General features: G+C 39.7%; 1 pseudogene; it reads left to right on the forward strand.

The window, feature by feature from the left end:
* The first annotated feature begins 36142 nt into the window (after window positions 1-36142).
* Window positions 36143-41050, forward strand: LOC142161725 (ABC transporter G family member 1-like; annotated as a pseudogene).
* Window positions 41051-72089: the final 31039 nt, after the last annotated feature.

Genomic DNA, 72089 nt, shown 5'->3' on the forward strand with positions numbered 1-72089 from the left:
ACGGCTCGAGAAGGATTTTCTTCGAAAAAGTTTAAGGTTAGTAGCGATTTGAGGGTTCAAGTGGTGCGAAGATAGATTTATATTTAAGGCAACAACTGAGTGGCAAAGGATGAGGAAGGACATGTGGGGAGTGCCAGGTGGTGGTTAAAATTTCTAGAAGGCCAAGTATAAGAAGCAAAGGTCGAGTAGTCGATCAAATGGGTGAGTTCCGCCGAAGTGGGAGAGTGGCGGAGTTGCGTATGGGCTTTGTGGTAGGATGACCACGTAACTTGAGGAGAGCTTGGAATGATTTGGGAACTTTAGAGATTGGTGATTGGGGTCTACGAATTTAATTTGAAGCATGGGCTATTACGCGGCAGGAGATTTGAGATAACGGAAAGGAGCTGCTTGAAATGAAGAAGGATACAACCTAACTTTGAATTGGAAAGATGTTTCCGCACATTTAATGGATGTCCACGAGAGATGAATGGACTTGTGCAGCTAGAGAGTGAGCTTGGGCTCAGTATGGGTTAATGATGTCATAGTGATTGTACCCCGTGCAGCAGCGTCGGAAGATGTCGGCGCGTAAATTCCACAAGTGGGTTATCTCCAGTGAGAAGATTGGCGGTCGCATGGTTGGCGAAGCTTCTGCGAAAAATTCTATTGTTTCTATAGCAAAGAGATCGGTCGTGCGAATATGGTTGATGATTCAGAGTAGAAAAATAGATTCCGAGAATTTTGGTGGTTGATTGTGCAAGGTTATGTCAATAAGAGATAAAGAATCCTGGTGAATTCCAGAGTTGTGTAATAGTGGCTTCAAGCTAAGTGGGAGAGTCCCACCGCCTACGGTTGGATTGCATGGTCGTCCATTTGTGAGATATCTGGTTATTAACATATTGGTGGGTTATTTCCGCTAAGGGAGAGTAACATAAGATGAGATTTGAGCAAAGGAATTGTTAAAGGTGTTCTATGGTTGGCCTTATTGGCTCATGTTCAGACACGGAGAAGGATTCTGGATTTGTGCCTTGTATAGATGCGAGCTTCAAGGGAAGTGATTCTGCTGGGTGCTTCGTCGAGAGGGTATTCATGTGCTAGAAGATTCATGGAGTAGATTATATTCAAGGCCAAGTCAGAGCGGGTGGCTCTCAATAATGGTCCTGGTGGATTAAAAGGGGTAAAGTGTGGTACCTAATGATTTCAAGCCTATAGGTACGGTTAAGGATCAAGCTTTGTAGCAGCTTATGAGGAGAGGCCCAAAATGTCTATGATATTTTGACTTGTAGTGTAGCATTTGGGAAATATGAAATGGTTCGTGGGATTTGAGACAGCATGGTCTCATGATTCAAGGTCACTCGGGATGAGTGCGGATGGAGTGTGTTATGTATTGAATGGAGTTATTATTATTTCTAGGGCAATCAAGGATAAATTGGAAGAAGATAGATTGGTTAGCCATAGTTGAATTGGCATATTGGTGGTAGTGATCAGTTCCTTCAACGTGATCAAGTTATGCAAGTAATTTGTGACGGTATGTGTGAGGCTTGTTGGCCGCTGTAATCAATGTTATTTAGAAGTATTCTACTGTTATGGCCTGTTATGTGTAGGTGGATCCCGGAAGGGCTATGGTGGTTGAGCGCAGCCTACTCCGCACTACTAAAAAGTAGGAAGAGAGGGTCGCAATAGCTTTTACCCGATTTATGGGTCGGGATCGATTTCCATAGGGAGCTAGGAATGGAGTCGAGTATCTATTTAGAGTGGAATTATGTATTTATTCCAAATATCACTTCCAATCATTTTTGGGTTTTCTTTAACAAACTACTATTATCAACTACTAATTATAAATGCAACTAGATTATGCTAAACGAGAATTGCTAAAAGTTGTATCTAATGGATAAAAAGGCACTAGGGTAGTGACTTTCACCTAGGTGGCTAATTGACGGGTAATTACTTCTAAGGCACGATTGAAATGATTGGGGAATATGCTATAACCACTGCAAAATTTTACCCACTATCACACCTCTCGGTAGAGAGAGTGATTTTGCCCAATTGACTTTCTCAAGACCAAATGGGTAGGCATTTTGCTCAAGCAACAAGGGTTCAAGTCGGGTAATTACTCTCTCGAGGTTTAACCCTTTAATTGGGACTATCAATTCTCTTGAGTCCATCCCAATTCCTTTTTAGGTCAATTTTAGAGACTTAGGCACTCTTTCTCCAGAAGAACCAAGTCAACTTAGCACAAACCAGTGTTTGCAACCACCAATTCATAAATTAAACCATAAAATTGACCCAAATAACAAACACCCATAGTCAATCTAGCCCTAAATCACAATACTCATTAATTACTCACACTAAGGTTGAGCCACAACCCTAGCTAATGGGTTTAGATAATCATGCTTGAAGAGAAGAACAGAGAAATAGATGAAGATAAAGACATATTAATTAATTGCTAAGATAAATACAAAGATTCAATAATAAAAACTAAGTAAAAATGCCCAAAATAGCTACAGATGGTCTTCTCACGAGCGCAGCTCAGTTCAGAAAATAGTTGATACCCTAAAAATGAAAAAAGGTTCAATTTATACTAAGTGGGAAAAACTGGCTAAAAATGCCCCTGCGGGGTCAGTGCGGACCGCACAAAATGGTGTGCGGACGCACTAGGCTCTTGACTCTGAAAAATCAACTCTCTGAACCCAGGCTCCACGGACCGCACAGAATGGAATACGGCCGCGAAGGAGTCTAGCACGGTCCGCACAAACATGACTGCGGACCGCATAGGCTTGAACCTTGGCACTTGACATCTCTCTGAAGTTTGCTTCCGCAGACCGCATAAAATGGTAGTGCGGTCGCGGTGTCTTCAGTGCGGACCGCACAATATGTACTGCATCCACACTGCTTTGATGCCTTCAAATCCAACTCTCTGAATCTCCCTAGTGTGGACCGCACAAAGTGTAGTACGGCCGCACTAGGCCTATTTGTCCTGAGTTGTCTTGTCTATGGTACTTGTGCAGGTTTCACTCCTTTTGAGCCGATCTTTGACGTCTCGTCACTTTGTTGATCAAACATGAAATCAAGCACAACTTATGAGCCTTTTGGGACTATTTTGTAAGAATTTATAATCAAAGTGTAAGCAAGAAGGAGCATGAAACACGTCAAAATCCCTAGTTATCAACTCCCCCAAACTTAAGTTTTTGCTTGTCCTCAAGCAAACAAAATAACACCCACTCCTTAAGGAAAAATCCAAGAATTTTCAACTATCCTAAAGTAACCTCAACTAGCATCAATTGGGACTAATAATTGCCCTCAATACAATTGAATCATTAACAACATTTAACCTTTGAAAAACCATGGATAAAGTGGGACAGAAGAGCATCAAAAGTTGACTCGCTACATCAAAGAACTCTCTCAATTACTTTGGTCATTGTGGGACCCAAACTCACACATCCTCAACTTTCCCTAAGCAAACCTCACCTTTTAGAATATTGTCACACAAACCGAGGTTAATGAAAATTCACTTATCTCTCTCAAGAAAAGGTCACAAGTCCAGCTCTAAGTACCATATGCTTGCCCCTCATGTGAGTATCCACTAATGTAAGCATCATTCAACTCAAGATCATATAGGGCTTTTAAGGAGTTATTGTGAAGGCTTTTGGTTTAGGGCAGGGAATATTTTGATCTAAGTGAGTTCCATCTTCCCTTAAGCACTTCTTTCTATTCATTCAGCCTATATTCTCTTGACTCTTTGAGTCATTTCATCTCCTTCTAAGGGGTTAGAGGGACACGTTGTCACTCTTTCTTATGCAATTCAAACCGTTTCTCCTTTTTCAACTTTCCACACCTTTCATTCTTTTTCTTTTCTTGAATCCCTTTTTATTCTTTTTCACATTGAGCCTTATTTTTGTCTCTTTCTTTTTCATTGCCTTTCCTTTTCTTTATTTTAGTGTCTTTTACCATTGTTTCCACCCTCATCTCTCCCCCCAAACTTATACTTTTTCCATATGCTCAAGCAAAGATCGGGTGCCAAGAGAGGATATCTTTTAGAACGAGTATAGGCTTGTCTTATAGTTCTTGAAAGAAAAAGGTCTAAGGCTCAAAAGGGTTAACTAGGGATCATATCATTGGTAGGCTATGGAATTTTTCAAGCTATTATTTGGATCAAGGGGGGCCTATAATCACATCTCAAGTCAAAATTCACTTAGGATTTCGCCTCAAAAAACATTCGGGGAAAGTTCTAGACCAATGGCTCGGGACCTGGATTTACGATTCAATTACTCACCACACAAGCTAAAGGATCGCTAAAGACATAGAGTCGGTGGCCCACAACGACCTTAGATACGATTTGAGCACACAATGGTCCCAAAAAACCACTTGATGATTATCGGTCAACACAAGAGTCTCAAGGTCACGACTTTCACCATCCTAACATAACATTTTTTCTTTGACCATGGGATCAAAGGCAAATGTGCTAGGCCCAAGTGAAGCTTTGCTTGAGTTGTCCTTAACTATAAACTACTAAAAATAAAAACAAAAATGGACTCAAACCCTTAAGAAGGTTGTCACGCCATCCATCATTGGGAAGAGCCACCCGGTTCACACAACACTCCACCTTTGGAAAGAACCGTGGCATTAAGAAAACCAAAGGCTTATTGAAAACGTCCAAAACAAAACAAAAGCTACGAACATAAATAAGAAGCTAAAAACAGGAAAAAAAATTGCGAAAATAGAACGAATATATACAATAGGGGATTTGAATATACAACGGGGATGAATATATACAATGATGTAACTTTATATACAGACCCAAAGAAAGATGAAAAATGCAATAAAAGTAACTAAATATCAAATTATATACAGACCAAATGTGAAAATCAAGAAAGCATAAAATGAATCAATATATACAGTCATCCAAAAATGTAGGGCGCACCTCCTCAAATAAAAGCTGGCATTGTCCCCAATGCCAACTAGTCCAAATAAGCATAAAAAATAATAGAAAAAGGATATGAAGACTCCCTAAGCCTTGTCGGTTTGCATAGGATCATGGATGGTCCCTGGGTCTTCTGTGTGCTCAAGAACCTCAGACTGGTTCCCGGTGTCCTACTGCTCAGCTGCTGGGACCTGGGCCTGGACAGGCTCTGGATCTGGTACACCCTGTGGCTGACTGGAGTAAGTCTCTGTTGGGTTTGCCAACTGGATGATAGCATCATCGGCTCTAGGAATCCTCCTCTTCCTCTTCGAAGGTCGCTGTGACTGCTCCGGCTATGGCTCAACTGCTGGAACTGGGTCCTCAAATAATAGGTCTAAAGGTAGCTGGTCTGCCTTCAACTTGTCAACATCCGCCCGCAGCTCCTTCACGGACTCCTTGGAGGCTCGTGTCTTTCGCAGCTTCTTATGCTCCTTAACAATCTCCTTGAGAGCCATGCCATGCGAATCAACTGCCTTTGCCAATGCATCCTGGGTGGTGAGGATTTTCTTCTGGTTCTCAAGAATCTCTTTCAAGGCAACCTCAATGGATTGTGGGACCTGTGCTAGCTGAGGTGACGACTAAGCTGCAATAGTGGTGGTCAAAGTGGACAACTTGTATGAAGCAGTATACATCCAGTTGTTGATACTCTAAAGTGTCTGACTCAGTCGGTGGGCAGTGATAAGATGGGCATGGGAAGATGGGATCTCCGGGCCTGCTGATGTGGAAGGGCCAGGAGGAATGTCTGAAGATGTAAAAGGTCCGGGAGGCATATCAGTAGAAGTGGAGGCAGGCTCATATGGCCTTTTGTCCACCTGCAAGTCCCAGAAGTACATAGTAAGGGTGTTGGGTAAGGGATAGTTCCAGTCGCTCTCGGCACCCACTATAGAAATGATCCGAGACATCATATTCCCCATGTTGATGGGGTACCCCGACATAATGAAAGCAACCAAAATAGCCCGGTGGAGAGGAAGTGTCTGGTCATGGGTAGTAGGGTCTAACCGGCTGCACACAAATGTCTCACAGCCCCTCGCCTCAAAGTTTAGGGTCCTCCATAGTATTTTGACCCCAACAGTCAACCACTCCGGAACGGTACCTAGGATTGCTAATTACTGAGCTAACCATGGACAGACCTCCTCGCCCATCTCCAGCTTTGCCATATAAAGAGACTCATCTTCCCCATTGAAACCCAGGTATTCGTTGAGCGACTTCCCATCAAACAACACCTTGAGGTTCCGAACCTTAGTCACTTTGGAACCCTTTACGACGTGGGCTACATTACAATAGAACTCTTTGATCAAGTGTTCATTGGCATCCATGCAGTCATCTAAGAAGTGCTCCCCACCCACTCTCGTTCTGAACTGTCTATGCACGTCAAGGTTGTGGGGTAAAAGATCTCTGTCATTGAAACTCTGCTTCAGGTTTTCTAGTTCGGGCAATGCCCCCAACCTGAGGCCCACCACCCTCAGCTACCTCCCCAACCCCTTTCACTTCCTCCTTACCTCTGTTTGCACCCTCCCCAAATAATGAAGTTGTGGGGGAGGTGGAGTATTCACCACTGCCGGCTGCTGAGCCGTCAGACGACTCAGTAGAAACATGCTCTGGTGCTTGGGTAGTAGGTGATGGTGGAGGAGTGTCATCTGTCAATCTGAAACTTGAGTGGAAATGTGTTGGTACTGAGACTGAAGAAATATCTTAAGGGGACGCATACTCACTCCCCAACTGATCACAAGCTCTATCAGCTGCCTTAATTGCCTTTCTCATCTTCTTTATGTTTTGACAAGCCTAGGGAGTGAGTTTAACCAATCTTTGCTTCCCTCCCCGGAAGGAATCACCTTTGTCGGGTTGTTTGGAGCCTTTTCCTCTTTGTCTAACCATTATCTGCAAACACAATCATTTTACATTGTTAGTATAAATAGAAGCAATGGGCAACATTTATGCAAAAAGGATTGCAGACAAAATTGAAAAGTTGCAACCAAGTTGCAGAAATAGCCCAGTGCGGACTGCACTAAATGGAGTGCGGCCGCACAGGGACCACTGCAGATCGCACGATAACGACCGCGGTCTGCACAGGGATGGGGTTCATACTACCTTTCTCTGAATCTGACCAGTGCGGCCCGCACAAATTGGTACCAAGGCCGCACTGGGCCATTGCGGACTGCACAATATGTAGTACGACCGCATTGACCAAGAGTAATCTTTCTGAAGTTTGTCAATGCGGTCCGCACAAAGTGGTATTGTGGACCGCACTAGGTCACCGCGGACCGCACAAAAGTGACCGCGGTCCGCACAGGGTGCCCAGTAGTGGCACTGAGTTAGGGTTCTTAGATTTTGCTTTTAAGTTCAACTTTTGCTAATTTAGGTCCCTACATATTTACCTAGTCCATAAAATTCATTAAGTCCTCATGAATTAGCATTACAACCAATCTAACCCAGCTAGCGAACTAATTAGGGGAGGAACAAGAATTATAAGCTAAGAAAAATTGAAAAGAAAATGAAATTGATGGAATTGAAACAAGAAAATGGAAAATTATGTTACTAGTTGTTAGATGAAGTGAAGATTGATCGATGTAAGTAGTTAATTACAAGAAGAAAGGAAGATGAACAGTGCTATATGCTTCTGAGAGTTAAAATTACGAAAAGGGTAAAAGGGGGTCCCCAGGGTCTATTTATAGAAAAGCCCCTGGGGCCTAGTCTCACCTACCAGTGCGGACCGCACAAAATGGACCGCAGTCCGCACTGGGCTGTTATGATCAAGCTTGGACCAGTATCCCACTGCGATCTGCACAAAACAGACCGCGGCCGTAGTGGTCCACCGTGTACCGCACAAAGTGTAGTGCAGCCGCAGTGGCAAACTTCAGAGAGGTAACATTTTGGCCTTCACCAGTGCGAACCACACAAAGTGTAGTGCGGCCGCACTGGCAACTTCATAGACTGAACATTTTCTTCACTATGTCTTGCACTACATCAACACAATCCCTGCAACATCTCACAACCAGTTAGCCCAAAAATCAATCCTATACTACAAAGAAAATCAAAGAAAACAAGGAGAAAAACACATGGGTTGCCTCCCAAGAAGCTCCTGATTTAATGTCGCGGCACGACGCATGTTACCACCACATCACTTAAGATGAAGGAGCTTCACCACTTGGCTATCATCAAACTTTCTAAGATAATGCTTTACCCGGTGCCCACTAACTCTAAAGACTTCACCATTTTTATTTTTCAAATCAAGAGCACCAAAAGGGGTCATAAACACAACTTCAAATGATCCACTCCATTTAGATTTGAGCTTTTAAGGAAATAGACGTAACCGGGAGTTGAACAAGAGAACCAAATCACCTACGTTGAAATCATTTCCACGAACACATTTGTCATGAAGATACTTCATCTTGTCCTTATACAAGGACGAACTGGTTTAGGCATGGAATCTAAATTCATCGAGTTCATTGAATTGTTCAACACGAAGATTAGCTGCAACATCCTATTCAAGATTCAACTTCCTCAAAGCCCACATGGACTTGTGCTCTAACTCAACCGGAGATGGCATGCTTTCCCAAACACCAACCGATACGGAGACATCCCAATCGGAGTTTTGTAAGCCGTCCGATAAGCCCATAGAGCGTCATCCAACTTCTTCGACCAATTAGTCCTATTTGCATTGACCGTCTTTGACAAGATACTTTTGATTTCTCTGTTGGAGACTTCACTTGACCACTAGCTTGAGGATGATAAGGGGTCGAAACCTTATGATTGACACAGTACTTGGAAAGCAATGCATCGAAAGCTTTATTGCAAAAGTGAGACCCCCCATCACTAATAATCGCACGAGGAGTGCCAAACCTTGTGAAAATGCTCTTTTTAATAAATGCAACAACACTCCGGGCTTCATTGTTAGGCAAAGCCACGGCTTCAACCCATTTTGAGACATAGTCAACCGCCACGAGAATGTAAGTATTCCCGCTAGAACTAACAAATGGACCCCTGAAATCGATGCCCCAAACATCAAAGATATCCACTTCAAGAATGGTATTGAGAGGCATCTCATCCCTTTTTGAAATTCCACCTGCTCTTTGGCAATCGTCACACCTCTTCGCAAAATCACCCACATCTTTGAACAAGGTTGGCCAATAGAATCCACAACTAAGAACTTTCAAGGCGGTCGTCACCCCCACCATGATGGCCACCATAAGGTGAAGAGTGGAAAGCCTCTAAGATACTCAATTGATCTTCCTCCAGGACACATCTACGAATCACACCATTCGTGCAAATCTTGAACAAGTATGGCTCATCCCAATAGAAATCCAAACTATCCCGCTTGAGCTTCTTCCTTTGGCTAGAAGAGAGCTCACACGGGATCACTCCAGTCACAAGGTAGTTGGCAACATCGACAAACCATGGCATATCATTCATTAACACCGCAATGAGTTGCTCGTCGGGAAATTAATCATTGATCTCAAGGCCATCACAAGGCCTCCCTTCCTCCTCCAAACGGGACAAGTGGTCCGCCACTTGGTTCTCACTACCTTTCCGGTCCACAATTTCTAGATCAAATTCTTGATATAGTAACACCCATCTCATCAATCTTTCCTTGGAGTCTTTATTTGTCATCAAATACCTAAGGGCGGCATGATCGGTGTGCACTATAACCTTGGCCCCCATAAGATATGGCTGAAAATTTTCCATTGTAAACACTATAGCCAACAACTCTTTCTCGGTGACTGTGTAGTTCCTTTGAGCCTCATTCATGGTATTGCTTGCGTAGTACACCGGATGAAACATCTTATTAACCCTTTGACCCAAAACAGCCCCAACCGCAACATCATTTGCGTCACACATGAATTAGAAAGGCAAGCTCTAATTTGGTGCGGTAATGATTGGGGTAGTGGTCAACTTAAGCTTGAGAAGCTCGAATGCTTGCATACATCCCTCATCGAACACAAACTTTGCATCCTTTTTTAGCAACTTGCACAAGGAGTTTACCACTTTTGAAAAACCTTTTATAAACCTCCGGTAAAAACCCACGTGCCCAAGAAAACTCCTCACCCCTTTGACAGAAATGGGGGGAGGAAGCCTTGAAATCACCTCTATCTTGGCTTTGTCAACTTCAATTCCATGCTTTGAAATTTTGTGACCCAACACTATACCCTCTTCAACCATGAAATGGCATTTTTTCCAATTGAGTACGAGGTTTGTGTCTTCACATCGGGCCAATACTCTATCCAAATTTCTCAAACATTCTTCAAAGGAATCACCAACCACACTGAAATCATCCATGAAGACCTCCAATATATCTTCCACCATGTCGGTGAAAATAGCCATCATGCATCTTTGGAATGTCGCCGGAGCATTACACAATGCGAACTACATCCAAGAGAAAGCGAAGGTTCCATATGGACAAGTAAAAGTGGTCTTCTCTTGGTCCTCCGGGGCAATTAAGATTTGATTATACCCCGAGTACCCATCCAAAAAGCAATAAAAAGCATGCCCCGCAAGATGATCAAGCATTTGATCAAGGAATGGCAATGGGAAATGGTCCTTTTGAGTCACCTTGTTTAGCTTCTGGTAGTCCATGCAAACCCTCCAACCTGTGACTGTCTGAGTAGGAATAAGTTCATTGTTGTCATTGGTCACCACAGTCATACCACCCTTCTTTGGTACACATTACACCTAAGAAGTCCATAAGCTATCAGAAATGGGGTACACAACCCCGACATCCAACCATTTGATCACTTCTTTCTTCACCACTTCTTGTATAGCCTTGTTCAATCTTCTTTGATGCTCCAAGGAAGGCTTTGCATCATCCTCCAAGATAGTTTTGTGCATACAAAATGCGGGGCTTATTCCCCGAATGTCATCTAGAGTCCATCCAATTGCCCTTTTTCGGTTTTGAAGCACCACCAAAGTGACCTCAACCTGCATGTTAGTAAGGCAAGAAGAAAGAATAACTAGTAAAGTAGAGTTTGAACCCAAGAATTCATACTTGAGGTGTGGAGGAAGTGGTTTCAACTCCAACATCAGTGGCTCCTCAATTGATGGATTTGTTGGTGGAGTTTTCTGGTTTTCAAGATCCAAAGACAATTTTCTAGGCTCGTAAGAATAAGAGCCCATCCCATGTAAGTCATTCACGCACTCCACTCTACTTGCATCCTCATTGACATCAAGATTTAATAGCACGGCCTCAAGAGGATCCTCCACGTTGATCATAGCACTGGTATCATCCACAATAACAGCTGTGACAAGGTCTACAAATGAGCACACCTCGGTGCTATTGGGTTACTTTATAGACTTGCACACATGGAAAATGACCTTTTTATCTCCCACTCGGAAAATGAGCTCACCCACTTCAACATCAACCAATGCCTTCCACATTGCAAGGAAAGGTCTGCCCAAGATAATAAGAACCTCAAAGTCCACTTCACAATCCAAAATGACAAAGTCGGCCGACAAAATGAATTTGTCCACCCGGACAAGCACATCATCAATAATGCCCAAAGGTCACTTCATCGATCAATATTCCATTTAAAGTTTCATTGAGGTTGGACTAGGTTGCCCGATACCCAAAGTTTTGAAAACCGAGTAGGGCATTAAATTGATACTAGCTCCCAAGTCACATAGAGCCTTGGCAAAATCTGCACTCCCGGCATGCCACCCGATCCACACATAAAATTCATATAAGGAGATACACACCGAGATAGATTGATCATTACAACAAAATACCAAATATCGGTCACAAGCACGCTAAGTGCATAATTCCATCCCTGGGGAGACATATAGTGCCATAGACTACAAAACTCAAGCACAACTGAGGTGCGATATACGATCTGAATCTCGAAAGCCATCCTGCTCATATAACATCATCTATGCGCGGAACCTCAACATATAAGAAATTCACCAAGCCATCTCACAACCCATACGATGCGATATATCATTATGTGAAATGGCTGACGACGAAATAGTACCCCGACTATTCTTTCATAAGGAGCGCATTGCTGAAATGAACACATCTGGTCTGATATAGAGCCCATATTCACATTTAGATCCATCCATATATCTCAAGCTGATTCTGATCGCACTGAACTAGGCTAATAACCTTTCAAAGGTCCATAATAACTCCTTTTTTTCTCATACACAAGAGAACTACCATCATTACCGGAGTAATCCTCCATAGTCAACAACCCTAACAAATGAGTGCCCTTCAGGCATGAATTCTCAATTCGACGACATCACTACAATCTTCATACTTGGTTTAACTCCTCAATCAATCAAGTGACTACATGCCACACTTATACGAACTTCCCATGGGGCACGCTCCCACAACCTTCTGTAATAGATGACAGGTCTGTACATCCAAACCACCGGCCGCACTAACACTGAAAAGCGATCAAGAATCCTTAACCAGGATGCAAAGCCTTTTTCACAAAACACCGATCTCAAGTAACACTAAAGATAATACCAACTTGCTTTAAACATCAAGACTCCTTTCCTTCTCATCCGAGCTTGTGACATCCTTGTCAACACCAAACTGCAACCCTTATCCTCACTTCAAATTCCATACCACTCCCTGCACCCAACATGCCAATGTACGATAGAACACGATCTTCATTATAACTCTGGAACCACTAATAGATTAATACTTCATCATATAGAAACTTTTCACTTAGCTCATTTCCGGAGAACCATAGCAACACACAAGTGAATTCTCATAACCGTAAAATATGCAAATCTCTAAGTAGTGGTCTAAGCCACCATAGCCCTTCCGGGATCCACCTACACATAACCGGCCATAACAGTAGACTACTTTTGAATATAATCAATTACGGCGGCCGTCGAGCCTCACGCGCACCACCACCACTATGCCAATTCAACCATGGCTGACCAATATAACTTCCTCTAATTCATTCTTAACTTGCCTTAGAGATAATATTAGCTCCATTACTTATATCACCAATCTAAATCCTCACTCATCTTGAGTGACCCTATTCCATGAGACAACATTGTCTCAAATTCCACGAACTATTTCATACCTCCCTTGTGTGCAAGGAATGGTGAAAGCACCGGGATCTTCAAGCTTTGGGACCATTGAATGCACTATAACACTAACTTGGTGAGTCATCTTTATAGTTTCACAATCCATAGAACGCTTCTTCGTAACCATGTATTTCATGAATTTTGCATAACCCGGCATTTGTTTAAGTACCTCCACCAAAGGCACATTAACAGATAAGCTCTTCATCATGTCAATGAACTTTTTAAACTGATTATCATTCTTCTGCTTCGTGAGCCTTTGAGGATAAGGTGGAGGTGGCCTTGGCAAAGGAGCCTTGGCTTTTGGCACAACCGGCTCCGGCATGTCAATTATGTGTGCCTAGACGGGTTCACATCATTTTGGGTTTCCACATTGACTTCTTGAATATCAATCCTCACTTCATTGTTCACTTTTTCATCAACCACATCTTCAACTACCAAAGGGAATTCATCATCATGCAACTCAACATCATCATCCACGACTTGCTTTTGCTTAGAGGCATTCACATCACCGCCTCTCCCACTTCTTGTTGTCACTGCCATAACATGATTTTCCCACTCTTTGGGTTCACTATCTTATCACTTGGTAGAGCACCCTTTGGGCGAGTATTCAATAACTGAGAGATTTGGCCTAATTGCACCTCCAAGTTTCGGATAGAGGTGTTGTGAGAAGCTAACTGTGCATCAGAATCCGCATTCCTCTTCATCATTTGCTCGAACATCATTTCAATTCTACCCATATCATTACCAGAAGAAATAGGACCTTGAGAAGGGAAAGGGGGTGGATTGTTCGGTTGTTGGTACATTGGGGGTCGTTGAAAGCCTTGCCCCAGGTTGCTTGGTTTCCATTGTTGTTCCACCCTCCTTGATTGTTGTTGTTTCCCCAATTGTTGTTATTTCCATTCCAATTTCCTTGGTTGTTGTTTTGATTATCCCAATTGTTGTTTTGGTTGTTGTTGTTCCAATTTCCACCACCTTGTTATTGATTGCCCCAATTTCCTTGGGGTTGCCATTGTTGGTTTGAAGAGTTGCCTCTATTGCCTTGATAGTTGTTGACATATTGTACCTCTTCACTTTGGTCATCATAACCATCATTTTGAAACCCATCACATGTATCATCATATTGCTCAGAATTCCCTTGATTTTGTTGCCTCATTTGCCTTCTCTTGTTGACAAGCATACTAACACCCTCCATGGCATTCACTTGGCGAGGATTCTGAACTTGTCGCAACTGCGCCTTAGCCAATTAGTTCATAGTAGTAGTAAGCTCAACTATCGCTTTCCCATGATCATGTAATTCCTTGTGCAAATGGATAACCGTAGGGTCACCTTGAGGCACATTTGCTCTACTCTGCCATGCTGAAGAAGTGTCTGCCCTTTCATCAAGTACATCACATGCCTCCTCATAAGAAAGCTTCATAAAATTGCCCCCGGTAAATTGGTTAAACATGCATTGATTTGTAGTATTTATGCCCCGATAGAAGGTTTGTTGGATCATGGCCTCGGTCATATCATTATTTGGGCACTCCTTCACCATCGTTCTATACCGCTCCCAAATCACATGCAAAGGTTCCATTGGCTCTTGCTTGAAGGCTAATATTTCATATCGAAATGCCGCCATATGACTAGAAGAGAAGAATTTGGCAATAAACTTATCCGCCAACTCATCCCAAGTTGTGATGGAATGGTTGGGGAATCTCTCGAGCCAGTCTAATGCCTTCCCCCGAAGTGAGAACGGGAAAAGTCTCAATCTCAGCGCATCCTCGGATACATTCGTCTGCTTGATCCCCCAACATGTATCTACGAACCCCTTGAGATGTTTGTAGGCATTTTGATTTGCAGCGCCCATGAAGTACCCACGCTGCTCAAGTAAGGTCAATATCACATTGGTTATCTGAAAGTTGCCCGCTCGGATTCGGGGTGGGACAATAGCACTTGCGTAGCCCTAGTTCGGTAATACTCTAGGAGCCCCTCTTGGAGGAACCGGATGAGGATCTGGAATATTGTCATTTGGATTAGCATTGGTATTTCGGCCTCTCCGTTGACGTTGAGGTGAAAGAGGCACCTCATCTTGCTCAAGATCATTTACCTCCTCCCCCGCTATCACATTTCCAAGAGGGTCATTAGCGTTGTTTAAAGCCATTTTGGTACCTGAGTAGTGACACAAATAAGTAAGTAACAAAGAAGGAAAGAAGAACAATACACAAAACTAACTAAATAGATAGCCAAAACCGTTAACTCCCCGGCAACGGCGCCAAAAAGTGATCGCAGCCTACTCCGCACTACTAAAAAGTAGGAAGAGAGGGTCGCAATAGCTTTTCCCTGATTTGTGGGTCGGGATCGATTTCCACAGGGAGCTATGAATGGAGTCAAGTATCTATTTAGAGTGGAATTGTGTATTTGTTCCAAATATCACTTCCAATCATTTTTGGTTTTTCTTTAACAAACTACTATTATCAACTACTAATTATAAATGCAACTAGATTATGCTAAACGAGAATTGCTAAAAGTTGTATCTAATGGATAAAAGGTACTAGGGTGGTGACTTTCACCTAGGTGGCTAATTGACGGGTAATTGCTTCTAAGGCATGATTGATATGATTGGGGAATATGCTATAACCACTGCATAATTTTACCCACTCTCACACCTCTCGGTAGAGAGAGTATTTTTGCCCAATTGACTTTCTCAAGACCAAATGGGTAGGCAAATTTTCTCAAGCAACTAGGGTTCAAGTCGGGTAATTACTCTCTCGAGGTTTAGCCCTTTAATTAGGACTATCAATTCTCTTGAGTCCATCCGAATTCCTTGTTGGGTCAATTTTGGAGACTAAGGATCTCTTTCTCAAGAAGAGTCAAGTCAACTTAGCACAAACCAGTGTTTGCAACCACCAATTCATAAATTAAACCATAAAATTGACCCAAATAACAAACACTCATAGTCAATCTAGCCCTAAATCACAATACCCATCTATTACCCACACTAGGGTTGAGCCACAACCCTAGCTAATAGGTTTAGCTACTCATGCTTGAAGAGAAGAACAGAGAAATAGATGAAGATAAAGACATATTAATTAATTGCTAAGATAACTACAAAGATTCAATGATAAAAATTAAGTAAAAATGCCCAAAATGGCTACAGATGGTCTTCTCACGAGCATAGCTCAATTCAGAAAATAGTTGATACCCTAAAATGGAAAAAGGTTCTATTTATACTAAGCTGGAAAAACTGGAAAAAAATGCCCCTGTGGGGTTAGTGCGGACCGCACAAAATGGTGTGCGGTCACACTAGGCTCTTGACTATGGAAAATCAACTCTCTGAACCCAGGCTCCGCGGACCGCACATAATGGAATGCGGTCGCGAAGGAGTCTAGCGCAGTCCGCACAAACACGACCGCGGACCGCATAGGCTTGAACCTTGGCACTTGACATCTCTCTGAAGTTTGCTTCCGCGGACCGCAGAAAATGGTAGTACGACTGCGGTATCTTCAGTGCGGACCGCACAATATGTACTGCGACCGCACTACTTTGATTCCTTCAAATCTAGCTCTCTGAATCTCCCTAGTGTGGACCGCACAAAGTGTAGTGCGGCTGAACTAGGCCTGTTTGTCCTAAGTTGTCTTGTCTTTGGTACTTGTGCAGGTTTCACTCCTTTTGAGCCGATCTTTGACGTCTCATCACTTTGTTGATCAAACATGCAATCAAGCACAACTTATGAGCCTTTTGAGACTATTTTGTAAGAATTTATAATCAAAGCATAAGCAAGAAGGATCATGAAACACGTCAAAATCCCTAGTTATTAGTGGCTTAGACCACTACTTAAAGATTTGCATGTTCTACGGTTATGAGAATTCACCTGTGTATTACTATGGTTCTCCTTAAGTGAGTTAAGTGACAAATTTTTATATGATGAAGTGTTAATCTATTAGCGGTTCCGGAGTTATGATGAAAATCGTGTTCTACCGTATATTGGCATGTTGGGTGCAGTGGGTGGTATGGAATTTGAAGTGAGGATCAAGGTTGTAGTTCAGCGTTGACAAGGATGTCACGAGCTCGGATGAGCAGGAAAGGGGTTTCGATGTTTAAAGTAAATTGGTATTGCCTTCAGCATCCCCTGAGATTGGTATTTTGTGAAAAAGGCTTTGCATCCTGGTTAAGGATTCTTGATCGCTTCTTAGCATTAGTGCGGCCGGTGGTTTGGATGTACAGACCTATTATCTGTTACGGAAGGTTGTGGGAGCATTCCCCATGGGAAGGTTGTATAAGTGTGGCATATAGTCACTTGATTGATTGAAGAAGTTAAACCAAGTATGAAGATTGTAGTGATGTCGTTAAATTGAGAATTGATGCCTGGAGGGCACTCGGTTTATTGGGTTGTGGACTGTGGAGGATCCCTCCGGTTATAATGGTTGTTCTTGTGTGTTATGAGAAAAAAGGGGGTGCTTATGGACCCATGAAAGGTTATTGGCCTAGTTCGGTGTGATCAGAATCAACTTGAGGTCTGTGGATGGATTTAAATGTGAATATAGGCTCTATATCATGCCAGATGTGTTCACTTTAGCAAAGTGCTCCTTATGGAAGGGTAGTCGGGGTGTTATTTCGCCGTCAACTATTTCATGAAATGATGTATTGCGCCGTGTCAGTTGTAAAATGGCGTGGTAAATTTCTTATGTGTTGGGGATTCCGCATAGTGATGATGTTATATGAGCAGAATGACTCTTGAGATTCAGATCGTATATCACACCTCAGTTGTGCTTGAGTCTGTAGCTTATAGCGCTATATATCTCCCCAAGGATGGTATTATGCACTTAGCGTGCTTGTGACCGACATTCGATATTTTGTTGTAGTAAGCAATCTAGCTCAGTGTGTATCTCCTTATGTGAATTTTATGTGTGGATCGGGCGGCATGTTGTTTGGATCGGGTTGTGCGCCGCAACAGTGTGATGTTGAGTATAGTTCCCTATATCAGTTTTCATGTGTTTTGTTTTCTATTTTTCTGAGGAAAGCTCATGTTAGCTATGTGCCCGTGTCGCATGTATGATTCACGAGCGGGGTGTCTATTTAGTTATGTTGACCGCGTCGCATGCGTGATTTGCGAGCAGGGTAAATGGATTTCCTTTTCAGAATTCATTTTCCTTTTGCATCGCGTTCGAATTGGTAGCCTATTGGTGCATTGTGGCATCATATGGGACTTTTGGTCATGTCTGGGTGGCTTATTGCCTGAGCAGTTCGTACTGGGTAAGACGAGATCATTGAATTTAGGATCAGTGCAATCTGATTATATGAAGTATATTAAGGAGCTAAGACCATTATTTGGTTTAGAATGAGGCGATGCTTCTTGTCACGAGTATAGACCCAATGATTTGTTGGTTCGGCAGTGTGTTATGAATTTCTACACATCTTTTCCGTCAGCGCGGTACTGTAAGAGTTAGAGCAAGACCTATGTATGTCATGAGGTGTAATGGGTGCATCAGATTCATGGAATTTTGACTAACTTGATCAGAAAGTGTTATTGTGGTCCTGTGAGTAAAATGGTGCAAGGTGTGAATTCAGAAAAAATTGTGCATTCATGTTTGGGTACAACGTGTAATGATTGATATAGTGATCGTATGTTGGAAATAGTCCCGGCGGAGAATTCCGGATGATGGAATTGGGCTCTAAGCTTATTTGCTTGAAGGAAAGAGAATATCTTCAGATTGATTGAGCTAATATGCTTGACTGAGTTGTGGTAGCACAGGTAGGTGTACGAGGTGTTAAACAGTGATTTCAGACAACATCACTGCAGTTCTCAGTATGTTCAAGGACGAACGTATGTTTAAGTGGAAGAGAATGTAACGATCTGACCAGTCGTTTTGAGCTCTAGCATGTTGTTCGGTAGTTTGAGGCCATGACCAGCTTCACTTCAGGTATTATGACTTGTGCGCACTGTCAGAATTGTATTCTGGGAAGTTCGGAGTTGATTTGGAAAGAGAATTCTCATTTCGGAAGCTTTAAGTTGAAAGAATTGACTAAGGTTGGATTTTTGAGTAAACAACCTCGGAATCGGGATTTGAAGGCTCAAGCAAGTTTGTATGATGATTTCGGACTTGGGTGTATGTCCAGACTGGGTTTTGGAAGACTCGGGAACATTTCGGACCCTATTGTGGAAGTTAGCATTTTTGGAAGAATCTCATAAGTTTGGATTGAAGTGCATTTCAGGGTTATCAATGTCCATTTGAGATTTCGAGTCTGGGAATTGCTCCGTATGGTGATTCTAGTATTGGGAGCGCTATAGGAAGTGAATTCAGAGGTCCGTAGGTCATTTTGGAGTCATTTGGCTAAAGATAGAAATTTGAAGGTTTTGAGAAGTTTGACAGGAAGTGGACTTTTTATATCGGGGTCAGATTCCGATTCCGGAAGTTGAAGTAGGTCTGTAATGGCAGATATGACTTGTGTGCAAAATTTGAGGTCAATCGGACGTGATTTGATAGGTTTAAACACCGAAAGTAGAAGTTTGAAATTTTAGAGTTCATTGAGCTTGAATTGGAGTGCGATTCATGGTTTTAGCATTATTCGATATGATTTGAGGCCTCGGCAAGTCCGTAATGTGTTTTGGGATTAGTTTCTATGATTGGTTGGGGTTCCGGGGGCCTCGGGTGGATTCCGGATTGTTAACGGATCAAAAATGGAATTTGGAGAAGGTTTGATGTTGCTGGTACCGGTATGACCACATTTGCGGTGTTTGGGTCTCAAATGCAACATCGCATTTGCGAGAGGGAACTCGCATTTGCGAACCTGGGGGCTGCTAAGGGGAGATTGCATTTGCGAGGGGGCCATCGCTTTTGCGATGCTGTCCTCTTCACTTTTGCGAAGAATTTTGTCACAAATGCGACCATGGTAGGGAATGCTGGGCTTCGCATTTGCGATGCCTTTGTTGCAAATGTGACCATCGCAACTGCGAGCTGGGAGTCGCAAATGCGACTGCTGCGTCTGGTGCAATAGCTTTTTATTCCAAGACTTAGCCCATTTCCCTCATTTCCCACTTGGTCTTAGGCGAGTTTTGAGGGCATTTGATGAGGGGTTCCATTATCATCAAAGAGGTAAGTAATTTCTACATATCATAAGTTAAATACATGGATTATGGGTAGATTAACATGTAAAAATTAGGAAAAATCAAGGGTTTTAGATGAAAAACCTAGAATTTGGTAAAAACAAGATTTAACCACGAAATTTGTTAGGGAATGGAGTAAAAATCATATATTCTTGATCCTTAGGTTATGGGTAACAATTTTCTTCAAAAGTTTCTGGAATTCGGGCACGTGGGCCCGGGGATGAATTTTAGGAACCTTGCATTTAGGGTTGGAAAATTGGTTTAATAATTAGAATATGAACTTCTGGGTATGTATTGACTCGTTCTTACCCTATTTGAATACTTTTGGATCGTTCGGCTCCGAATCGGAGGTTTGAGCACGTTCTTGAATCAAAATATAGGCTTCGGAGCGAGGTGAGTCTCCTTTCTAACCTTGTAAGAGGGAATTGTCCCCATAGGTGAGTTAATTGGTTATGTGGTCCTATTTGTGGGGGCTACGTACGCACGAGGTGACGAGGGTCCGTGCGTAGCTACTATTATGCTATTGTGCGGGTAGTCTAGGACCCAAAAGCATGTTGTACTTCGAAATATTTGGAATCATATTGACGGTTTGAATTTCTTAAATTCTATCAAATTGGTAAATGAATTTCTAAAAGGATAAACTTCATTTTTCTTAAATCGTTAAAAAGGGAGAATTTGGATTTTCCTTGGATAGTTGTTCCCTAATAAAGTCTTGATTAACTGTTTGAATATGTGATTCTATGTGTACCTGCGTCACATGTATGATTCGTGAGCAGAGTGTTTGTTTATTTTATGTTGGCCGCGTCGCATGGGTGATTCGCGAGCGGGGTAATAGTTGCATCTATGGTTCGCGCTGTTCGACCCTCGGCAGTGCACATTTTACATTTATGTTTGATCGGACCGTACGACCTCGGCATGATATGCGCATGTTTGTATTGTTGCTTGAGATTTATAAATGTTGACATTTGCCTTTCTTGGCCGGAGATAAATTGATAAAGATAATGAAAAGTAAATCTTTGGAAATCCATTATTATTTGGGAAGTTGTTTACCTGCTATCTGGCTTTATGAATTATAATTGTTGTTTTAATAAAATTCCCTGATCTCCTCACATTTTTACTATATCGTCATTGGACCACTAGTAAGTGTCGAAGTCGACCTCTCGTCTCTACTTCTTCGAGATTAGACGGGATACTCATTGGGTACACGTTGTTTTTGTACTCATACTACACTTGCTGTGCATTTTTGTTGCATAGGTTCATATGTGGCTAGTGGCTTAGTGGCATAGCGGCATGGTTGATACGGAGACTTAGGTGAGTTGCATTTATCGAGACGTCTGTAGCCAGCAGAGTCTCCTTTAGAGTATTGTACTGTATTTTCATTTCTGTCCACTTATATTCCGGACAATTACTGTATTTTATTTTATTCCCTAGTAATTGTTCATGTACTTGTGACACCGGGTTCTGGGATGATCACGAGATTTTTCAATAATTAAATTTTGTAAAGACATCCTCATTTACCCAGCGGAGTTTATTATTTATTATTTATTTGCTTAAAGGAAATGATTTCAAAATAATTTAAAACGAGAAATTGCTAGTAAATGGTAGTTGGCTTGCCTGACAGTGGTGTCTGGCGTCATCACGACCCTTAGTGGATTTTGGGTCATGACACTTTCACTAATAGGCACCGTCACGACTCCCGAGGGTGGAGAAATCCAGGTCGTGACAAAGTCCTAGCTATGTTTCAACAAAGTCAACATTGACCAAACAAAGTTTGCTTGGAATTTAGCCATCACATGTTATAGCTAATGATTGTGAGGGATTAGTGCCAAGCAAATATCCCTAGCTATATTAGCAATGGATAACATATTTTTCTAGCTAATAAAATTTAGCTAAGAGCATATTAGCTACGGAATTTAGCTAAGGCCATTTTCCTAGCTAAAGCGACGTTAGCTAGGAGTCTCGGTAAGTTAGCTAGGATTTTGGTTTTTAGCTAATGGCTTGTTCTCTTGTAGTGATATCACATGAGTAAATGCAGAATTAGATAAACTATAAGATCTCAAAAATTAGCACAAATTGTTATGTTCTCTAAAAAAAGAAATTATAAAATTAAATTTGGTCTCAATTCAAAAATTCCTATCAAGACCCAAGTTTTTTATGTTAAAAGAAAAAAAAATTAAAAGATTTAAGATCTAGAGAAATCTATTGCTCTATCAAACCAATTGCTCTTGAGAAATCTATCATTTACCAAGATATATTGATGATAATTGAATCAAATAGTGATAAATACTTTAAGTGCTCAATTAAAAATCAATTATTTTTAACATGAAATAAATTCTTTTACATAGCAAAAGAAAACTACCAATCAAACTAGAATGTAAAGGCAAAGAATTAGATTATTATAGTAACAAAGGACTAGGCTAAAAATACAAACGAATAATGTGTACCATATAATTTTAAAAACTATATGTGTGTGTGTAATAATAAATTTAAATTTCTGCTTATATAGTCGGTTTTGGATTTTTTGGTTGACTTGGTTCGGTTTTTTGTTTGGTTCGATTTTTCGAGTTTTTATGAACCCCTATTATGCATGTCAACTATCGCCTGCAATGCGGCAAGAGATCTTTTTTTGCTAACTAGTTTTTTGGTACCCCGTCTCAATAAGTATAATTTTTTTGTAAAATCAGAGCCTCATTTTAAAATTTCTTCGATAGTGTGAAGACATTATGCGTATCCACACCGAGACCAATCCTTGCTATCAACTCTTTGATCAATGAAACTGGCGAACAAATTGAATATTTTTTTAACCCTTTAGAAATAGAGTTCACACTAAACAAAAAAAGTCATTTAATTATTCGCCTAATATTTAAAATTATAAAATATACTATAACTTTATTATTAGTAGTAAATCTTTTCTTATTTGAACTTTATAAAAAGTCCTAATATTTAGGACTTTAAATTCAAGTAAAATTTGATTTCCATAAATTATTTACTTTTTAAATGAATGAGATTTAATTTACACGTAACTCTAAATTTTGAGAATATTGCTTCCTTGCTAGTATTTGTTTATTTTTTATTTTGTAACCGTTAGAACGGTTATTTTCTATTAAATATTTATTCTTTAATATGAGAAAATAAATTAAAATGACTATTTTGTCTAGTATGAAATCTATTTTTAAAGGATAAAAAAGACAAACGACATTTAACTAAGGTTTTTCGTGCATTTAATATAGTATAGAGTATAGATAAATATAAATATAAATTATTAAAATTGACGGCAAGTAATAGAAGTTGAATCGGCAAGGAGGGCGACCTAATTGTGTAATTGGTGTGCTCTTTCTAATTTAAGAATTTGTAAACATACTGAAGATTTGTAGGAATATTTATTTTTGACTGAAGAAATTACAATGTTAGATCTTGACTCGGACTCATTTACTTGTTCTTTTGAAGGGATAACATATACAATTTGATTCCAACAAGGAAATATAACCGAAATCTAGAGTCATTTCTTTAAAATAATGCTTTTATAATGAACTTTAAAGTCCTAAATAGTAGGAATTTCTACCTAGTCAAATAAGAAAAAATTTAATAATTTTTTAATTTGATTTTAAGGTTCTAAATATCAAGCAAATAATTAAAATTAAAATTTTGTCCAATATAAAATTAATTTTTAAAGGGTAAAAAAGGTGAACGACATTTTAATAAGGGCTTTCGTGCTTTTAATATAGTATATATATATATATATATATATATATATATATATATATATATATATATATATATATATATATATATATATATATATATATATATAAATAGGTATAGATATAGATAATGATAATTGCAAGGGAGCATTTGTACTTGTAATAAATACTAAAATTTAATATGCAACTCTAAAATCACGAGTTGTTGAAGAGAATCCGCCCTATTGGCCAACCATGTTATATTAGCCAGTTGTGTTGATCACGTAGTTGATTGAATTAATTTATCTACTATTCACAAAGTTGACAGAATATATATCAACAAGTTACATATTTGGCCAACCTAACAAACATAATTATATTTAATAGCTGAATATATAAAAAATATGTATAGAATATAGGGTGAAAATCATTTATATTCTCCAAGTTTACTCTAAAAATCAAAATTTATCCTCCACCTTTCAACAATTATCATTTTCGTCCTTTCATCCTAAGCAATGTCTATTTTACCCTTGACCTTTTCAACTCTCCATATATGTAATACCTTTTTTTTAATATTATTTAGATATTTTTTAATGCATGTATTTATTCATAAGTTAAAAATATTATATCTTATTATATAATTTAATCTAATTTCACTAAAATTATAAATAAAATAATTAAATTATTAATTTGTTACAAAATATATTGCTACTTTATTATTATTATTTAAATATTATGTATATTAAAATTTAATGTATGTTGGTGTGTGTCTGATTTTAAGTTCTACTATTTTTATTATACTCTATGTGTATATAAATGTTTGAGTTTTGATTGTTATTACAAGATTTTTTCTAAATTATAATTAAAGTTCATGTAAAGTGTAAATAGATAATTTTTGAAAATTTATTATAAAATTTACCTCTATTTTACGTCTATTATTTTTTTATTACCGACATTGTATAATTTATAAAAATTTTACTCTCATGTAGATAGATTGAGTTTTAATTTCTATTAATAAAATTACTAATACGAGTAAATTATTAATTGCAGTTTTTTATTTTTTTATTTATTTTACTATTGAACATCATTAACTTATATGCTTGACTACTACTTATCACCTTTCTTGGTTTCGAATTTTTTTTTAAAGTTTGTCTATAGGTAAGCCGATAACATAAATTAAAATTAAAAAAATCATTAGAATTTGAAAACTGTAGAGGGTAAAATAAGCATTTTAAGAAGTCACCTTTGATATGAGGAGTAGTATGATAATTGATCAAAGTTGGAGGATGAATTTGATTTTTAAAGCAAACTTGAGGGATGTAAATAGTTTTCATCCATAATATATATATATATATATATATATATATATATATATATATATATATATATATATATATATATATATATATATAGGTTGTACTGTATAGTTTTCCCTATATCTATCTTAAGGAATCATGTGTCTCCCTTTATATACTACTCATGTATATCAAAAAGAGTTTAATTACTTAATGCTTAGATGAATTAGTTTGACTTGACACAAAGTTTAGAAAAAAAAACAATACTTTTAAAATATGTGGTCCTAAAAGCTTAAGTGGTAAAAGCTTTGTGGGGCTATAATATTTGCGTGACTATAAAAGCTTATCATTAAGGGTAAAGCGGGTAAAATAAAAAGTTCAAAGTTAAATTATTTCTAAGTAGAGAAAATTATCATTCTTTTTGAAACGAACTAATAATGAAAGTGTATCATTTAAATTGAAATAGGTAATTTTCTATAAAAAATAATAATTGGTAATCTTAAGAAAATGAAAAAGTAATCTTCTAACAAGTCAAAATGAACTGATAGTTGTCAAAATATCTTTATACTGTCAATGCATATAGCTTAATGTAACGATCCGGCCGGTCGTTTCATGAGTTACCGCTCCGTTTTCCCCATTTCTGCTTCTTATTTCTTTGTTTATCGGTTCTATATGTGACCGGGTTGGTTGGCTCGGGTTTGGAAAGGTTTTGAGAAGGTTTGAGACACTTAGTCTCTTTTGAGCATGTTTAAGTTGGAATAGTCAACCAGATGTTGACTTATATGTTAAAGGGCTCGGATGTGAGTTCTCATGGTCGGATAGCTTTGGGAGGTGATTTGGGACTTAGGAGCGTGATCGGAATGTGTTTTGGAGGTCCGGAGTAGATTTAGGCTTGAATTGGCGAAATAGGAATTTTGGTATTTCCGGTTGATAGGTGAGATTTGATATAGGGGTCGGAATGGAATTCCAGGAGTTGCAGTTGTTCCGTTGTGTCATTTGGGATGTGTGTGCAAAATTTCAGGTTATTCGGACGTGGTTTGGTAGACTTTTTGATCAAAAGCGTAATTTAGAAGATTTTGAAATTCTTATGCTTGAATCTGATGCGAATTTGGTGTTTTGATGTTGTTTTGAGCGTTCCGAAGATTGGAACAAGTTTCAATGATGTTATGGGGCACGTTGGCATGTTTGGTTGAGGTCTGGGGGAGCCTCGGGTGAGTTTCGAGTGGTCAATTGGACCATTTCAAGTTGTTGGAGATTGCAGAAAACTGCTGTTGAGTGTTGCAGGCAATTAGCCTTAGTGTTTGCGAAGGACTGGGCCATTGAGCATCGCATTCGCGAGAAGGGGAGTCGCATTCGCGAAGGATGGAGTTAGGAGGCATCGCGTTTGCGAGAGGTCAGACGTGTTCGTGAAGGAGGAAATTTTGGTCAACGTCAGTTTGTACTTCGGGAACGCGAGACTTTGATCGCGTTCGCGAAGAAGGTTTTAATGCCTGGGCAGAATGTTTAAATAGCCATTGTCCGCGATTTTGGGGCTGACTTCCACCATTTTAGGGCGATTTTGAAGCTTTTTGAAGAGGATTGAAGAGGGATTCAAGGGGGAACACTTGGAGGTAAGATTTATGGACTTAATACTCGATAATTATGTGAATTCTACCTAATTAATCATGTAATTTAAACCTAATATTGAAGAACTAGGGCTTGTGATTGGAGACCTAGAAATTGGGATTTGAGAGGTCGTTTGTGGTTGGATTTTGATGTTTTTGATATGAATGAACTCAAGGAGTGATAAGGAGTATATTAATGTAATTTTTATTGGAATCCGAGATGTGGACCCGGGGGTCGGATTTGGCCAATTTCGGGATTTATGTTGTAATTTGATTTCTTTTTAGTGGGCTTTGTTCCCTTAGCATATTTTGATGGTTTGCACCGATTTTGGTTAGATTTGGAGCATCCGGAGGTCGATTCAAGGGGAAAAGGCATCGCGAGCTAGAGATTTGGACCGGATATGTCAGACCCAAAAATCCCTCCGAAGGAGTCGTGATGGCACCTAGTCTCTAAACTAGGTAAGCCTAACATGAACTGAAATAACATTGATATTTGCCAACTTTAAATTCAATAACTCTTAACAATTTATAATTCCCAAAACCGGTGGTACAAGTCACAAGCCTTTCTAAGAGTAGTTATACAAAATAAATACATCACTGTTCCGAAACAAAGGGAACAAATGGAAATAAGTACAATTGAAGGTGACTCTAAGGACTGCGAACGCTGCAGCAGGTTTACCTTGAGTCTCCACCGCAACGAGTAGCTACTATCGATCAAATACCTGGGTCTGTACACAAAAATGTATAGAAGTGTAGTATCAGCACAACCGACCCCATGTGTTGGTAAGTGCCTAGCCTAACCTCGGCGAAGTAGTGACGAGGCTAGGACCAGACTACCAAATAAACTTGTGCAAAATAACGTACAAAAATAATAGGAAGCAGATAACAATGATGGCAACAATGATCAACCAGTGATATAAATAACATGCAACAAGAACACCATAAATGTTTCTCAACAAATAATAAATACAAGTGCAATCAATTAATCAAGTCCTTCAAATATAAATCTTTCGCCTATAAATCCTTCAAGTAATAATCTCTAAGATAATATGCTTTTCAATAAATATATTTTGAATATATTTCCTTCAAATAAATATCTTTCAGATAAGCATCTTTCGAATATAATTCTTTCGAGTAAAGGTCACCTTGTGATACCTCATTTCATAATCATAAATAATATAGGTCTCAACCCACTATCATATTTTCTCGGCCCATATTTATGTCACAACCGCACGGACAACTCACGTGCCATTAAATAAAACCATAATATTTTCCCCGGCACCTTGTGCCCACATATTTCTGTCTCATATTGCACAACAATATTCTCATGTTACTCAGCTCATAGGTTCCATAACCCAATACAATTAAGAGTGTTCAAGGAGCCTCATTCACTTAACATAAAGTAGAGTACAACTTCCAACCCAATTAGGAAATCAACAAAAAAAGATGAAATTTTTTTTTTTTGAAATCATTTGATAAAGAAAATACCATTTTCAATGAAAGTACAATATTGAAGGAATCATTACCTTAAATACGAGAAATTTATAAATCAAAACATAGTAGAAATTCCTTTTTAAGTAAAGTACAACCTCAAACGGTTTAAGGAAACTTTAGTTGAGAAATCAATTGAGTTAAAAATGTAATAATTCTTGAAATTTGAAGTATTGAACATATTAAAAAAAAATAAGGCGAGGTATTGTAAACACTATGGATTCCAACACAAAGGATCACAACAGTAAAAGGGATCTAAACAGTTAATACACTTGAATTGTTAATAACAAGTAAACACAGCAAACAGAAAGTACACGGCATCACCCTTCGTGCTTTAACACTATCTCACCAAAACAATATACGGCATCACCCTTCGTGCTTTAACACTCTCTCACCAAAATAATACACGGCATCATCCTTCGTGCTTTACACTCTTCCTCACCCAAGCAAAAAACACAAGGAAAATAGGGTAAGGGAATCTATAACATCGAAATAAAATCAAGTGATAACGGAAAATTAGTAAATAAACGTACAGGACAACATAACACTATTAGAATTAGGAAAAATCAAGGACAAGTGCACGGCATCACCCTTCGTGCTTTTACTCTCGTCCTCACCATAAGAATCAATATAAACTATACGGCATCACCCTTCGTGCTTTACACTCTTCCTCACCATAAAATCAATATAATCGGCACGGAATTGTACATCGTGCGGCATGGCATCACCCTTCGTGCTTTACACTCTTCCTCACAAAATTATACACGGCATCACCCTTCGTGCTTTAATACTCTTCCTCACCCAAACAACAATCACAAGAAATAAGGGCGAGGAAAAAAATGAAATCACAATAAAATCCCGGTAAGGGAACAATAATACAACAATCAAATAAACGGCAAGGGAAACAACATCAAAACAATAACATCCTGGCAAGGGAGACAATAATATCAAACAAACATCCCAGCAAAGGAACAATAATATCAAACAAGCATCCCGACAAGGGAACAATAATAATAATAACATATGAGGCGCAATAAACCACAACGGAGTCATAACAATTATAATATAAGACTCACGGGCATGCTTGACACCAATGTATAGATACTCGTCACCATGCCTATACGTCGTACTCCACAATTAACATGTAGCAAATAAGACACAACTCCTAATCCCTCAAGTTAAGGTTAGACCAAACACTTACCTCGCTTCGCAACCAATTCAAATTTCCAACAAGCCTTTGCCTCGCGAATTCGTGCCCGAAATTCCCAAATCTAGTCATAAACAATTCGATTCAGTCAATAAAAATTATAGGAATTAATTCTATATGAAATTCTACATTTTCCATTAAAAATCCGAAATTGCACTAAAAATTCGCCCGTGGGGCCCACCTCTCGGAACCCGACAAATATTATGGAATAAGAAACCGCATCCAACCACGAGTCCAACCATACCAATTTTACTAAAATCCGACATCAACTCGACCCTCAAATCTTCAAATTAAACCAAGAGGGTTTTCAAGATTTTCCCAATTAAAAATCACCAATTAAATGCCAAAACTAGTAATAGATTCGGGTAATCTAACCAAAATTAAGTTAAGAACACTTACCCTGTTGTTTTTTCTGAAAATCTCCCGAAAATCGCCTCTTCCCGAGCTCCAATTCGCTAAAAATGGAAAATGGGACTTTGTCCCATTTTCAGATCTTAATGTTCTGTCCAGAAAAATTCTGGGTACTATATATGGACTATTCACGGGGTACTGTACACGGTATTATTCACGAGGTACTGTTCATGGTACTGTACACGGGGTACTGTACATGGTACTGTTCACGGGGGGTACTGTACATGATGCTGTAAAAAAAAGACAGCAGCTTCCCAAAGAGAATTTCAGCAGCTTTATCAACCCGTTGACCTTCCGAAATCCACCCGAGGCCCTTGGGACTTCAACAAAATACACCAACAAGTCCTAAAATATGATACGGACTTAGACGAAACCTCAAATCGCATCAAATAATGCGAAAACCGTGAATCACATCCCCATTCAAGCCTAATGAAACTAAGAACGTCCAACTTCTATATTCGATGCAAAAACCTATCAAATCAAGTCCGATTGACTTCAAATTTTGCACACAAGTCATAAATAACATAACAAAGCTATGAAAAATTTTAGAACTAGATTCTGACCCCGATATCAAAAAGTCAACTCTCCGGTCAAACCTAAGAAATCTTTAACCTTAGATTACAAGATTCCGTTAAATGGCGATAATTTGATCTAGGGACCTCCAAATTCGCTTTCGGGCATATGACCAAGTCCCAATTCACGATATGGAACTACTTGAATGGTCAAAACTTTTATCCGGGTTCGTTTGCTCAAAATGTTGACCGAAGTCAACTCAATTGAGTTTTAAAGCTCTAGTTCAAATTTAATCCATTTTTTACATTAAAACCTTCCGGAAAATTATACGGACTGCTCACGCAAGTAGAGGAATTATTAATACCTCTTTTCAAGGTCTTAAAAATACCGAGATGATTATTTAATTTAAAGATGATATTTTGGGTCATCACATTCTCCACCTCTAAAACAAACGTTCGTCCTCGAACGTACTAAGAATTATTCTCAAGTTACCAAATTGATGATTTTACTTTTACACAATTATTCGCGGTTGATCCCACATTATCGCATTCGACATAAGTCCGACAACACCATTTCAATTGAAATCATTTTCTTTATCCATATTCGTAAATTTCAAGACCAAATTTCTTACACTCCAATCATTTCTAGAAAGGTTCGATTTTTACGTCAACAAACGATATTAGTCCCGACTGGCTATAGCAACTCGTGCCTACGCACCCATCAAATACGGGGTATTACATTCTCCCCCACTTAGGTTCAATCGTCCTTAAATGAGAAGTAGAGTCCGTCTTCAAACACATAATATAACTTATCTCTTTCTTTACACATCTCAATATCCCAATTTTTTCTAACTCCCAAATTTTCTAGAAATTTCGGCAGAGTCTCCCCTGTAATTAGGCCTATCCACCTGTCAGAGTAACACCAAAATAACTCCTAACAACGTGTTCACAACCCACCAACGCACCACAAAGTATATATCAATAACACTAATCTCCGCATTACAAGCACGTCATTATCACAATGATATCTTGACATAAAACACATCATATGTATGACCATAACCACATCTCTGGTCGTAATGGTTGTTCATAATAGATTACAACATCACCAATTAACCTCATGTTAACAAAATTTCGTTTCAAACCTCCAGGTTACTAAAAACAAGGCATGGGATCTTATAATTACTTACCCGAAGTAACGAGTCACAATTTAACGCCACCTGGGCTCTCACCTTGTAGGCTAAAACTCAATAGTTACAATACATATTTGGCAAATTATGCACAGAAATATTCATAAAAGAATTTTCAAATAAGCCTAATAGGCATGACTCCCTACAAGTGCTACAACACAAATTTTAATTTCACAAAAGGAGAATTTAAACACATAAAATTTTTACAACCAGGACCTCGTCCTTATATAACATCCACCGCAGCGTGTAGCCCGATTTAAATATTTCATATCATATAAAAATGTGAGGATCTCATCCTCAACTCTGAATCACAAGTATTTTGCACATTGTGCCAACTAAAATTTTCCATTTCCTTTCTTCCTTCTTTCAAATAATTTCGGTTAAACAAAATCACAACATACAATGATCCCTCTTACCGGTAGGGCATATAATTTTCAATGAAAATCAATTATTTAGAAATTAAATCAAACTCATCGAATTGATTAACAAGAGTCGCTTTTAGCCTCACAACTATTTTTAGTGACCAACACATAATGATAGACATAGCTATCTCCATATAATCTCCCAACAGAAGTATTCACATATGTAGATTAAGAATTAGGAAGCTCACTCATAAGTGGAGCACAATAGGAGAATTTTCCTCGATGCTCAAAACCAAATCAAGTTAAGAAAATTTTGACTTTATAATAATTTGAGACCGTACTTATAACGATACCGTCTGGTGTAGCAACCTCAGCCATACCATAGAAAATATATCAACGGACTGGGTCTCCACCTCTAGGAGTCTCACCTTCACCTCTAATATCCTAACCTCTACCTATGGTTGGTCATGTAAGTGGAGTAGTAACTGCAACGGGGCACGTAGCCTGAGTGCTTTGACGAAATATGTTTCTCCCAAGTCTAGGATAATTTCTCAAGATGTTCCTAGTATCACCATTTTCATAACAACCCATCCGCAGTTCGACTGCTCATACTAAGTCTGTACCGGATAACTTAAATAACCATTGCGGGAAATTTCATGCCACTGGTACATTAAAAGATGATTGCCCCACGTAAGCGCCCTGATTAACTAGAGCACTATGAGTATTCTGAAATTGTTTCCATGTCCCTGCTGATATTGAAATGTAGAATTATTAAGGACGCGGGAATACCAAAAAGTCTCATCATTATTCCTTTCAAATATCAGCTCTTAATCATATACAAGTTTCGACAAACCCTTCAATACCACATATATACAGCTCAAGCCAAAACTAATATAACACATGACCCCACAATTTGAGCGTTGATAGTAAACTCCCCTCACTTAGCACGAAGCCATATGAAGCATTCTGATGATTCACAATACTAACCTTTATCTCTCATACGACACCGATCATAAGACACCTCAAGCTATTTATTTGGTGCATGTCATCCTCGTGACAGTTAAACTCGCCTCTTCCAGTGTCTCGGCCTGCTAGTAAATACCATTCGCTAAATAAAAATCCCATACGAAACACATAATCTCTAATATAACCAACTATTTTTAGATCTACATCCACATGTGATGATTAGGCAACCAATTAAACCTTCTTAAGATTTTATTTATCAACCAAATGTCAGAATCTGATGCACCCCCATGCGCACAACCGAAAGATCTCTTTGTGCTTTCATATCTTTGATTTTGAACGACACGTGGTAACAATGGTTGAGCAGCCCTGGCTCTCTTATAACCTTTTACGGCATCACAAACCATTGGCATAGTGCGCAATTCTATACATGAGTGGATGCAAAAGAACATAACATATATGCTTCAAGCTGAATGTCGCACGATAAGGAATGAATGAAGTGGAAATTTTTCCTACTAGTTCTGTAGCCTCTCGAAGATAAGTACAGACGTCTCCGTACCGATTCGCAAGACTCTACTAAACTCGCTTATGACTTGTAGAACCTATGAACCTAGAGCTCTGATACCAACTTGTCACGACCCAAAAATCCCTCCGAAGGAGTCGTAATGGCACCTAGTCTCTAAACTAGGTAAGCCTAACATTAACTGAAATTACATTGATATTTGCCAACTTTAAATTCAATAACTCTTAACAATTTATAATTCCCAAAACCGGTGGTAAAAGTCACAAGCCTTTCTAAGAGTAGTTATACGAAATAAATACATCACTGTTCCGAAACAAAGGGAACAAATGGAAATAAGTACAATTGAAGGTGACTCTGAGGACTGCGAACGCTGCAGTAGGTTTACCTTGAGTCTCCACCACAACGAGTAGCTACTATCGATCAAATACCTGGGTCTGTACACAAAAATATACAGAAGTGTAGTATCAGCACAACCGACCCCATGTGCTGGTAAGTGCCTAGCTTAACCTCGGCGAAGTAGTGACGAGGCTAGGACCAGACTACCAAATAAACCTGTGCAAAATAGCGTACAAAAATAATAGGAAGCAGATAACAATGATGGCGACAATGATCAACCAGTGATATAAATAACAGGCAACAAGAACACCATAAATGCTTCTCAAAATATAATAAATACAAGTGCAATCAATTAATCAAGTCCTTCAAATATAAATCTTTCGCCTATAAATCCTTCAAGTAATAATCTCTAAGATAATATGTTTTTCAATAAATATATTTCGAATATATTTTCTTCAAATAAATATCTTTCAGATAAGCATCTTTCGAATAAAGGTCACTTTGTGACACCTCATTTCATAATCATAAATAATATATGTCTCAGCCCACTTTCATATTTTCACGGCACCTCGTGCCCATATTTATGTCACAACCGCAGGGACAACTCACGTGCCATTAAATAAAACCATAATATTTTCCCCGGCACCTTGTGCCCACATATTTCTGTCTCACATTGCACAACAATATTCTCATGTTACTCAGCTCATAGGTTCCATAACCCAATACAATTAAGAGTGTTCAAGGAGCCTCATTCACTTAACATAAAGTAGAGTACAACTTCCAACCCAATTAGGAAATCAACAAGAAAAGATGAATTTTTTTTTTTTGAAATCATTTGATAAAGAAAATACCATTTTCAATGAAAGAACAATATCGAAGGAATCATTACCTTTAATACGAGAAATTAATAAATCAAAACATAGTAGAAATTCCTTTTTAAGTAAAGTACAACCTCAAACGGTTTAAGGAAACTTTAGTTGAGAAATCAATTGAGTTAATAAATGTAATAATTCTTGAAATTTGAAGTATTGAACATATTAAAAAAATAAGGCGAGGTATTGTAAACACTATGGATTCCAACACAAAGGATCACAACAGTAAAGGGATATAAACAGTTAATACACTTGAATTGTTAATAACAAGTAAACACAGCAAACAGAAAGTGCACGACATCACCCTTCGTGCTTTAACACTCTCTCACTAAAACAATACACGACATCACCCTTCGTGCTTTAACACTCTCTCACCAAAACAATACACGGCATCATCCTTCGTGCTTTACACTCTTCCTCACCCAAGCAACAAACACAAGGAAAATAGGGTAAGGGAATCTATAACATCGAAATAAAATCAAGTGATAACGGAAAATCAGTAAATAAACGTACAGGACAACATAACTCAATTAGAATCAGGAAAAACCAAAGACAAGGGCACGTCATCACCCTTCGTGCTTTTACTCTCGTCCTCACCATAAGAATCAATATAAACTACACGGCATCACCCTTCATGCTTTACACTCTTCCTCACCATAAAATCAATATAATCGGCACGGAATTGTATATCGTGCGGCACGGCATCACCCTTCGTGCTTTACACTCTTCCTCACAAAATCATACACGGCATCACCCTTCGTGCTTTAACACTCTTCCTCACCCAAACAACAATCACAAGAAATAAGGGCAAGGAAATAAATGAAATCACAATAAAATCCCGGTAAGGGAACAATAATACAACAATCAAATAAACGGCAAGGGAAACAACATCAAAACAATAACATCCCGGCAAGGGAGACAATAATATCAAACAAACATCTCGGCAAGGGAACAATAATATCAAACAAATATTCCGGCAAGGGAACAATAATAATAATAACATATGAAGTGCAATAAACCACAACGGAGTCATAACAATTATAATATAAGACTCACGGGCATGTTTGACACCAACGTATAGATACTCGTCACCATGCCTATACGTCGTACTCCACAATTAACATGTAGCAAATAAGACACAACTCCTAATCCCTCAAGCTAAGGTTAGACCAAACATTTACCTCGCTTTGCAACCAATTCAAAATTCCAACAAGTCTTTGCATCGCGAATTCGTGCCCGAAATTCCCAAATCTAGTCATAAACAATTCGATTCAGTCAATAAAAATTATAGGAATTAATTCTATATGAAATTCTACATTTTCCATTAAAAATCCGAAATTGCACTAAAATTTCGCCCGTGGGGCCCACGTCTCGGAACCCGACAAAAATTACGGAATATGAAACCTCATCCAACCACGAGTACAACCATACCAATTTTACTAAAATTCAACATCAACTCGACCCTCAAATCTTCAAATTAAACCAAGAGGGTTTTCAAAATTTTCCCAATTAGAAATCACCAATTAAATGCCAAAACTAGTAATAGATTCGGGTAATCTAACCAAAATTAAGTTAAGGACACTTACCCTATTGTTTTCTCTGAAAAACTCCCGAAAATCGCCTCTTCCTGAGCTCCAATTCGCTAAAAATGGAATTTTCAGAACTTAATGTTCTGTCCAGAAAAATTCCGGGTACTGTTCACGCGTTCACACTATTCACGACTGTTCACGGGGGTACTTCATGGGGTACCGTACACGGCACTGTTCATGGGATACTATACATGGTACTGTTCACGGGGTACTGTACATGATGCTGTAAAAAAAAGACAGCAGCTTCCCAAAGAGAATTTCAGCAGCTTTTTCTACCTGTTGACCTTCCGAAATCCACCCGAGGCCTTCGGGACTTCAACAAAATACACCAACAAGTCTTAAAATATGATACGGACTTAGACGAAACCTCAAATCGCATCAAATAATGCTAAAACCGTGAATCACATCCCCATTCAAACCTAATGAAACTAAGAACGTCCAACTTCTATATTCGATGCAAAAACCTATCAAATCAAGTCCGATTGACTTCAAATTTTGCACACAAGTCATAAATGACATAACAAAGCTATGAAAATTTTTAGAACTAGATTCCGACCCCGACATCAAAATGTCAACTCTCCGGTCAAACCTAAGAAATCTTTAACCTTAGATTTCTAGATTCCGTTAAATGGCGATAGTTTGATCTAGGGACCTCCAAATTCGCTTTCGGGCATATGACCAAGTCCCAATTCACGATACAGAACAACCGGAATGGTCAAAACTTTTATCCGTGTTCGTTTGCTCAAAATGTTGACCGAAGTCAACTCAATTGAGTTTTAAAGCTCTAGTTCATAATTTAATCCATTTTTCACATAAAAACCTTCCAGAAAATTATACGGGCTGTGCACGCAAGTCGAGAAATTATTGATACCGCTTTTCAAGGTCTTCAAAATACCGAGATGATTATTTAATTTAAAGATGACATTTTGGGTCATCAGAGGATAGAGTTGAGTAATGATTGTAAATGTTGTCCTCAGGGTATGAAACCCTGAATTTCACATTGTTGTGCTATATTGAGGTGACACACACGCTAGATGACGAGCGTGGGGTCGTGTACCGTCGGGGATTATGACTTAGTCCATCCCGAATGACTGTTTTACCGCGTATTTGATTAAAGCTATTTGATATCATCATGTTTTGGGATGAATGCCATATTTGGGCATTGTGCCAACTATTTGGACCCTTATGAAATTTTTACTGATATTTTCTCACTGTTTTGACTTTATACTTGTACCTAGTCATGCTATATTCTACTATTTTGATAACTCAGCCATATTTACTTTGTTATAACACATTAAATGATATTTTTAAATGATAATTTGGGCTGAGCATCATGTTTTAATGTTGCCCGAGTGGCTTATGAGATTCTGACTGAGTAAGACCGAGGGCCAGTGTTGTGAGGATACATTGATTTATAATTATGAGACCGAGGGCCTAAGATTGTACGCCACGAGGTGACTTGTTGATATAAGGCCGAGAGCCTACTGATTATGCCACGAGATGACTTGATATTGCGCTTTGGTCGTAAGGGGTCCCTCATGGAGTCTGTACACTCCCAGTGAGCACGAGTACCCATTGTGATATGAGATATAGCCCGATGGGCTGGTGTTGTTCCATGATATTGCCCGAGGGGCGGATTTTTATGTGTTTATCTGTTCTAGTTGCTCTTCATTTAATTGTTTAACTGTTAAAAATGTTATTTTAAGGAAGTTTCTTCTGAACTAAGTGTTTTTACATGTTTTCACTGTTTCATCGCTTTTACTGGTTTTATTATTACTTATTGAGTTGGAATCCTCTTTTTATTCCCTGCACCCCATGTGCAGATTCAGGCGCTTTAGGTCCTACTTGACTGGGTACATATTATCCTCTCCAAACCCCACTGATGAGATTGCTCTGGGCTTTTTTGTTGGTGTCTTTAGAAAAAGAAAGAGGGGGGGGCGAGGATATTATATTAAATTGTTCTGCTAGCTAGTTAGTCTCTTTTCGAAATATTTATGACTGATTACCAGATGACTACCTCTTAGGGCGACTGGATTTCAGCACGAGGCAGAGCGGTGATATTCTGATCAATGGTCACAAACAAAAACTTTCTTATGGAACATCTGTAAGATAACTAGCATTTAGCTAAATAGTTAATACTATCATTATTTAAGTTTTCTTTCTATTAATTAACGTCTCCTTAATCAATTGTTCCCTTGTGATGATTGTTAAGATTAGAATTCATCGTAATTTTTCCTATAAAACCAGGGTTGCGTAACTCAAGATGAAACGTTGATAGCAACACTAACGGTTAAAGAAGCAGTGTTATACTCAGCAGAACTTCAACTGCCAGATTCTATGACAAAAGCAGAGAAGAAAAGAATAGCAGAGAAGAGTATAAAGGAGATGAGGTTACAAGATGCGACGAACACAAGAATTGGAGGAATTAGTGGAGGAGAAAAGAAGTGATTAAGCATTTGCATGGAGATTCTAATGCGACCAAAACTTCCTTTCCTTGACGAACCAAGCAGTGGCCTTGACAGTGCTGCATCTTATTATGTGATGAGCAGAATTTCACGTCAAAGATTTGAAAAAACCATTATTGCATCCATACATCAACCTAGTGTTGAAGTTTTTAACCTCTTTCAAAACTTGTGCCTTTTGTCCTCAGGATTAATGGTATATATTTGTCCAACTAGTGCAGCAATTGAGGTAAAATGCAAGCTCTAAATATATATATATATATATATATATATATACACGCACACACTCCCTATATCTCTTATTCCTAGGAGATCTTCCTCCACTAGCATATTTTTTCGAAAAACTCTATTTATTCTGGTGTGGATTGGCAGACATGCTTATATTTCTTGGTTTTAATCTCTCTTTTTATTTTCTTTTATGATAGTTTTTTGCATCAAATGGTATTCCTTGGCCGCCTCTTTAAAATCCGCCGGACCATTTTCTGAAAACAATAAACAAAGACTTTGATGAGGTAAGTCAAATGTATACACTTCCCTTTTCTAAGAGAGAGGGCAACGTTTGCTTTTTATTGAATGTCTTGCCTTCTGTTCATAAATAATTATAGGATATTGAGCAAGGCTCATCAGCTGGAAGAAAACCTACCGAAGAAGTAGTGGATCTTCTCATAAATTCATTTGAGAGCTATTATAAAGTTCAGAATCTTTAAATCCTGAGTTCGCCTTTGTCTACAACACTAGGAATATCAATGAACCCGATTATTGCATGATAGCCTTTTTTAGCTTCTAGGGTCTATTTCTTAGTTCAAGATCCATTTTACTAACTGAATCAAAGAATTAGTAGATCTGTCCCTATATATATAATTGTTCGGCTTTTAATCTCTCTTTTTATTTTCTTTTATGATAGTTTTTTGCATCAAATGGTATTCCTTGGCCGCCTCTTTAAAATCCGCCGGACCATTTTCTGAAAACAATAAACAAAGACTTTGATGAGGTAAGTCAAATGTATACACTTCCCTTTTCTAAGAGAGAGGGCAACGTTTGCTTTTTATTGAATGTCTTGCCTTCTGTTCATAAATAATTATAGGATATTGAGCAAGGCTCATCAGCTGGAAGAAAACCTACCGAAGAAGTAGTGGATCTTCTCATAAATTCATTTGAGAGCTATTATAAAGTTCAGAATCATGTTGTAGAAATATGTCAACGGGTAAGGAAAAAAACCCTAAAGGGTTGCTTGTTTGGAATGAGAAAAAACTCTATAACATTCATTAGTATATTATTTTCAGGGTGGTGAAGTATTGGAAAAAAGAAGCCATGCCAATTTTACTACACAATGCCTAGTGTTGACAAGGAGGTCAGCTGTGAACATGTTTCGCGATCTTGGCTACTATTGGATGCGATTAGCTACTTATTTCGCCCTTGCTTAAGGTATTGACTCCATCTACTATCATGTTGACACGAGCTATCGTTCAATCGAGGTCAGGATATAGAATCTTCTGACGAAATTTTAGAAATTTCTTAGTTAATTCTCAAAGTATGTCAATACAATAAACTTAGTAATTGTCACATAGTTTTATGAATCGTAACTTGGTTTTAAAAATTAATTTTTTGGAAAGAGGTTTTATGGTGGCTTTCATTGTTTCATTTATGACATTTAATGGATTTCCTTCATTTGTGGAGGACATGAAGGTATATCTATATCTTTTTTTTTCATATGACATAACTAACGAATTCTACATTTTATTTTGTATCATGACTAATTAATTTTAACTACTTCAATAAAAATTGCAGGTATTTCAACGAGAAAATTTGAACAGGCACTATGGATGTTTTGCTTTTGTAATAAGCAACACACTTTCTTCTATACCATACTTGATATTAAATTCATTGGTTCCAGGTGCCATTGCCTATTTCATTACTGGATTTCAAAGTGGATTTGTCCATTTCAGCTACTTTACTCTGATCCTCTTCACTTGTATGATGATAGTCGAAACCCTAACGATGAACGTTGCGGCAATCGGACCTAATTTCCTCACTGGCATTGTAATAGGTGCAGCAATAGAAGGATTGATGATTTTAACAGGTGATTTTTTTCAATTACCTGATAAATTGCCTAAACCTATTTGGAAGTACCCATTATACTACATTTCCTTTCAAAAGTATGCTTACCAAGGTATGTTTAAGAATGAATTTGAAGGGTTAAACTTTACGGATTATCTGAATGGAAATAATCAGACAATGAGTGGAGAAGATGTCTTAAGAGATAGATGGCAAGTAGAAATAACATACTCAAAATGGATAGACCTTGCCATTTTGGTAGGAACGTTAATTTTGTATCGTTTGATGTTCTTTCTGATTATCAAGACAAAGGAAAAGGTCATGCATGTAGTCAAAAGATCCATATCAGATCTATCAAACCAAAATAGACAAATCATGACCAAGTCCGTAGCTGCCTCACCTTTCCATGGACTCACTTCTTCTAGTGAAATTCCTACCAACAAAGTATAAGATGTAATTCGCTCAGTTCCTTGCGATTTAATGATTTGACCATTTCTCAATTTGTGCATGTTTAGAGGTGGATCTATGATTTTAAGGTAGTGGGTGCCATAATTTTTTTTTAATGTATACCTTGTAATAACTAATATAGAGTTTGTTCGGAATGTTTATTTGGTTCATTTTTTTCCGTTTATTCGGGCAATTTAATATGCTTTTTAATTATGAAATATTACATCTCTTTCTCAAATCCTGCTTGTGGGATTTTATTGGGTATGTTGTTGTTGTGTGAAAATTACGTCTCTGACATCAAGAAACAAATGTAATTGGCATTTTAAAAAGGAAATCACGACTTTATTATTATTAACAATATAAGTAAAATCAATATTTTCACTAGGGAACTACATCCTTTTTTGTATGCTACAAATAAATTTGTACAAATAAAATAATATATTCAATTAGGACATTACACCAATCAGAATAAGAAAAATAAAAAATATATCTTCAATAGATAAGTTATACACAGGAGAACATGCCATTAGCATCGGAATTTAGTTTGGGACTTCAGTTCCCTAGCTAATATACGCCTTTAGCTAGGGATGTAGCTAGAGAAGTCCTATTTCCTTGCAAATTTTTTCGATCAAAAATTTAGTCACAATATAGCTAGGAATTAGCTAAGGACTATTCCTTGCTAAATGGTAGCTACAGATCTTTCCTAGCCAAATTTATAGCTAAATAACATATTTTGAACACGGTAACTCAAATGTATCGTAGTAGAATCAAAACATAAACCCAAAATGTTCAAATTGGGGGCATGGAGGGATAGGCAGGTTAACCCAAATTGGGGCCATTTATGTTTCTTCTTCTGGTGTAATGTCAGGAGAAAAATTTAAAGATCCTTATGTGAAATCCCCCCATTTGCATCATAATCTTAAATGTCACTACTTATGATCAACTTCATAATTAAAATTAATAAAAATATGCCTTGAATAAATTCGAAACGAACATTCACCAGAAATTGAACTCGACTTATTTCAATTCTTGGCTCATCAACTATTTCTCCAGCCATTAACTCTTAGATCTTGTTGGCGCAGGATATTAAATCTTACTCATGTCTTCCTCTTGCCATAGTTCACTAAACAAGCTTACAAAATTAAAAATGACATAATATCTTAATTGAACTAGGCTCCAACAGAAAACAAGCTTGCACACTAAATATTTGGTAACAATATATAAGATGTATTGCTAAAGTTACAATTAATGTTTCAACAATGTAACCAACAAAATATAAAATAAAAATGATAAGAAACAAGTCAAGCCTGTGAATCTAAGACTAAATTGTCATTGGCAGGCATGAACCTTAAGCCTTTGTCCTATGAAGCAAGAAACTTTGTTGCTTTCTTTTTATATACTGAAATCATCAGAAGCTACACCAAAAAAGATATTTTCTCAATAAAGCAAAAATAAGCATAGAAGCATGTTGTTTCTGTTAGCATAAAGAAGATAATTGATTTTGTCTATGTTGTATGCTTATTGTTTGCCTTATTATTATGATGCACTACGATATGCTATCGTGGTTCTTTTCTTCTATCCCAAGAATATATCCACATGACTAGTGTTAAAGTTATTGTTCAAGGACATAATTATGGTAGAATATCACAAGCACCTTTTATCTTACCCTGCTATTTTTTGTCTATGAATTGTAAGAAAAGCTTCTAAGATTTTGTACATTCTAAACTTGAGAAACAAACAACAACTCTATAGCACCTCTTCTTGTGCACATCAAGAAAATAACAGTGATAAGATATTAAGATGACCATCTGTATTTAAATGAACACTTTTTACATTTTTTTATTATTTACTTAGTCAATTAGAGAAGTTTATTTCTCCATTGTCCATTTCTTTCATTACAGAACAATCTGACTGTCTTCACAAAATTTTTAACTATTTGGTAACTCTTTATTCTATGTAATAATTAATTACTATAATTTTTTCAGAATATATTTACAAAAATTATTAAAGAGAAGGTAGGTTAGACTTCAACATCAAGGAATGAAGAAGATTTTGAAATAGATGATGCAGAGATGGAAATAAACATGGAAACAAATGGAGATGAGGAAAGAGAATATACTAGCAAAGGAACTGTTTTCTTTTGTTGAAAACTATACCAGATGAGCAACTACTCAAAACTTGGATTGAAACAGTTGGAGGGGCGAAAAAGGAAGAATATATGGTCTTGGTCCCAAAAATTATCTTCTGGCAGACTCATTCGACACTAATTATGTATCCTGTGTGCTCAAAATCCTCCAAATATTCCTATCCAACAAGTTTTTAAAACATCCGAATTTCACCAACTTCTTGATAGTGCACTGGAGCAACGGATGGAGAACATGCTGGCACGAATGCAAGCGGATATTCGGGAGGATATGCAAAAAGAAATAAAAGTTGCGGCTTGTGTGGTCGTGTGTGGGATGCTTGTTTTAACTTCTCAACCACCACCAAATGGACCTGGTTGTCCCCCAAACATATCTTAGAATAGTAGAATTTATGTTATTAGTTATTTAATTTAAGATAATGTTATATATATATATATTGCAAATTAATAGATTTAATTACTTATTTCGTCTTATGTAGAAAATTATATTTGTATTTCAGTATATATAAGATAGGAATTATTCATAGCTGGATTTAGCCTGAAGAAAATATCCCAAGCCAAACCAAATATAGGCTAATGTTACGTCCTTAGTCATTAAATAAGTATACGTGCGACAATTGATAATTTACTCACGATCCTGTACAACTTATTCACGATCTTCCTATGCCAAGTCAGTCTAAATTACTACACTCAAGATCATTAAAGGAATTGTAGATAAGAAAGGCAAGAGAAATTTGCCAAATGAAGTTTTTTATCATAGAAAACTTAATTGTTTTGCTTGATGAGTTACAAATGAATATCCCCTTTTTATACTAGTCTCCTAGGACTAGTATGTAAATATTAATTATTATACAAGTTGTTATGACCCAAGTTCGCCCTCCGTGAACTGTCATGACGGCACCTAGTCTCTACGACTAGGTAAGCCTAACAAATTGTGGAAAAGAAATCAACAAAATAAAACTAGCCAAGACTGTAGAAAAAAATATCAAAATGAAGCATTTAAGATTCCGCTCGGCATATACAATACAATTCTGGAAAGAAATTTTCCAAAACCCGAAATCTCATGAAATGACAAGCTTTTGAATGTCTACAAGTATCTAACTCCAGAATGTCAAAACAAAAGTAAGTACAGAAGGGCTAATACTTTAAGAAAGAATAGAAAGGGACTCCTCGGTCTGCGGACGCGACAAATATACCTCGAAGTCTCTGGAGAATCGCCTCGCCTCAAGGGTAGTAGGGCTGAGTCGAAGTACCTGGATCTGCACATGAAAAAACATGCGCAAAAAGGGCATGAGTACACCATAGTGGTACTCAGTAAGTGCCAAGCCTAACCTCAATCGGGTAGTGATGAGGAAAGTGAGGGACCTACTGAGTTTATATGAAAAACAAGATATAACAGTATAGAATAAGACATTATAATTAAGTACAACAGTAAGAAATAACACAGGATAGTAAGAAACAATAGCAACTACAACAGAGACAAAATAATCACAGAAGGAATATAGCTCAATACAGAGGTAACAATCGGGGATTACCCAGGATACCGTCCTGTAGTCCCAAATATAAATATCCAGTGAATCTCCCGAGTGTCGTCCTGCAGTCCAACTCATATTGGTGGGGATCTCCCGAAATACAAATCTGGAGTCCCATATATAGATACTCAATACTAGGGGAATCTACCGGAATACCGATCCATAGTCCCAAAGTAAACAAGCAGGGGATCTCCCGGGATACAGTCCCGTAGTCCCAAAGTAAACACACAGCAGCATGAAGAATATTACATTCAATCTAAATTTCACACTAGGGTAAAACAAGTATTCCTAACCTAGCATGCTGCACTGAATTCAAATAAGGTAGTTTGAGCACGTAAAGCAATTAAATCAATTAGGCATGCTTCCCTAAGCTAACAGTAGGCTAAAATTGAAAGTAGTGTAAGCAGGGAAAGAAACACAGTTATAATTACTTAATGAAAATAGGATTTTCAACAATTAGCACAAGTACGCACTCGTCACCTCACGTACAAGGTATTTCATATATCAACAATACCAAAATTCTAAGGGGAGTTTCCCCCACGCAAGGTTAGGCAAGCCACTTACCTCGAACCCGCTCAATCAACTCAACACCACGTTCTTTCCACGAGTATCCGACTTCAAATGGTCCAAATCTATTCAAAGTAATTGCATAATATAAATATAACTTCAAGTAACTAATTCAACTAATTAATTCTAAGCTAATACGCGAAATTAGGATAAATGACAAAAATGCCCTCCGGGCCCACATCTCGGAATCGGGTAAAATTTACGAATTCGGAATCCTCACACGCTCATGAGTTCAGTCATACCAAAAGTACCAAAATCGGACCTCAAATGACCCCTCAAATCACTACTCAAAGCTCTCCAATTACCTAAGCCCTAACCCCCAATTTACCACTGATTTTCCTTCAAATTTCATGCTTACAATGATTAAAATCACCATAATAACGAGTTTAGGTTCCAAGAATCTTACCTCCTCGAAGATCCCTTGAATTCCCTCTCAAATACCTCCTAAAAAGCTCAAATCCCAGATGATAATGGTGAAAGAATGGGCAAAAGTCGTGACTGGGACGTTATATAGGTTCTGGCCCAGGGTTTCCGCACTTGCGACCGTTTCCTCGCACCTGCGGACCTGCACATGTGGTCCCAGGTGCGCATCTGCAAAATTCCACTTAAAGGACAGGGTCGCACCTATGCTTCTTCTACCGTATCTATGGTCTCGCAGGTGCGCTCAACCTATTGCACCTGCAGATTCTGGTCTCCAAGTGCCTGGCCGCATTTGCGGCTCGCCAATCGCTTCTGCGATCACGCACCTGCGGTCCCCTAACCGTAGGTGCGGTTATGACAGATCTTTGGCAACTTTCACATTTCTCCTAAGTCCAATTCTACCTTCGTTAAGCACCAGAAACTCACCCGAGGCCCCCGGGACCTCAACCAAATATACCAACCAATCCTAAAATGTCAAACGAACTTATTCCAACCCTCGAATCACATCAAACAATGCTAAAACCACAAATCACTCTCCAATCCAAGCCTAAGGATTTCTAAAACTTCCAAATTCCATTTTCGATCAAAAAGTCTATCAAACCTCGTCCGAATGACTTGAAATTTTGCATACACGTCTCATTCTACACTACGGAGCTACTCCAACTCTCGTAATTCCATTCTGACCCTTAGATCAAAATCTCACTATCGAACCGGAACTTCAAAAATTCAACTTTTGGCATTTCAAGCCTAAATAGGCTACGGACCTCCAAAACACAATCCAAACACGCCCCTAAGCCCGAAATCACCCAACGGAGCTAACGGAACCAACAAAATTCCATTCCGAGGATGTCTTCACACTGCTCCGATACGGTCCAAATTCTAAAACTTAGTCTCTCATTTAGGGACTAAGTGTCCCAGAACTCTCCGAAACTCCAAATAAATCCTCCCCGGCAACCTACAATAGCAGAAAGAAACACGGGGAATGGCCGGGTCGTTACATCCTCCTACACTTAAACATTTGTTCGTCCTCAAACGAGCATAGAGACATACCTGAAGTAATGAAAAGATGAGGGTAACGACTGCGCATAACATGCTCGGTCTCCCAGGTCGCCTCCTCGACCGGCTGACCCCGCTAGTAAACCTTTACTGATGCAATTTTCTTTGACCTAAGCTTTCAAACCTTCCTGTCCAATATTGCCACTGGCTCCTCAACATAGTATATATCCTTTTCCAACTGGACTGAACTGAAATCCAATATGTGTGACGGATCGTCGTGATGCTTCCGGAGCATTAAAACATGAAATACCAGATGAACTCCTGCCAAGCTGGGAGGTAAGGCAAGCTCATAAGCAACCTCCCCAACACGTCTCAATATCTCAAAAGGACCAATAAACCTCGGACTCAACTTTCCTTTCTTCCTAAATCTCATAACGCCTTTCATAAGCGAAACCCGAAGCAAAACCCGCTCTCCAACCATATAGGAAACATCACAAAACTTCCGGTCCGCGTAACGCTTCTATCTGGGCTGGGATGTACAGAGTCTATCTTGAATCACCTTAACCTTCTCCAAGGCATCCTGAACCAAGTCTGTGCCCAATAATCTAGCCTCACCCGGCTCAAACCAAACCACCGAGGATCTACACTGCCTACCATACAAAGCCTCATACGGTGCCATCTGAATGCTGGACCGATAGCTGTTGTTGTAGGCAAACTCCGCCAATGGAAAGAACTAATCCCAAGACCCTCTAAACTCAATCACACATGCACAAAGCATATCCTCAAGAATCTGAATAGTGCGCTCGGACTGTCTGTCTGTCTGAGGGTGAAATGTTGTACTTAACTCCACCAGAGTACCCAACTCACGGTGTACGACCCTCTAGAACCGTGATGTGAACTGAGTACCTCTGTCTGAGATGATGGAAACTAGATTTCCATGCAGACGGACAATCTCCCGAATATAAATCTCTGCCAACCTCTCTGAAGAATTAGTAGTACACATAGGAATGAAGTGCACAGACTTGGTCAGTCGATCCACAATCACCCAAATGACATCGAACTTTTTCAAAGTCCATGGGAGTCTAACTACGAAGTCCATGGTGATCCTCTCCTATTTCCACTCCAGAATCTCTATCTGCTAAAGCAACCCACCCGGTCTCTGGTGCTCATATTTTACCTGCTGACAATTGAGGCACCGAGCTACAAACCTAACTATATCTTTCTTCATCTGCCTCCACCAATAGTGCTGTCTCAAATCCTGGTACATCTTCGCGGCACCCGGATGGATGGAATATCGCGATCTGTGGGCCTCCTCTAGAATCAACTTCCGAAGCCCATCAATATTGGGTACACATACCCGACCCTGCATCCTCAATACCCCGTCGTCACCAATAGTCACATCTTTGGCATCGCTGTGCAGAACCTTGTCCTTGAGGACAAGCAAATGAGGGTCATCATACTGACGCTCTCTGATACGATCAAATAAGGAAGACCGAGAAATCACGCAGTCTGGAACCCGACTGGGCTCCCAAAGATCCAATGTCATAAACTGGCTGGCTAAGGCCTGAACATCAATCGCCATGGGCCTCTTCACTGCTGGTAAATAGGCCAAACTCCCCAAACTCTCCGCCCGGTGATTCAAAGCATCGGCCACCATATTAGCCTTGCCCGGGTGATACAAGATAGTGATATCATAGTCCTTCAGCAACTCTAACCACCTCCTCTGTCGCAAATTAAGATCTTTTTGCTGGAAAAAGTGCTATAAACTCCGATGCTCCATATAAATCTTACAAGGAACACCGTACAAATAATGACGCCAGATCTTCAAAGCGTGAAAAATAGCAGCTAACTCGAGATCATAGACAGGATAATTCTTTTCATGTACCTTCAACTGCCTAAATGCGTAGGAAATCACCCTATTGTCCTGCATCAATATCACTCCAAGGCCAATCCTCGAGGCATCACAATAGACAGCATAAGACCCCGAACCTGTAGGCAATATCATAACTGGGGTTGTAGTCAAATCTGTCTCGAGGTTCTGGAAGCTCACCTCACACTCTTCCATCCACTGGAATAGAGCACCCTTCTGGGTTAGCCTGGTCATAGGTGCTGCACTAGATGAAAATCCCTCAACAAATCGATGGTAATAACTCGCTAAGCCAAGAAAACTATAGATCTCTATAGCTGAGGATGGTTTGGGCCAACTCTGAACCGCTTCCACTTTCTTCGGATCCGCCTGTATACCCTCACTCGATACCACGTGACCAAGAAAGCCATGGAATCCAACCAAAACTCACATTTCAAGAACTTTGCATATAACTTCTTTTCCCTCAAATTCTGGAGCACTATCCTCAGGTGATGCTCATGATCTTCCCGACTCCGAGAATACACCAGAATATCATCAATAAAGACAATGACGAACGAGTCAAGATATGGCCGAAACACACTATGCATCAAATGCATAAAGGCGATGGGGCATTAGTCAGCCTAAATGACATAACAAGGAACTCGTAATGACCATACCGAGTCCTGAAAGCATTCTTCGGGATATCTGGCTCATGAATCTTCAACTGATGGTAACCTGAACGCAAGTCAATCTTAGAAAACACTCGCGCACCTTGAAGTTGGTCAAACAAATCATCAATACGAGGCAAAGTATACCGGTTCTTCACTGTAACTTTATTCAACTGGCGATAATCAATACACATACGCATAGAACCATCCCTTTTCTTCACAAATAAGACAGGAGCACCCCAAGGTGATACACTGGGCTAAATAAAGCCTTTGTCAAGCAATTCCTGCAACTGCTCCTTCAACTCAGGAGGAGCCATACGATAAGGAGGAATAGAAATGGGTTGAGTGTTCGGCAACAAATCAATGCCAAAATCAATATCTCTGTCGGGTGTCATACCCAGAAGATCAGCCGAAAACACATCAGGGAAGTCTCGAACTACTGGAACTGAATCAACTGTAGGGGTATCAACACTAACATCTCTCACATAAGCTAGATATGTGTCACACCCCTTCTCAACCATTCGTTGAGTTTTAAGGAAAGAAATAACTCTACTGGGAGTGTAATCTAAGGTACCCCTCCACTCAACTCTCGGAACGCCTGGCATAGCCAGCTTCACGATTTTGGCGTGACAATCAAGAATAGCATAATGGGACGACAACCAGTCCATGCCTAAGATAACATCGAAATCTACCATGCTGAGAATTAACAAATCGGCTCTGGTCTCAAAACAACTAAGAGCAATCAAACACGACCGATAAATGCGGTCTACAACAAGAGAATCTCCCACAGGAGTAGAAACAAAAATAGGGGAACTCAAAGAATCCCGAGATACACTCAAAGCGGGGCAAAATAAGAAGACGCATAAGAATAGGTGGAGCCTGGATCCAATAAAACTGATGCATATCTATGACAAACCATGACAATACTTGTGATAACAGAATGAGGCAACGACCTCGGTACGGGCAGGAAGGGCATAATATCTGGCCTGGCCTCTCTCTCTAGGGCGACCTCTACCTCCCTGACCTCTACCACTAGCTGGCTGAGTAGGTGGGGTAGCAACTGGTGATGTAATCATAGCCTGAGAACTCTGTACGGCACGCTGTGGCTGAGAACATTGTGGAGGTGCACCCCTCATAAGTCTAGGGCAATCCCTCACCATATGGCATGTGTCAACACACTCAAAACAAGCTCCAGGAGGACGTGGTGGCTGTGACTGGCTTGGGCCAAGTCTGTTAGACTGACCATTAAAAGCACCCCGCGTAGGAGGTGCACTAGATATTAGAGGTGCATAATAAGGCTCCTGAGGCCTAGGAGGAGCTGGAATACCACTGGCTGCAGGAAGAGCTGAATGAATACGGCAACTCATATAACCCTTACCATGACGAACTGCAGCTGGAGCACGGGCACCGGAATAATGGCCCGACTCTCGAGACCTCTTGGTAGCCCTCTCCTCTCTCTCCCTAGCATGCATACCCTCCACTTTCCTAGCAATGTTCACCACCTGCTGATAAGTAATATCCATCTCCAACCACGAGCCATGCTAAACCTGATGCTCGGAACAAGCCCCTCAATAAACCAGCGAACCTTCTTGTGAACAGTAGCAACCAAGGCTGGTGCATGCCTAACCAAGTCAGTGAAACGAACATCATATTCCGAAACAGTCATAGTGCCCTGGCGTAAATACTCAAACTCTGTGCGCCATGCATCCCTGAGGCTCTGATGAACAAACTCTCTCAAGAACATATCTGAAAATTGAGTCCAAGTTAGTGAAGCTACCTCATCCGGACTGTCCAACTCATAAGTACGCCACCACTGGTAGGCGACTCCTCTTAGCTGGAAGGCAGTGAAAGAGACCCCACTCGATCCTGATATACCCATAGTGCAGAGGATACGGTGACACTCCTCTAGAAATCCCAAGGCATCATCTTATGCTAAACCACTAAATACAGGAGGCTTATACTTCTTGAACCTCTCAAGCCTCCGTTGCTCATCATCTGAAGCCGATGCCCTGTCCTCGGGCTAATCTGGGACTGCAGGCGGTACATGAATAATTTCTGGGACCTGATCAACATACACTCGCTGCTCCGGAGTGTGGGCAGCGAGAGTCTGTGCTCCTCCCCCGGCCTGAGATGTGGCTGCAGCAAGGGGAAGCAACCCTGCCTGAGCCAAATAAGTGTACATGCTCATGACGGTGCAAAAGTCTTCTGAAGTGCTGGATAGTAGTAGCGGTAGGCGTATCAGCGGCCTGGGCTTTAGCGGGAACTGTTGGTGTCTCCTTGATGCTCTGGTTACATCACGGGCGCCTCCTCGGCCACTACTCCGGCCTTGACCTCTGACCGCTCCAGTAGGGGGCGCGAGTGCCTGATCATCTCTGGTTCTCACCATCTGTGAGAGAATAGAAAAAAGAAGTTTAGAATTGTGATATCAAAAATCTCGCATGATAAGGAAATCAACTAAAGTGGAATTTTCCTAACAGTTACATAGCCTCTCGTAGATAAGTACAGACATCTCCGTACCGATCTGCGAGACTCTAATAAACTGGCTTGTGATTTATGACTCTTATGAACCTAGAGCTCTGATACCAACTTGTCACGACCTAAGTTCGCCCTCCGTGAACTGTCATGACGGCACTTAGTCTCTACGACTAGGTAAGCCTAACAAATTGCGGAAAAGAAATCAACAGAATAAAACTAGCCAAGACTGTAGAAAAAAAATATCAAAGTGAAGCATTTAAGATGTCGCTCGGCATATACAATACAATTCTCAAACTGGAACTACATTTCCCAAAATCCAGAATCTCATGAAATCACAAGGTTTTGAATATCTACAAGTATCTAACTCTAGAATGTCTAAACAAAAGTAACTATAGAAGGGATAATACTTTAAGAAAGAATAGTAAGGGACTCATCAGTCTGCAGACGCGGCAGATATACCTCGAAGTCTCTAGAGAATCACCTTGCCTCAAGGTTAGTAGGGCTGAGTCGAAGTACCTGGATCTACACATGAAAAGCATATGCAGAAAGGGCATGAGTACACCACAGCGGCACTCAGTAAGTGCCAAGCCTAACCTTAGTCGGGTACTGATGAGGAAAGTCAGGGCCCTACTGAGTTTATATGAAAAACAAGGTATAACAGTATAGAATAATACAATATAATTAAGTAATACAGTAAGAAGTAACACAGGATAGTAAGATACAACAACAACTACAACAGAGACAAAATAATCACAGAAGGAATACAACTCAACATAGAGGAAACAATCGGGGATCTCCTAGGTTACCGTCTTGTAGTCCCAAATATAAATATCCAGTGGCTCTCCTGGGTGTCATCCCGTAGTCCAACTCATATTGCGCAGGTATCTCCCGGAATACAAATCCGTAGTCCCAAATGTAAATACTCAATACTAGGGGAATCTAACAGGTGCAGTCCCGTAGTTCCAATGTAAATGTGCAGGGGGATCTACCGGAATATCGATCCGTAGTCCCAAAGTTAACAAATAGGGGATCTCCCGGGATATCATCTCGTAGTCCTAAAGTAAACACACAGCAGCAACACGAAGAATATTCCATTCAATCAATATTTCACACCAGGGTAAAACAGGTCTTCCTAACCTAGCATGTTGCACTGAATTCAAATAAGTCAGTTTGAGCAAGTAAAGCAATTAAATCAATTAGTCATGCTTCCCTAAGCTAACAGTAGGCTAAAATCGAAAGTAGTGTAAACAGGAAAAAAAACACAGTTATAATTACTTAATGAAAAAAGGATTTTCAACAATTAGCACAAGTACACACTCGTCACCTCACATACAAGGCATTTCATATATCAACAATACCAAAATCCTAAGGGGAGTTTCCTCCACGCAAGGTTAGGCAAGTCACTTACCTCGAACCCGCTCAATCAACTCAACACCACGTTCTTGCCACGAGTATCCAACTCCAAATGGCCCACATCTATTCAAAGTAATTGCATAATGTAAATATAACTTCAAGTAATTCTAATCTAATACAGGAAATTAGGAAAAATGACCAAAATGCACTCCGAGCCCACGTCTCGGAATCGGGTAAAATTTACAAATTCAGAATCCTCACACTCTCACGAGTTCATTCATACCAAAAGTACCAAAATCGAATCTCAAATGGCCCCTTAAATCACTACTCAAAGCTCTCCAATTACCCAAGCCCTAACCCCCAATTTACCACTGATTTTCCTTCATATTTCATGCTTACAATGATAAAAATTACCATAATAATGAGTTTAGGTTCCAAGAATCTTACCTCCTCGAAGATCCCTTGAATTCCCTCTCAAAAACCTCCCAAAATGCTCAAATCCCGGATGAAAATGGTGAAAGAATGGGCAAAATTCTCGATTGTGACCTTATATAGGTTCTGGACCAGGTTTTCCGCACCTGCGGCCTTTTCCTCACACCTGTGGACCCCCACCTGCGGTCCTAGGTGCGCATCTGCGAAATTTAACTTAAAAGACAGGGCCGCACTTGCGCTTCTTCTACCGCATCGGCGGTTTCGCAGGTGCGCTCAACCTATCGCACCTGCGGATTCTGGTCTCCAAGCGCCTGGCCACATCTGCGGCTCACTAATCGCTTCTGCGATCACGCACCTGCGGTCCCGTAATCATAGGTGTTGTTATGACAGATCTTCAGCAACCTTCACATTTCTCCTAAGTCCAATTCTACTTTCGTTAAGCACCCAAAACTAACCCGAGGCCCCCGGGACCTCAACCAAATATACCAACCAATCCTAAAACATCAAACGCACTTATTCCAACCCTCGAATCACATCAAACAACGCTAAAACCACAAATTACTCTCCAATCCAAGCCTAAGGATTTCCAAAACTTCCAAATTTTGTTATCGATCAGAAAGTCTATCAAACCTCATTCGAATGTCTTGAAATTTTGCACACACGTCTCATTCCACACTACGAAGCTACTCCAACTCTCGGAATTCCATTCCAACCCCTAGATCAAAATCTCACTATCGAACTGGAACTTCAAAAATTCAACTTTCGTCATTTCAAGCCTAAATAGGCTACAGACCTCCAAAACACAATCCGAACATGCCCTTAAGCCCGAAATCACCCAATAGAGCTAACGGATCCAACAGAATTCCATTCCAAGGCTGTCTTTACACCGCTTTGACTATGGTCCAAATTCTAAAACATAGGCTCTCATTTAGGGACTAAGTGTCCCAGAACTCTCCGAATCCAAATAAATACTCCCAACAACCCACAATAGCAGAAACAAATACGGGGAATGCATTTAATAGGAGATTGGGGAGTTAATTCTTAAAATGACCGACCGGGTCGTTACAAAAGTCCTTAATATTTACAAGTAAGACCCTTCTCTAGAATTCTCTATATAGCTAGAATCTTCCAAGGACTTTCCTAGTAAATCCATAGGGTTCTAAGGTCTTCCATAAGAAATCTCCATATTTCTCTAGAACCTTCCCACATGTGCTAGTCTATTTCATATGTAAGCTTTTCATATGACAAAAATATATGCCAACTGGCACCTACATGTCATGATGATATGGCAGGCCATGACACTCTCCCCACCCAATTTTGTGCCGCCCTCGGCACAAAGCATCATCACATACGCGCGCAACTCGCTTTAGCATCGTCGGAGTTCTTTATCCATTAGTCATGATGCCCTATGGAGCGATTCAACTTCCCATGTCACAAGGTACTGGTCACCTTTCTTCTTGCCCCGTTTGTACTTTGGACGGCTAGCAATGATGGCCTCGATCCTCCACCTATCGGATTCCTCTCCTTGCTCTTGGCATGAATTTCCCCATAACTCAACCAAGTCTAGCAACTTCTTAAGCATCGGGTCCATGCTTCCACTTCCTATTTGGCTTCCCTCCGTGGTCCAGCCTTGATAGGAAACTTGACCCTTCTGCTTAGTGTATCGTCTAATTCTGATAGCATGCCATCACTTTGTACTTTGCCATCCTCTTCAACTATGTCTGCCCAACGTTTCTCGTTGCCACCCTGCTCTATTTGCATGGTGCCAAGATATGCTTTGGAATCCTTTACTTTCAGCTTAGATTCCAAGAGCATCCCCCTAATGCAGGCGGTCCCTCCTGTATCACCCTTGTGTGACTAAGTAAAGTTCCCAATCATTGTTGAAAGCTTCCCCAACTCTAGGCATTTACTTGTCCGATGTGATCCTTTATGGAAGTAGCACCCTCCCTTAGGCACGTACTCGCTACCATTTTTCGGCCCATTGTCGTTGCTCTTGGACCCCTATCTGTTATGGGATGGCCCCTTGCCATTGCTCTTGCAGACCTCGGCTATGTGTTTTCCATTTTTCTTATGATGATCTCCCCCATGCCTCTCGGTGTTGCCTTCTTTAGACTTGGGAGGCTCCATCTTGAAGTCAACGAGCAACTCGGCTACCACTATGGCCTTGTTCATATTAGCTACTTGATGTCTTCTTAAATCCTAATTTTCTCAATTTTGCAACCCATCCATGAAGTAGAAGAGGGAATCTTCCTCGGACAACGACGGGATTTGCAGCATTAAGGTAGTGAACTTGCTCACATACTCCCAAATTGTGGCTATTTGTTGGATCTTCCTTAGCTTCCGCCTAGCCTACACCACATTCATTGGGTAAAAATTCTTCCTCAACTCCTTTTTGAGTTGCCCCCACGTCTCAATCTTGCATAGCCCTTTTTCCATGTTGGCACACTTCTGACGCCACCCCGAACCTAGGTTAAATACATTGTGGCGTTGAGTACCTTAACAACTTCGCCATCCTCCTTGACTACGTCAAAGTACTTGTCCATCCTCCAAAGTAAGTCATCTACCTCATGTGTGTCCCGTGCACCACCATACTCCTTTTGTTTAGGAACTTCACATTTGTCCCTTTTGCAAATACCACGCCCTTGATAATCCCGATCATGGTTCCCTACAAAGCTTCCTTCTAGCAATTTCTTGTATTCTTTCTAACATTCCTTTAGTCATAATCTTTGCTTTGATACTACGTTATCACGTCCTTAGTCTTTAACTAAGTACACGTGCGACACTTGACAACTTACTCACGATCTTGCACAACTTGCTCACGATCTTGCTTTGCCAAGTCAGCCTAAAATATTACACTCAAGATCGCTAAGAGAATGTTACATAAGAAAGGTAAGAGAAACTTGCCAAAGAAGTTTTTTGTCATAGAGAAACTTGATTGTTTTGCTTGGTGAGTTACAAATGAATTTCCCCCTTTATATACTAGTATCCTAGGGCCAGTATATAAATATTAATTGTTATACAAGTCCTTGATATTTACAAGTAAGACCCGTCTTTAGAATTCTCTACATAGCTAGAATCTTCCAAGGACTTTCCGAGCAAATCCATAGGTTCTAAGTTCTTCCATGATAAATCTCCATATTTCTCTAGAACCTTCCCACATGTGCTAGTCTATTTCATGTGTAAGCTTTCCATATGGCAAAAATTTATGCCAAGTGGCACCTACATGGCATGATGATGTGGAGGGCCATGACAGTAGGATATTTATCAAGTTAGCTACCAAATTAGCTATAGAATGTCCTTGACAAAAATCCCACTACTAATTTAGCTAAGGAAACATTCCAGGCAAACATTGCAAAAGGCTAGAACCTTTGTAAGTTTAGCTAGGGATATCCCTAGCTAAGTTTTAATGAAATCAATACCGACCAGGTAAAATTTACTTGGAATTTAGCTAGCCTAGTCGTAGCAAATATTAGCATGGAATAAGTCTGCAATGACTCAAAAGGTCATCACTTGTGTTGCAAGTTCATTCAGTGTCCCGAGGCCTTAAACCTCTTTTTTGTCTCACTTCGATATGCGTGCACAATCCGGGCGTGTATCCGGAAAGCTATTTTGTGAAAATCTGTGAAAATGATGAATTTTGCTTCTAAAATGAATTTAAGTAGACTTCAGACAAAATTTTGGGTAAACAAACCTGGACCCATGATTTGATGGTCCCGTAGGTCCGTAGGAAAATATGGGACTTGGGTGTACGCCTGGAAATGAATTCTGAGGTCCCAAGACTGAGAAATGAATTTTTGAAGAAAATTGTTTAATTGAAAATTTTAGAGTTTTGGAAATTTGAAATGTAATTGAATGTGATGGTATCGGGACCATATTTTGGTTCTGGAGCCTGGTACAGGTCTTATATGTGATTTAAGTTGAGCCTATAAAATTTGGTAAGAAACAGACTTGAAATGACGTGAATCGGACCCTCGGTTGTTAAAAATGGAACTTAAGAGTTCATGAGATATTTCTTTGATCTTGATGCTAAATTCGTTGTTAAATGTGTTAATTTGGCAATTTGATCGCACGAGTAAGTCCATATGATGTTTTTTGAGTTAGTATGCATATTTGGTTTGGAGCCCCGAGGGCTCGGGTGAGTTTCGGATAGGTTCTGGGATGTTTTTATACTTAGAAAAAAATTGCAGGTTTAGAGTAAGTTGTAGGACTCTGAAGTCAGGTCTCGCGGTCCGTGGAAAAACCTTTGCAGCCGCGGTGGGGACTTCGCAATCGTGGTGAGAATCATGCAGTCCGTGGTGGGGCAAGGCCTTTCCTTTGCGGCCGCGCTCGATTTCTTGCAGTCCGTGGTGGAGCTCCGCGGCCGCAGTCCTCTTTATGCGGTCCGCGGAGAGGGTCTGAGACGGGTATATTTAAATAGGACCTTCAGTTATTTTTCACTTTTCAAAACCCTAAAAACATAAGAGGTGATTTTCCAAACACTCTTTCTTCTCCAAAACCCTAGTAAGTGATTTCTAACTTATTTCTTTCACTCCTTAACTTCTTTTAACAAGATTTCATCCTAGAATCTAGGGTTTTCATGGTGGAATTAGGAATTTTGGGTAAAACCTAAGAATATTGAAATTTGGAAATTTAGATCTCAAATTGAGGTCGGATTCCAAAACCAATTATATATCCGGGCTCGGGGGTGAATGGGTGATCAGGTTTTGATCCGAATTTCAGATTTGGACCAAGCGAGCCCGGGGTCAATTTTTGACTTTTTAGGGAAAACTTTATTAAAGCTATTTTATGCATTAGAGTTGATGCATTTAGTATTTATTGATATCATTAAGTAAATTATGGCTAGATACAAGTGAGTTGGTGGTGGAAACAAAAGGTAAAGCAGTAGTTGAGGCTTGAATTGTGTTTGTGGCATCGAGTTAAGTATTTGGTCTAACCTTAGCTTGAGAGATTAAGAGTTGAGTCTTATTTTCTATGTGTTAATTGTTGAGTATGACGTATAGTCATGGTGACGAGTATCTATACGTTGGTGTCGAGCATGCCCGTGAGTCTTATACTATGATTAATGCCACTCTGTTTGTATTGTTCCTGCCTTATGTGATGATTTCTATTGTTGAGCAAAGTTTGTGAAAGAAATATTGGTCTTCAAATATTGAAGAGCGTTGACTCAAGTTGTAAAACGATTTGTGGAAGTATAATTGGAAATTGAACATTATAGAGCATTGGCCCAACTTGTGAATTGAGTTGTGAAGTAAATGTGAAAAAAAGAAAAAAAAAAGGATCTTGATTTTGTCTCCCTTGCCGGGATGTTGTTGTCTTAATGCTATTTCCCTTGCCATGATATTATTGTTGATATTGTTTCCCTTGCCGGGATAGGATCGTTGTACTATTGTTCCCTTGCCGTGATTTTTATTGTGAATTTGTTGATTCCCTTGCCCTTATTGCTTTGTGATTGTTGTTTGGATGAGGAAGAGTGTTAAAGCACGAAGGGTGATGCCATGCATTGTTTTGGTGAGAGAGTGTAAAAGCACGAAGGGTGATGTCGTGCCACACGATGTACAATTCTGTGCCGATTATATTGATTTTTATGGTAAGGACGAGAGTAAAAGAATGAAGGGTGATGTCGTGCAGATTATATTGATTTTTATGGTGAGGATGAGAGTAAAAGCACGAAGGGTGATGCCGTGCAAATTATATTGATTCTTATGGTGAGGACGAGAGTAAAAGCATGAAGGGTGATGCTATGCACTTTTTTTATTTCTGATTCTTGTTGATAATCGAGTTATGGTGTTCCTTATATTTACTTGTTGTTCTTCTGTTATTATTTGATGTTTCCCCGTAGCATGTTCCCCCTCCCATCCTTAACTGGACATTCCCGCTTTTATTTTTTGATGTATATGATTTAGCTGCATAGGTTTATTTGGGAGTCTGGTCCTAGCCTCATCACTACTTCACTGAGGTTAGGCTAGGCACTTACCGGCACATGGGGTTGGCTGTACTGATACTACACTCTGTACTGTGTGCAGATCCCGGTGCAACAGCTTTCGGACTATAGCTTTGGGTTGCTTCCTTCAGTCCAGTCAGAGATTCCGAGGTAGTCCTGCAGGCATCCGCAGGCCTTGGCATCTTCTCCTATCCTTTTATTCTGTTTCTTTTATATATTTCAAAGACAGTGTTGTAATAAATCTTTGGGACCTTTATTTGTAGTATTCCTAGACAGTATGTGAAGTTATGACACCAGTCGTGGGTAGCTTATGTATTGATTGATATTGGCACCTTTATTAATATAGTACGTTTCAGTCTTCCGCTTTAAATTTACTGTTGTTTATATAATGTTAGTCCTTAACTGCTAAAGGATTAAAAATGGGAAAAAGGTAAATAATTCAAATAGCCGGCTTGCCTAGCTTTCACTAGTAGTCACCATCATGACTCCCGAGGGTAGGGAAATCTGGGTCGTGATAAGATGGTATCAGAGCTCTAGGTTACTTAGTCCTCACAATTCACAGACAAGCTTAGTAGAGTTTGAGGGATCGGTATGGAGACGTCTGTATTGATCTCCCAGAGGCTACAGAGTTAGGAAAAACTTTACATCTATTCTTTCCTATTGTGCGGTTGGGTTTCTCAAAGTTAATTGAATTTCTACTTTGTTCTTTTGCAGATGGCGAGAACACGCGCTTCATCATCCACCGAGCAGCAGCCCAAGCCCCCAGTAGCATCTCCCACGAAAGTCAGAGGGCGAGGTCGAGGCCGTGGTAGAGGCACCAACAACGGAGCCTTAGGTTGAGTTTGATGATGAGGTTCCGGCCTAGGCAGTTCCGGTGGACCCAGCTCAGGTCCTAGAGGGGTTCATTGCTACCCCAGTACTCCAGGATGCTCTGGTCCGTCTAGTGGACCTTATGGAGAGTGTCGCCTAGGCAGGTTTGCTTCCTGTAGCCCCAGCCATCTCTCAGGCTGGAGAAGGAGCCCAGACTCCTGCTACCCACACTCCGGAGTAGATGGCTCCCACTCTAGCAGCTCAGCCAGTTGGAGTAGTTAAGCTGGGTGTGGTAGCTCAGACCGGTGATGGAGCAACTATATCTGCCAATGCTTTGTGGAGGTTGGAAAGGTTCACCAAGCTCTTCACTACAACTTTCAGCGGTGCATCTTCTGAGGATCCCCACAATTATCTAGATAGCTGTCATGAGGTTCTCAGGAATATGGGAATAGTGGAGACCAATGGGGTCGACTTTGCTACATTCAGCTTGTCTGGATCCGCCAAGACTTGGTGGAGAGATTATTGTTTGGCTAGACTAGCCGGATCGCCATCTTTGACTTGGGAGTAGTTTACTCAGTTATTTTTGGAGAAGTTTCTTCCTATCACTCAGAGGGAGATCTAGCGGAGGCAGTTTGAGCGTCTCTAGTAGGGTTCTATGACTGTTACTCAATATGAGACTAGGTTCATCGACTTGGCCCATCATGCCCTTGTCATACTTCTCACCGAGAGAGAGAGGATGAGGAGGTTCATTGAGGGACTCATTCATCCTATTCGACTTCAGATGGCTAAGGAAAAGGGGAGCAAGATTTCTTTTCAAGAGGCGGTCAATGTGGCCAGGAGAGTTGAGATGGTTCTATCGCAGGGGAGTGGTCAGGGGTATGACAAGAGGCCTCGTTATTCAGGCAGATTCAGTGGTGTCTCGTCTAGAGGCAGGGATTCGTATGGTAGAGGCCTTCCTCCTAGGCCTTTCCAGTCAGCACTTCAGGTTTCTCATGGTGCTTCAGGTGGTCGTGGTTCTTATATGCAATATCCCGATCAGCAGTCCTACAGTGCACCACCAGCTCCTATCAGTGCACCGCCGCTCCAGAGTTTTCGGGGTGGTCATTCAGGTCGTTAGGGTCAGCAGTCTCAACAGGCAAGGGCTTGTTATACTTGTGGCGACATGGGGCTTATTGCTAGATTTTTCCCTCAAACATCGAGCAGCTCTCAACATCAGGGTTCCTGTGCCATGGTTTAGGCATCGAGTGTTCCATAGCCCGCCTAGCCAGCTAGAGGTGGGGGTACATGTGCTAGAGGTGGCAGTATTAGAGGTGGAACTCAGGACGCTAGAGGTGGAGGCCAGCTAGCAGGAGCCCATCCCAGAGATGTAGTTTAGAATGGTGGGGGCCATCTTTGATGTTATGCTCTTCCAGCCAAGCTTGAGGTTGAGGCTTTCGATGCAATTATCACAGGTACTGTTATAGTTTGCTGTAGAGATGCTTCAGTTTTATTTGATTCGGGATCTATATACTCCTATGTGTCATCTTATTTTTCACCGTATCTGGTCATGCCTAATGATTCCTTGAGTGCTCCTGTATATGTGTCTACACAGGTTGGTGATTCTATCATGGTAGATCGTGTCCATCGTTCATGTATAGTTGTGATTGGGGGCTCTTGAGACTCATGTAGATTTGTTATTTTTGGATATGGTTGATTTTAATGTCATATTGGGGATGGACTGGTTATCACCTTACCACAATATCTTGGACTGTCATGCAAAGACTGTGACCTTAGCCTTGCCGAGTTTACCTTGTTTAGAGTTGAGAAGGACTCTTGGTCATTCTACCTGTAGTGTTATCTCATATATGAAGGCTCAGTGTATGGTCGAGAAGGGGTGTTTGGCTTATTTGGCATATGTTCGTGATTCTAGTGCCGAGGTTCCTTATATTGATTCTATGCATGTTGTTCGTGAGTTCCCTGAGGTATTTCATTCCGACCTTCCGGGTATGCCACCTGACAGGGATATTGACTTCTGCATTGATTTGGCTCTGGGCACTCAGCCCATTTCTATTTCACCGTATCGTATGGCCCCGCCTGAGTTGAAAGAATTGAAGGAGCAGTTGCAAGATTTGCTTGTTAAAGGCTTTATTAGATCTAGTGTCTCGCCTAGGGATGCGTCGATGTTGTTTTTTAAGAAGAAGGATGGATCGATGAGGATGTGTATAGATTACCGGCAGTTGAACAAGGTTACGATCAAGAATAAGTATCCATTGCTGAGGATTGATGATTTGTTTGATCAGCTTCAGGGTGCCAAGGTATTTTTGAAGATTGACTTAAGATCTGGTTACCATTAGTTGAAGATTAGGGCATCTAATGTCCCTAAGACAGCTTTCCACACTCGGTACGGGCATTATGAGTTCTTGGTGATGTCATTCAGGTTGACAAATGCCCCAACAACTTTTATGGATTTGATGAACCGAGTGTTCAGGACTTACTTGGATTTATTTGTGATAGTCTTCATTGATGATATTTTGATTTATTCCCGCAGCCCGGAGGAGCATGAGCAGCATTTGAGAGTGGTTCTTCAGACTTTGAGAGATCGTCAGTTGTATGCTAAGTTTTCGAAGTGTGAATTCTGGTTGAGTTCAGTTGCTTTCTTGGGTCACGTGGTTTCAGCAGAGGGTATTCATGTGGATCCGAAGAAGATAGAGGCAGTCAAGAACTGGCCTAGACCTGCATCAGCTATAGAGATCCAGAGTTTCTTGGGTTTGGCAGGCTATTACTGTCAATTTGTGGAGGGGTTTTCATCTATTGCAGCCCCAATGACCAGGTTGATCCAGAAGGGTGCCCAGTTCAGGTGGTCGGACGAGTGTGAGATGAGCTTTCAAAATCTCAAGACAACTTTGACTACGGTGCAAGTGTTAGTTTTGCCCATAGGTTCAGGGCCATATACAGTTTATTGTGATGCATCTCGTATTGGACTTGGTCCGGTGTTGATGCAGGATGGCAAGGTCATTGCTTATGCTTCGCGGTAGTTGAAGATTCATGAGAAGAATTATCCAGTTCATGATTTGGAGTTAGCAGCCATTGTTCACGCGTTGAAGATTTGGAGGCATTATCTATAAGGTGGATCATGTGAGGTGTTCACGGATCACAAGATTCTACAGTATTTGTTCAAGCAGAAGGAGCTAAATTTGAGATAGAGAAGGTGGTTGGAGCTATTGAAAGACTATGATATCACCATCTTATATCATCCGGGGAAGGCCAATGTGGTTGATGATGCTTTGAGTAGAAAGTTAGCCAGTATGTGCAGTCTTGCGTATATTCTGGTCGGTGAGAGGCCGCTTGATTTGGATGTTCAGGCTTTGGCCAATCAGTTTGTGAGGTTGGATGTTTCTGAGCCCAGCCGTGTGTTAGCTTCACAGTCGCTCATTCTTCTTTATTGGAGCGTATCTGAGATCGGCAGTATGATGATCCTCATTTGTGTGTCTTTAGGGACACGGTGCAGCACGGAGGTGCCAAGCAGGTTACATTAGGAGATGATGGAGTTTTGAGGCTACAGGGTCAAGTTTGTGTGCCTAATGTAGATGGACTTCGAGAGTTGATTTTAGAGGAGGCCCATATCTCCCAGTACTCTATTCATCCGGGCATCGCTAAGATGTATCAGGATTTGCGGCAGCATTGTCACACCTCCTTTTTACCTACACCCCGTAAAGGGTATAAGGGATTTTTTCCAATTTAAAGTGACAATCGAAAAGGGATTAATTTTTTATCAAAATCAGAGTCGCCACTTGGGATAACTTATGGTGTCCCAAGTCACTAGTTTGAATCCCAAATCGAGGAAAAGATTGACTCTGTGTTACAGTCCGCGAATCAGAAATCTGGGTAAGGAATTCTGCTAACCCAGGAGAAGGTTTTAGGCATTCCCAAGTTCCGTGGTTCTAGAACGGTCGCTCAACTATTATTATTGGCCTAATTATCTGATTTTAAAACACTTTCAAACCTGTGTGCATTTTTAACTTTAACCGCTTTTATTCATTTTTAGGAAGATTGCAACGTCATCTAAAACACGTCTTTGGACCACGCCACATGAAATGCACCCGCAGTCCGAGACACATTTTATTTAATGTTGCTAAGATTTCGATTTGGGTCACATGAAATGCACACCCGAGTTTAGGAAAGTAATTTAAATTACACGCCTAAAGCAACTACGCCTTTCAACTTCGCGAGGGCCATGAAAATTCAACTAAATGGCACGCCTCTATTTCTAAGGATTCAAATATTAATTAAGCGAGGGTCATGCATTTTGAGATTTTATTCTGGCACGGTACACCTTGATCCCAATTTTGAAGGAAATTCGAAACTAAGCTCTTGAGGGCCATAACTTGTACATTTGGCTAATACGGCACACCTCAAACTAATCACTGGACCTAATTAATCCACTAGAGACTAAAGGAAATTTTGGATTTATTTAAGGCTGAAGGCTAAACTCAAATGAACGGAGAGATAGCTAGGTGTTGAACGAAAACCAAACTTTGGTTTGCTGAAGAGGCCCAGACCAAGGATGGGGCCCTCGTTACTCGTCGCCACTTCCTTTGGCAATCGAACAACACAGTTGGCTTAATATGAAGCCCAAGTTGAGAAGTCAATTGCTAACGAGGAATTTTATCACCACTGGGCCAACGCAAGGGGGCCCATTTTCTGTGTTTCAGTTGGAAGAACATTACAAAAAAAACTTTCAAATCTGAACAAATACGGACAAAAACTTAGTCACATGTGAAGCAAAATTGAGCATCAATATCCATCCTATATGGAAAGTATGATTCCTAGTGATAACAAAACCCTTTTACACAAATTGTTCTCCATTCAACATCAAAATTCAGAGGTCCATTCGTGTGCTAAGTTCTGGTTTCATACTAACATATTTAAACAAACTATATGATTCAAGCTTTAAAAGAAAAACCATGTAAAGAACTAGATTGAATCTGAGAAATTCTCAAGACCAAAATCAAACTCGACTTCCATTTGAAGTTCCCCTATTTAAAAAGTTCACTACATGAACAGGGGCAGAATTAAACGACAATCTTTCTGAAATCATTGAACTATACCTCAAACTATATAAAGCAGGTTTAAAATATTAATTGGAAAATAAAGCATGAATCAAGTCTGTTAGACCAAGGGTCTGAACTAATATGCATTTGAACCATGGCTATGAAAGGCAAATTTAAAACCATATAGTTTCAGCTAATTAAACTAAGAGCCACAATCCTTAAATCGTACACATTATAAAGTCTAAAATAGTCTTGAATCAGCTGCATTCAAACAAGTTCAAATCCAAACCTTAAAACAAAATGAAATGCACATAAGAAGCTAGACTAGACTTAATACAAAACCAAATATAAGTAATTCAGATGACTGATCATGCAACAAGGAACTAGTATTGATCAATTTCTTCAACTCAAATTACAGGGCTTCCTGCTTGCACTTCACATGCTAACAGATCCAAAGCGTACCTGATTACAGCAATTACACAATGAGAAAATGAGTGGAAATTTAAGGAGAAGCAGCAGCAGCAGCAGACTTGATTCAATAAACCAGCAACCAAACAGACTTGAAAACCAACTTTTAGTCAAAAAACTGACCCCAGAAATCCTTTGTAACTTTCAGGTAATGTAACTAACAAGGAAGTTGGGCTAACTCCCATACAAATGACAATAAATTTCAGTGTTTCTTAGGCTCAGTTGTTTTTTTTTCACTATTTTTTATCTCTGAAATACCTTGAATGTCAAGTTAGAGAGCCTTTATAGGCAAGGCATTTAGGGCAGCTAGATGAGGATCAGATTTGCACCTAGACTCTTTTGCAATTTTCATTTTAGCTTAAGTACCCCTAGTTTAATTTTCAGAACTTCAAAATAGTCCCCAATCCAGCTTCTTAGGAAGCTTTCTATTCTGTTATTAGAGATTCTTTCTCTTAGAGTTCCTAAATTACCCCTTTAAACGTTGTTAATTACCCCAGAAATCCAAACAAATACGGATCAAATTGAACCAAGTCCGTACTGGCCTGAGTCTACAAATTCTGGGCTAATCCTTTTCTTTTGGGCCCAAATTCGACTCGGAACTTCACAGAGGATTCGATGAAGAAGGGAAAGAAGGAGGCCAATCAGAGTCATTAGACTCTCTAAACTAAGGTTTTAAAGGCCCAAAACAAACGGGCAAATCTAATAAAACTACACTAATTCATGAAGATACTAATTAACCTAAAAAGAAACACATGTAGAAATGATTGCAATAACGGAAAAACAGAAAAAATCAAAACACAAACAAAAGAAACAGAGGAAGATGAGAAGGGAAATGCACATGAAAATTAAAACTCAAAAGGCAAAGAACAAAATACCTAACCATGGCCTGGACCATAAGAAATGCAAAAAACCTTCGAATCTTCAAATTTTCCGGCCAAGTTTGACATTAATCATGTGTTCTTATCAAGAACACATGAATAAAGTCGAACTAGACCTAAATCCTTACTGAAATCTCGAATTTAAGGTTTTTGGGATTTTAGGGCTTGACTTAGATTTAAGATTCGAGGAGCTTGGGTCTGATTCGATGGTAACTGGTTTGTGATTTAGGAAAAGGGGGTCACGGGGCTCATGGGTTGTAATTTTAGTGGTGAGCATAGGTGGCGCCGCCACCCTAAAGCGGCGAGACAGTGGGGGCGGCGTCTAGGGTTCTTGGGGATTCTCTGAAGGGACGAGGGTGAGAGAGAGATGATGAAAGGGAGGGGCGGAGAGTAATTCGGACATATAAGTATTAGAGGGAACCCAGTTCCCGTCCGTTGGATTAAAAACAATCAACGGCTCAGATCAAAGGCTGCCAAAACGGTGTCGTTTTGGGTTGGGGTGGGGCTAGACCGGGTAGGAGACGGTTTGGGCCGGCTTTAGTTGGGTTTGGACGGGTTTCTGAATTGGGCCTGAGGATTAAAATGAAATATCCCAAAAATCTGATCTCCCACTTCTTTTCTTTTTAATTATTTCATTATTCTTTTTTACTCTCTTTTTTTTAAAAAGAAAAATAAAAATAAAAATAAAACCTAAACTAATTCCTAAATAAAATTAATCCTACCACATTGAATTAATTAACTAACTAATAATTACCACAATTAATTAAAAATCAAATTAAAGGAAAAACTACCAAAATTCAAAACTAAAATTAAAAAGTGCAAAATAAGTTATATATTTTTTTTTGTGATTTTTCCACATTTTATAAAACAACTAATTTGATAATTAATCTAAAAATGTGAAATTAAATCATAAATGCAAATGCAACATATTTTTGTATTTTTCATTAATTAAACAAAGTTAACATGTGCAAACAAATGCAAACAATTAACAAAAATGCAAATAATGGGAAAATTTATTTTGTTTTGAAAGATTTGACTGCACCCCTGCTTCTGAGGTTGTCTACATATCCTTGTCTATAAAGGAATCAGGTCAGTGTAGTTCGAGAAGTTTTGGTAGCTGGGACTACCATGAAGCTGTGATTTCATTGTTGTTGTTGTTGCTGCTACTGCTTACTGAACCCCTTATTACACCATGACAAAATAAAAAAAACTAGACTAAACTATGATCTATGAATTACAAAAGCCCTATCAATATCTTCAAACTTGATCTTGTGATTCTTATTGCCTTGTTGACTTGTATTCTCCCGGTGAAGTCCCTTTGTTGCCGACTTGAATTGTAATCTGAGATACTTTCCCTTTTCTCCATTGGACGCCTGACTGCTGAACTTGAATTGTATTCCCGTGCTCTCTAGGTGGGTGCCTGATTGCTGAACTTGAATTGTATTCCCGTGCTCTCCAAGTGGGCGCCTGACTGCTGAACTTGAATTGTATTCCCGTGCTCTCCAGGTGGGTGCCTGACTGCTGAACTTGAATTGTATTCCCGTGCTCTCCAGGTGGGTGCCTGATTGCTGAACTTGAATTGTATTCCCGTGCACAAAGCAAAGAATTTGAAAGCTAAAATTTAAATTATACTCCCTTGTTCTCCAGGCGGGCTCCTGACTGCTGAACTTGAACTGCTTCTCCCTATTCTCCAAGTGGGTACCTGATTTCAACAAAAATAGACAAAACAAAGAAAATTTTCTGCCCCAGTATGGTGGCTGGGCACAGATGTGAGTGTAAAACTAAATCATACTACCAAGTATTACTAAGAATTTGAAAGTTAGGTCGTGTTATCCAAGAGGGTCCTGACAGCTCCTAGTTAAACGACAGTTTTAAATCTAAATTATATCTCCTAAAGGTATTACTTCCGCTACATCTTGTTATCTAAGCCGATCTTTAAACTACACCCCATTATCCAAGAGGGTCCTAACAACTCTTAATTTAAACAATAATTTTAAATCTAAGTTATATCTTCTGAGGGTAAGAAAGTATTAAAGCTACATCCCATTATCCAGGAGGGTCCTGAAAATCAAAAGTCAAGTTTTATCTTAAGAGTGACTATTTTATGGCTAAATTATATTACCCTACACCAGAACTTACGCTAAATTTTGTTATCCAATGGAAATTTTAAAGCTAGGTCCCATTATTTAGGAGGGTCCTGACAACTCTTAAGTAAATCCTATATTAAATATGCAAACTTTGAAACCAACTTATATTCCTTGGGGTACATTAGATTTTGCTACTTATGATTGTTTCGATTTTTAAACTAGGTCCCATTTTCCAGGAGGGTCCTGAAAATCGAAAGTCAAACCTGTCTGGTGCTTGCTTTTCCCCTACGGAGGGCTTCTCTGAAACAATCTTTTTCTTCCCCTATTTCAATCACAAAAAATCTTGTCAGTTTAAAATGTGGTGGTTGGTTTGTGGCATTCTTGCTGAAAGTGGCCTCCCCACTATCGTGCTTTGTTTTGATTGACTTCCCCTAAACTGGCCAAGAACCGCTTGACTTCCCGACTGACTTTCAAATCCCTATGACTTTGGATGACCTGAGTGTTCTATACCCAAACCGTTGTGTTACATCTCTGACCCATCTATTTGAACCTCTGTATTTCCTACAAAATTACTAAACCGTTTCACCGATGGAACTTCCACTGACCTTTTATATCCCATTTCACATTGTACTATCTCTAGCAATGCCTTGACCGCCCTGTGCCTTGTGCAATTTTGGAAGTTGGAAGTAAGATTTGAAATTCCTTCTTATTTGCTTAAACAGAATTGACATTGGTAACATCTTAGAGAAATAAACCCGAAAGAAATGAAATGCAATGACTTTCAGAATTAAGGATCCAAAAACTGGAAAACTATCTGAAGGGGAAAAAGAACAGAGACTTATCTGAGTGGAGCAGCTGGAACCAATGATCATGACATGAATTTCGGATTAATCGGCCCAATCTGTCCAACCAATCAACTTTCAGTTGTTGTACTTTGCCCCGAGATCTTCAAAACTCAATTTCTTCGCCAAAACCTTGACCTTGTTTGACCTGCGGTGCCCTGAAGGGTTTTCACCGATAGACCTCTCTCATTTGTTCATCTCTCAACTCACTTTCGCCTTACGGTGCCTGTGAGGGTTTTAACCAATAAGACTCTCTCATTTTTTATTTCTCTCAGCTCTCGTTGCCTTACGGTGCCCGTGAGGGTTTTCACCAATAAGACTCTCTCATTTTCAACATTTTTCTGCTTGGAAAAGTGTGTTGCCCCTGATATGAATTACCTCTCCTTTCTTGACTTGGCATTTCTCGAAGACTGATCGGAATGTCTTTCTTTGGACCGTAATGTGGGCTTTTGGATAGGGTTTGAAAGAAAGGGTATCAAAGGCTCAAAGCAATTCAAAATGGGTTCAAAATTACAACTTTCGAGATCAGATTTCTTACAACAACCACAACTTCCGCACCCAGTTTCTTTGCTTGGGGACTTTTGGATTTTATTTTGATGGGACCGAACCGTGAGGTTGCCTAAGTATCCTTAAAAGGGATCAGGTCGAACGTAGTTCATGTCATAGAAATTGCTTTGTTGTTGTGACTTGTCCTTTTTCTTTTATTTTCCCTTTCTTCTTCTTCTTTGTTTTTTCTTTTGTTGCTTTTTCTTCTTTTTCTCTTTTTCTTTTTCCCTTTTTTTTCATTCTTTTCTTTCTCTTTTCATTCTTTTCCCTTACTTATCTTTTGCTCTCATGTTTCTGAATTTTTCCACTGATTCCAAAAGAGGTGTATGAAAGAAAATAAATAAGGCTCAAGGGGATAACAAAGGACAAAGTGTTTAGATAGCAGAACAAAATGCCTTCGTCATTCCAATCTTCAAAACATGCCAAGTACAAACAAATACAATTTAAACAAAGAAATCATACATAATATCTCTTAACCGCATCGGAATTGATGGCCATTTATACACACTCGCCTTCTATGTCTATTAAATACAAAGCACCATTGGATAACACTCTAGTTACGATGAACGACCCCTGCCAATTTGGGGCGAACTTGCCTTTAGTCTCTGCCTGATGTGGAAGGATACGTCTCAACACTTGTTGACCCACTTCAAACTTCTGCGGACGCACCTTCTTATTATATGCTCTTGTCATTCTCTGTTGATACAACTGGCCATAACACATTGCTGCCAACCTTTTCTCATCGATCAAACTCAATTGTTCTAGGCGGGTTTTAATCCATTCATCTTCGTCAATTTCGGCTTCTACGACAATCCGAAGGGATGGGATTTCTATTTTCGCGGGTATCACTACTTCCGTGCCATATACCAACAAATAAGAAGTTGCCCCTACTGAAGTACGAACAGTAGTTCGATAACCCAACAATGCAAAAGGTAGCTTCTCATGCCATTGCCTGGACCCTTCCACCATTTTCCGAAGTATCTTCTTTATGTTCTTGTTGGCTGCCTTGACTGCTCCATTCGCCTTGGGGCGTATGGGGTGGAATTGCGACGTGTAATCTTAAACTGTTGACACACCTCTTTCATCAAATGACTGTTGAGATTAGCGCCGTTATCTGTGATGATCACCTTTGGGATCCCGAACCGACAAAGATATTTGAGTGCACAAAATCGACCACTGCTTTCTTGGTCACAGACTTGAAAGTTTTAGCTTCAACCCACTTGGGAAATAATTAATGGCCACCAGAATAAACCTGTGCCCATTGGACGCTACTGGCTCGATTGGTCCAATGACATTCATGCCCCATGCAACAAAAGGTCATGGTGCAGACATTGTGTGTAATTCAGATGGTGGAGAATGAATCAAATCTCCGTGCACTTCGCATTGATGACACTTGCACACGAAACTGATACAATCTCGCTCCATAGTGAGCCAATAATAACCTGCTCGAAGAATCTTCTTTGCCAGCACGTACCCACTCATATGCGGTACACAGACTCCAGAACGTACTTTGGTCATGATAGTCGTGGCCTGTCTAGCATCTATGCATCTTAACAATCCCAAATCTGGGGTTCTTTTGCACAACACTCCTCCACTAGAAAAAAATCCACTTGTCAAACGACGAATTGTTCTCTTTTGATCACATGTGGCTTGTATCTGATATACCCCCATCCTAATATATTCCTTTATATCGTGAAACCAAGGCTCACCATCAAGTTCTTCTTCTACCACATTGCAGTAAGAATGCTGATCGTGGACCTGAATATGCAATGGGTCAACATAGGCCTTATCTGGATGGTGTAACATTGACGCCAAGGTAGCTAAAGCATCAGCAACCTCATTATGGATCCTTGGAATATGCCTGAACTCTACTGCCCGAAACTATTGACAAAGATCATGTAAACATTGCCGGTACGGTATAAGTTTTAAATCCCTTGTTTCCCATTCCCCTTAGATCTGGTGCACCAGAAGGTCCAAGTCTCCCAAGACCAAGACTTCCTGGACACCC

Source organism: Nicotiana tabacum, chromosome 8 (genome assembly GCF_000715075.1).
Source record: "Nicotiana tabacum cultivar K326 chromosome 8, ASM71507v2, whole genome shotgun sequence".
Taxonomy (NCBI): Eukaryota; Viridiplantae; Streptophyta; class Magnoliopsida; order Solanales; family Solanaceae; genus Nicotiana; species Nicotiana tabacum.